Here is a 72,089-nt window from a genome sequence, read left to right as displayed (position 1 = left end):
ATGTTATGCTGGTAGCATTTTTGGCTATTCCAGGGCCCTTTAATATTGATTAGACCTGGGCAACCCCACAGATCATCCCCCCATGTTCCGCTGTCACTTCAGTGCACAATCCCATCCTGCGGTGCGTGATCCCGCGAGACCTGCCGCGGGAGGTCACGGGTCTCGCGGAATCACGTGCCGCAGGACGGGATTGCACACCGAAGTGACTGAACTCATGCCCGCGCAGCTCGCAAGTAGCGGATCAGCGGAACAAGTACAAGGTGTGCACACATGTTCCATGACACCAGCCTGTAAGTGTAAATGTAGTTCTTCACCTCCACTAACAAGCAGCAGACAGTTATCAGGAATGAACTGTTCCTTCCCGATAATTGTATGCAGAGTTAGCGAGGGACACAAAATGAACCTTTACATTTTTATTTTTACAAATTTTATTTCAGCATTAAAGGATTATTCCAATTTACAGATAAAGAAAGTTATCCCTTATCCACTATTGCATTGGTGACGGTCCTATGGGTTCCCCAACCCCCCCCAGCCCCCCCTTCCTCAGATCAGGATAATGGAGGCTCTGTATCCTGTGAAGCCCACCTGAAATGGACAATTGGCTAGTCAGAAATGTGCACAATTACTCTATTCTTTTTTTATAGGAGTGCCAGAGATAGCCGATTGCTGTACATAGCTATCTCCGGAACCTCCATAGAAATAAAATCTGTTATTTAAGTACGTTGGCTTGTATGTTAATTGTTATTATGCAAATTTCAACAAAGTGGGCTTTAGCCCTGGATGTTTTCCGACCCTAGCAGCGCCCCTGATTCATACCCTTTGCTATGACACTTGACATTGTGCTCTGGGAGTCTCCCATTTCTATTGATCATCTTCAAGAGGTTTCTACACCTTTATTGGAGTCCACCTGTGGTAAGTTTAGTTGTCTGGACATGATTTGGAAAGCTACACCTCTGTCCAGTACCATAGCTACAGGGGGTTGCAGCAGTCACAGTTGTGACCAGGCCCCCAAGCCAGGGGAGCCACAGGGCCCCCTTGCCAGTGGCACTGTATTTTTTACTTTATAAGACGCATAAAGTGAATATTAGGGAGCGTTTATAAAGTGAATACTAGTGAGTACTTACATTATTGAACTGCTCACTAGTCTGTAGGAGGCAGAGGGAGTGAAGCGCTGCGAGAGCTGTACTCACCCCTTCTCCCTGGTCTCCTCCAGGCCACACTGCTGTGTCCTGACTGGTACAGCATCAGGACATAGCGTGTGCACTATGATCTGACGCTGTAGGCAGTCAGATGACAGTGCAGCGTGGGATGGAGAGGACCGGGAGCTAAGAGAGCTGGGGAGACCACCGGACCTGACTTGAGGTCTGATACTTGGGGGTGGGGGGGGTCTGATTTGACATCTGATACTTGGGGTGGGGGGGGGGGTACTGAGGTTCTGATTTGAGGTCTGATACTTGGGGGGTCTGATCTGTGGTCTGATACTTTGGGGGCTCTGATTTGAGGTATGATACATAGGGGGGTCTGATCTGAGGTATGATACTTGGAGGGCTTTGATTTGATGTCTGATACTTGGGGGTTCTGATTTGAGGTCTGACACTTGGGGGGTCTGATTTGAGGTCTGATACTTGGGGGATCTGATTTGAGGTCTGATAATTGGAGTGTCTGATTTGAGGACTGAAATGGGGGGGGGTTCTGACATGGAGTCTTGATCTGAGGTCTGATGCAGGGGTCTGACATGGAGGTCTAAAAGTGGTCTGAACTTAGGTTTGATATGGGGGTTTTACATGGAGGTTTGATATTGGAGGGTCTGAAATGGAGTCCTAATTTGGGGTCTGATATGGGGGTTTTACATGGAAGTCTAAAGGGGTCTGATCTGAGGTCTGATGAGGTCTAACATGAAGATCCTATGGTGGTTTTATCTGAGGATCTGATATGGGGGTCTGAGGATCTGATATGGGGGTCTTATTTAGGGTTTCATATGGGGGTCTAATCTGAAAGGGAGGGGGTATTTTTTGTACTGGCACACAATATCAAGGGCTATTTTTTGTACCGGCGTATATTGTAAGGGGGTATTTGCACTGACGCATATTATAAGGGGATAGTTTTTGTACTGGTGCACATTATAGGGGTATTTTTTGTAGTGTCAGACATTATAAGGGGGCATTTTGGTACTGTCACACATTATAATGGAGTATTTTGGTACTGGCAGGCATAACGAGAATTATTATTACTGGGGGCTATAGGGAACATGATTACTAGTATGGGCACAATGGAACTTTGGGGAGCACTATTACTCTGGGGGGCACCCTGGTACAGTATCAGTTTAGCACAATTATTTTGAGGTAACATTACATTTACACTATTAGTGTCAGGGACACTATTTGCTGGGTGCAGTTATATTTTAGGGCACTCTAATCCAATAGATATTGAAGGAGGCACTTTCTGGTACTAATATTTTCAGGGGGACTGTTTCTGCAGTATAACATTGGGGAGCACAGCAGGCACAGTATTGGGAGTGGCAGGATGGGGTGTTCAGGAGGTGGGAGGGTGATGGAAAACTAGGAAACGGAGATGTCTGAGAGAGATGACTGAGGTGACCAAGAACCCAATGATCACTCTGGCTGAGCTCCAGAGATCCTGTGTGCAGATGGAAGAAACTTCCAGAATGTCAACCATCACTGCAGCATTCGACTTATCTAGGCTTTATGGCAGAGTAGACAGAAAGAAGTCTCTCCATAGTAAAAGACACATGAAAGTTTGCAAAAAAAAAAGCACATAGAGGAACCTGAGACTACGAGAAGCAAGATTCTCTGTTCTGGTGAAATCAAGATTCGATATTTTGGCCTCAATTATAACCATTAGGAGAAACTAAGGCACTATCCAATACTATCCACACAGTGAAGCATGGTGATGGCAGCATTATGCTGTGCAAGTGTTTTTTAGCATCTGGGACAGGGAGACTGGTCAGAGTTGAAGGAAAGCTGAATAGAGCAAAGTGCAGAGAAATTCTTAATAAAAACCTGATCCAGTGTGGCCGGACTAAAGGGCGCAGCCTGGGGAAAGGCCAGCATGACAAGGGGAGGCGTCAGCGAAAGAGATTAGGCGATTGGTGGGTTTAAAGGTATGGGAGGAGGAAAGGGGGTGCCTTAAATATTGTGGCAAGAGAGGAAGAATGGACCATTTTAGAAAAGAATTTAGCCAGACAGGGGCACTGTGAAAATACAGGCAGCTCACCTTAAAAATGGCTGAAGTGGAGGAGTTAATCCGCCAGCTGCATGAGAAGGCTGTTGTGCAGGGACCGGAATGGTTAAAGGCCCAGCTTCAGGGTCTGCTCAGGGAGGAGGAAGTAGGGGACAGGTCCGTGCAGCAGGAGATGCTCCGGCCACGGCGGTCACGGCCGCCGGTGCGCCTCAGTCCAGAGCAGGTCACCATAGTCCAGGGACCCTCCACGCCGGGCATGTGAGATGCAGCTTCCTTCTCGGTCGTCCCGCCGTGGGAGGAATCCATGTGCGCGGCGGTACTCCAACAGACGCAGGAGACTTAGCAGCACTAGTGATTATGGCAGCGGGTTTGGCGTCAGTTACAGGGGAGGGCGCCCGGCGCAGTTATGGTAGTGAGGACTGTGCTGTTTCCCCCTGCAGCAGCGGGGGGGGGGGGGGAAGGCCAGTTCGCTGGCCTCCCGTTATTCAGTGCAGTAGACAGCATCAGGTCGGCTGAAAAAAAGCCTGCCCTCCTCTTCATCAATCAGCACCAGCACATCTGCTTCAGGGCCCCTGGGATCCACTTCATCCGTTGCCGCTGGCCTGCCACATCTGGATACCGGATCTTTGGTGGGAACGGCATCTGGACGGGATTCAGGATCTGCGGCTGGTGGGATCACAGCACCAAGGCAGCCTGGTGAGTTACCATGGGGGCCTTTCTTATCTATCCTTAGTACCTTTGGGGGTGGAGGGGCTGGGGGATCCTCCAGGGACTTGGGGCGGTGGCTTGTAAGTGGGTTTGGCGTCGTTAGCAGCAGAAGGGGGGCCATGTGGGGGGGTTGCCGCTCCCTGCATGGGGTATAACGGGTTCTGAGTTCAACCCGTTATATAGCAGGGGGATGAGTGCAGTCCATACACAGGTTGGGGGCGTTACGGGTGGGAACGCTGGGCTGTCGTGTTCGAGTTCTGTGTCAGTATAGACTCAGGCTGGGGGCTCGTTGAAGGCGGAGTCGGTTAGGGTGGATGATGCTGCACGAGGGGAGGTTTATGTGTGCTTTGACGGCCCTTTAGGAGCACATTTAAAACAAGACGTAAGAGATTGGATTTGGAAAGGGGAGTATGTTGAAATCTGTTGAGCGTTTTAATCTGTATAGGGCCAGAAAGGACGACAGTAAAAAAGATGAAGAAGTAGGAAAGCGCCGGTATCGATTGATTCTGCGCACATTTGCTAATTGCCTGCAAGCGTTTGCCATTTTAGCCAGTGTTACTGGGGAAAAGGCGCCTGAATGTTGTTCGGTGCTTTTTTGCTGTCTTGACGCGATTAGCGAGGCATATTGGGTTTATGGTGGCCAAGCTTTGCTATGTTATGACGAACAATTCTGCCAGCGGAAGGCTGTGCGTCCCAACATTCATTGGGACCACAAGGATATCGCATTATGGCTAAAAGTCACGGTGCCAGTTAGAATGTGTAAGTCCTTTCGGGGGAGGAAGAAGGATCTAGCCAATCCACGTTTACTACAGAGTCGGCAAAAGGACTGTGTTTTTTGTTTAATGAAGAAGGGTGTAAGTTTGGGGCGAAGTGCAAATTCAAGCATGAGTGCACTTCCTGTGGGGGAGCACATGGGGCTAGTAGATGTTTCAGAGGAAATAGTCAAAAAGGGAAGGAAGCCAGTGTGACTGGAAAGGATGGCGTCATTCTTAAGTAGGTACCCTGAAGGGGAGGCGGCACGTTTGTTAAGGGATGGGTTCCAGTTCAGCTTTCATATCCCCTTTGTTCCGGGGAGGCGTTTTTGTTAAAAAAGAATTTGAGTTCGGCAAACGAGCATAAGGAGGTGGTCACAGAAAAGTTGTTTCGGGAAGTTCGGATGGGACGGATGGCTGGGCCGTTTTCGGAACCTCCAGTGTCGGATTTGCGTTTGTTCCTGCTGGGTGTTGTGCCCAAGAAGGAGCCGAATAAATTTTGGCTCATTCATCATTTGTCATATCCTAAGGGTTCACCGGTCAATAATGGGATAGATCCCGAACTGTGTTTGGTGGTGTATACTTCATTTGACGCGGCAGTCGGGTGGGTTTAAAAATTTGGTAACGGGTCATTGTTAGCGAAAACAGATATTGAAGTGGCTTTCCGGTTACTGCCAGTGCACCCAGACAGTTTACATTTGTTGGGTTGTTTTTGGGAGGAGAACTTTTTTGTGGACCGATGTCTACCTATAGGGTGCTCACTGTCCTGTGCGTATTTTGAAACTTTTAGTTCTTTTTTTGAGTGGGCAGTTGCAGATGTGGCTGGATGGACCTCTATCATCCATTACTTGGAAGACTTCCTATGCATAGGTCGCCAGGCTTGACGGTTTGCTCTTTATTGTTACATACACGTTGTTTGCAGGTTTTGGAGTCCCGTTGGCACCAGAGAAGGCCCAGCGACCGAACTAAGTTTTTCGGGTATCATTATTGATACCGAGAGAATGGAATGTTGGTTGCTGCCAGACAAGCTGGAGGATTTAAAAAATACGGTGCAGCGGGCGCAACGTCTGAATAAGATACAATTATTCAATTTGAAGTCGCTTTTGGGAAAACTAAATTTTGCTTGTTGGATAATACCGATGGGCAGAGTTTTTTCGCGGCGATTGTTAATGGCGACTTCTTGGGTGTTGGCGCCTCATCACTGTATACGGTTGGGAAGGGAATTGCGAGCCGACTTGACAGTTTGGGGTTATTTTTTGGCCTCTTACAATGGGGAGTCGCTATTTTTGAGCGAGGCGATAAATTGTTTAGATTTTGAATTATTCTCAGATGCAGCAGGGGGGATGGGGTTTGGGGTCTATTGTGGTGGGCAGTGGTGCGCCGATAGATGGCTGGAGAGGTGGTTTTCACGGGGTTGGGTACTTAATTTAGCTTTGCTCGAGCTTTTTCCGATCCTGGTGGCTGTTTCCTTTGGGGGGAAAGATTTAGTAACCAGAAAGTGCGTTTCCATTGCGATAATTTGGGAGTGGTTCAGGCAATCAATTCATTGTCAGCTTTGTCGCCACAAGTGGTGGAGTTATTGCAGCGTTTGGTCCTGGAATGTTTGGCACTTAATACTTGGGTGGTAGCAGTTCATGTTCCGGGGGTTAAAAATTGTATAGCTGATGCGCTTTCTCTTTTCCAGTGGGAGCAATTTCGGCTGCTGGCGCCGGAGGTGGAGGAGGTCCCCCTCTCCTGTCCAACCTTTCTGTGGTATCTGCTGGAGGAACAGTAGCAGGGCTGATCCGTTCATCGTTGGCCCCCGAATACATGGGACCCTTGCGCTCGGGCTTGGATTTGTTGGAGAGATTGGTGTAGCACGATAGGGGATGAGGTCGACAAAGTGGGAAGTGATTTGGATGCCCGTATGCTGCTTTTTCTAGGGGCACTGTAAGGAAGAGGGATGGTCAGTATCAAAATTGAACAGGGTGGTGGCAGGTTTAGCTTTTGGCTTTCGTTTACGTGGTTTGCCTGATGTCACGAAATTCTTTTTGGTAGCTCAGGCTTTGAAGGGTTGGAGACGCCAAAAGGGAGGTGAGGATGATAGGCGACCGGTATCATTCGCCCTGCTAGTAGATTTGGGCAGACAGGTGGAGACTGTGTGCAGGTCGGCGTTTGAGTTTTCTTTGTTTAAGGTTGCATTTCCCTTGGCCTTCTTTGGGGCCTTGCGTTTGGGGGAATTAGTTAGTGGTAGTGTCCAGAGACCGGGTGGCTTGTTGCAGGAGGACGTCGATCTCTATCACAATAGGTTGGAGTTTAGAATTAGACGGTCGAAGTCAGACGTTAGTGCGAGGGGTTGTAGAGTCATCCTTTATGCAGTTCCAGGATGTGCAATATGCCCAATGCGATGTTTGGCTGATTACTGGGCAGTTAGAAAGGGGACGTTTGGTCCTCTTTTGGTTCATGACGACGGCTCTTTCATGTACCGTTTCCAGTTTCTTGCAGTTTTCTGTCAGTTTTTAACTCGCCTGGGTTTGGATGGGGCTGGTTATACAGGTCATTCCTTTTGCATAGGGGGGGCTACCGAGGCAGCAAGGCGCGGGGCTGGGGAGGAGATTATCAAGCGTATTGGTCGGTGGGAATCTCCCTGTTTGCTTTTCCCTTTGCAGAATGGCGGCCGGCTTTAGTTTGGATAATGGGCCATTCGTTTGTTTTTTGGGGAGCCTTGCAAGCGGCAGTATGGCAGGACGGGCGATAGCTAGGTTTTTTAATGGACGTGGCGTGATCCGTTGGCTAGGAAAGTGAGGTATGGTGTGGAGTAGTGTTTTACCGGAGGTGCACAGGTTTGTGCACCTGGATAGACCCCCAAATGTGTTGGTTTTACACGTAGTTGGTAACGACTTGGGTGCATGACCTTTTTGTGAGTTAATTAGGGACATAAAATTTGATTTATTGCGGATCTGGGCATTATTCCCTGGCTTAGTAACTGTTTGGCATGTGTGGTGTGGAGCACGGTAAGCAGACTGTTTGAATAAAGCCCGGATAAAGGTGAATCTGATGGTGGGAAGGTTAATGTTGAGGAATGGGGCGGTAGCCATAAGACACACAGATTTGGAATAAGGCTCAGGGGCTTTTTGGCGTAGTGATGGGGTGCATCTCAATGCGGTTGGGATTGATATCTAGTGTCTCGGCTTCCAAGGGGGCATTGAAACTGCTTTAGGATTTTGGAGGGACACACAGGCTTAAGGGCTCAAGCCGGTGCGTTCTTGGTAGTGGGAGGTCCTTGGAGTTGGTGGAATAATAGGTTCTGGAGGATGGGAGGGCTCCATGGTTAGGGCTAAACTCCCATGGTTGGTATTTTCGGGGCAGTTTTTTTAGGTCCATCAGTTGGAAGCGAGTGCGATAGCCAATACCTGCGTCAAGTGTGGCCGGACTAGAGGGCGCAGCCTGGGGGGAGGCCAGCATGACGAGGGGCAGCGTCAGCGAGAGAGATTAGGCGATTGGTGGGCTTAAAGGTAGGGGAGGAGGAAAGGGGGGCCTTAAATAGGGTGGCAAGAGGAGAAGAAGGGGCCATTTTAGAAAATAATTTAGCCAGACAGGGGCACTGTGAAAATACAGGCAGCTCCCGCCCACCCTCCCCCTTGTTTGCAATTTTGAATGATGTGCGGTGCATTTTGTTTTGTTTTCCAGATTACAGCTAGCGGAGGGACAAAGGCTTGTCATGGCAGTCAAGTGTCACGACGGGGAGTGGGGGAAAACCCCCACCATACAATGTAAGAAGGATAATGGTAGCAACTAGGCCAGGACGCCGGGATCAGGGAGCAGGTCACCTCCTATTGCATCCCTAATCCTCTCCCTAACTCCTAACCGTATGAGCGGACCCTGATGGTGAGATGGCTCATACCCTGGATACCTAATATCCTGAGTCGCCTTGGAAATCCCTCACATAGGAGCAGGGGACAGACGACCTGTTCATCCACAACACGGAGTAACAGGAGTCTCTAAAGGCCTAGAAGCAAGGAAAGGGAAACACATACAGCTAAAGGGGTCGGCAGGTAAATGAAACCAATAACACACTTACCTGCCACAGACACACTGACTGGAACCCGTGCACCAGTGCTGGTGTCCACACCAACATAAAAGGACACCGCACACACCACAAACCACACAGGAACCCAGGACACCTATAACTGCAATAAACGTGAGACACCATAAGAACATCTATGAGCATCTATGACCACAAGGGTGGCCCTCACTGGAAAGATGGTAAAGCCAGGAGCAGTGAACCACCAGCACACACCAAGCATGGAGGAACACTCAGCTACAGGCTTCCAGCAGAGACTAAATAGCCCAAGCAGCCACACACACAAACACACAACCCAGTGTTCACAAAACACTAGGAAGGGAGTTAACCCTTCCAACACCAGACAGAGGAAGGAAGCCACTTAAAGGGGAAGTGCACACACAAGCAAACTAAGCCACACGTTACCACCGGCAACAGCATGCGTGGCAACCATGTCACGGCAATCACCCAGAAGGCCGAGACACTGCCTCTGCATGCTCTAACAGCAACACGTTGCCGCAGGCAACCGCAAGTGTGGCAACAGTGTCACAGCGTTCACCATAGGCCGTGACATCAGGGCAACGGGAGGTCCTTGGAGTTGGTGGAATAACAGGTTCTGGAGGATGGGAGTGCTCCATGGTTGGGGCTGGACTCCCATGGTTGGTATTTTCGGGGCAGGTTTTTGTAGGTCCATCAGTGGAGCCTCTGAGCTGGCGATCATCGGCTGGGGGCAAGATGGAGTACCCCGCGGAGGAGGGTTTAACCAAACCAGTTGGGGCTTCGAGGACCTTCCTCATCATTAATATATGTTATACATATGCCGTTGTATATGGGTTGGTTGTATAATTTACTGGGAAAGTTAAATATGTAATAATAAAACGGCCGTGTCGTTATTTTGGTACATGGGGGGAGTGGGGGTGGGTTTGGAAGAGAGTGCAATAGCCAATACCTGCGTCCAGAATACACTGGACCTCAGACTAGGCCAAAGGTTAACTTTCCAACAAGATAATGACCCTAGGCACACAGCTAAGACAACACAGGATTGACTTAGGGACACCTCCGTGAATGTCCTTAAGTGGCCCAGCCAGAGCCCTGACTTGAACCCAATCGAACAACTCTGAAGAGACCTAAAATGGCTGTCCACTGATGATCCCTATCCAAACTGATAGAGCTTGAGAGAATCTGCAGAGAAGAATAGCAGAAAATACCTAAATCCAGGTGTGCAAATCTTGTGGCATTATACTCAAGGAGACTGGAGACTGTAATTGCTCCCAAAGGTGCTTCAACTAAATACTGAATAAAGGGTCTGAACACTTATGTCATCAATGCAATATTTTAGTTTTTCCTTTTCAATAGCTTTGGACATTCTTGGGGACATTTAACAATAATGGCGTAATTTGTGCCCAAAAAAATACTAACATTACAAATCAAAAGTGTTGATTTGTTTCATCTCATATATCACAAGGCGCATGCCACTTTTAAAATGTGACTTTTAAAAAAATATAAACTTGATTATCTTCCTATTTCTCTCGATTTGCAACATTTTAACACCAATAGCATTAAAATGCGACTTTTTTAAACCAAAATGCGCCATTTCAGCCAACCCCTGCCAGACCGCACTTGCGACTTTTGAAACATATTTGCGACTTTTGAAACATATTTGCGACTTTTGAAGCATATTTACGACATTTCCAGTGGTAAATTGTGGCTTTTGTCTCAGACTCGGGATGTTTTTCTTGTTTTGTTTTTGTTGAATGTCAATTTACTGACAAAACCCTGTTGTTTAGCTCATTTGCATTAGATAAAAATAAATGCATCCTGTTTTAATACTTACCTATCACCTGTTTCCACGACAAGTTGGTTTTACTTTGACAAAAAGTCGCATCTTTATATCATAAATGCGACTTTTTACAGAAAACAATGCCACATTAGCTGGCCTAATTGTCCGCAACAATTTGAGCTATTTCTGCCTATAAGAAGATGATAAATGAGAAGTAATATGCGACAATTTGATAGCCCCCTTTGACATTTAGAACTCATTTCTGATGTGATGCATTCTTTATGGTGAAAACTCTGGAGAAAAGAGTTGATATATTTGGTGTAAATTAAAACGTCATTCTTTTTGGTGCAATTTATGCCATAATTCTGGCGCAACATGCTTAGTAAATATCCCCCTCTGTGTTCACTGTCTTATTATGGGGGTATTGAGTGCAGAATGATGATTTTAGCACAAGGCTGCATAAAATGTGAAAAAAGTGAAAGGGTCTGAAGACTTTCCGAATTCACTTGTATATTTAATATCATCACTTGGAAAAAATAAGTAGCATAATTCACACCCAATATGTGGTGATAATAGCATCTTATTACACATGATTGGTCAATGCAAACACATCTGTCTACTCAACACACCACATGTGGTAACTAAGGACATATTTCGGGGAGAATTGGGGAGACTGAAGATAGTTTTCTGGATTAACACTAGTTAATAACAGGCATTTAATCACATCTGTAGTTCTAAGTAAGAACTGAGCTTACTGATGATGAACTGTGTTCTCCAGAGACAGATATGCAAATGAATGAATGAGTAAATAGCCCACATTTCAAGTAATTAATGCTGGTTGATTTAATTCACTGAATTAATGAAATTCATTTTCTGAGTTAGGAATTTCCTGTTGTCTGCACCTGGATTGATTGTGTTTCACATTAGCATAAGTAGGCCCATAATTTATTGTAACCTGGGTGTAAATTAATTACTTCATGAACAGAAGAGTGATGTTTGATACATATTACATATCCTGAAATAAACTAAGGCTGCGTTCAGACGACGACGGCCAATTTCAGAACAATGGAAGTCCATAGGCATATGACACCTCCTATTTTGGCCATTTTCACAGACCACCGACCCCCATACAATTATAGGGGATAGTTTTTGATGGCCATTTCTTAGAAATCATCCGTTAAAAAAATGTCCATTAACTACGGGCTGTTTTGCCGTTTTTTAATTGTTGTGTGAATGTAGCATACTTTTTTTTAGTATTTTAACATACAAATAGATTATTCTAGTGCTTAAAATGTTAATGTTAATTTTTAGAATAAGCTGCCATATGGTTGTAAAAGAGAAATTACACTATTTCTGACCATTATAAGACTTATATTATCCATTTTAGCATTTTTTTTCTTTGTAATCTAAGGGCTCATGCACACAACATCTAAGAGGTTTACAGAGGAAGGGTGTTCTCTCATACCTCATCGGCTCTCTGCTATGCAAAATCTGCACTCTAAAAGGTGAATGTGACCCCTGCCCTCCTGAGCCCAGAAGTTTGCCCAAACAGCAGGAGAAAATGGGTGAAAAATTGTGTTGTGCTTTTTCTCTTTTTACCGCTTGTAAAAAGGAAATATTTGGGGCTTATACATTTTATTGGAAGAAATACATTTTTTCATTTTCACAGCTAAGTGTTTCTAAATTCTTTGAATAGCCGGTTCAGCATACCCCTTTCATAAATGACTTAAGTGATGTAGTTTACAAAATGGGGTCACTTTTTCAGGGTTTTTAACTATAGTACCTTCAAATGTGACATGGCACCTAAAAGCCATTCCAGTAAAATCGGACCTCCGAAAACCATATGGCACTCCTTCAATTCTGACCCTGGCTGAGTGCCCATACAGTAGTTTATAACAACATGTTGTGTATTTCTGTAAACTACAGCATCAGGGTAATAAATATTGAGGTTTGTTTTGCTGTTAACCCTTGTTGTGTCACAGGAAATAGTGAATTAAAATGGAAAATCTCTAAAAAAGTTGAAATTTTAAAATTTCACCCTCACTTTCCTTGTTGTGGAACATTTAAAGTGTGAACAAAGTTTGTAAAATTAGATTTGAATAATTTGAGGGGAATAGTTTTTTAAAACAAGCAGGTTCCGATACCTATCACTGTTATATTCCAATACATGCCTACAGGTGGTAGCACTGTATTAGAATACAGTGAATTATGTGTTATGTGATAGTTAAATAACCATCACAATATACAATTGGCAATCTAATGACTGCTGGTTATAGTCACCTCGGGTGACCTAACAAAATAAAAAAATTAAAATAAAAAATGAAAGAAATATAAAAAAAGGTCAAATCATCCCACTTTAAAATAAAAACAAACAATAAAAAAAAAAATCATAGGCATCGCCGCATCCAAAAATGCCCATACTATTAAAATATAACAATATTTATCCCATACGGCATAACAGAAAAAAAAATCGAATTTGCAATTTTTTTGTCAATTTGCCTCCGCAAAAAGTAAAGTGAACAAAAAGCCACATGCACTTAGAAACTACAGATCACCCCGCAAAAAAAAATAACCCTCACACAGCTCCATAAACATAAAGGGAAAGAATATGGCAATAAAAATACATTTTTTATTACAAAGATTTTATTTATTTATCAATTTACAGTATCAAAACACACAAAAAACTATACAAGTGTGGTATCGTAATCATACTCACCTGGAAAATAAAGGCAACAGGTCAATTTTACCACATAGAGCACGCTGTAAAAAAAATTAAATAAAAAAAACATAAAACTGTGGCTGAATTGAGTTTTTTTTCCAATTCCACCCCATTTGGAACAATTTTCCAGCACCCCACTACATCATATGCAATATTAATCCAGCACCTGCTCATTAATTTGGGACCTAGTAGCATCCTTGGGCATAGAAGTAGGGAGGAAATGAAGCCTCAGACGACTGAAGGTATGCATGGTGTTGGCAGTGGATGGTGCGACGGCTTGGTCTGTTGAGGTGGTTTCCTGAATCCCTGGCTGCTCAGTTGGACCCCAACTTCCTCCAATTACGCCTTCATATTCCAGTTGTTCTGATGGATTGTCCATCAAATTGTCACTGGACCTGTGTTTAGAAACAAAATGTTAAGTTAATAGTAATCTTAAATCTCAAATCTGTATTCCCTTCTTTGACCCATCATAACTACAGTGTTATTGCACAATGGCAAGTACTAAAGGGGCCTTCAGTGGTGCTATAATGCCTGAACCCATCTTTACTTAATCCCTACAGTGTTCTTGAACTATACTACGTACTAAAAGGGTCTTTAGTGGTGCAGTAATGCCTATTCTAGAGATTTGCAAACTAGTCGAGATTCGTTTCGAATCCAGTTCGCCGTTTTTTTTTTAAAAGCCTCTTGCCTGCTGGAACTTTTTGTTTATTTTTTATAAATTTTTCTCCCCTCTTCTTTCCCAAAGTAGTGATGATTTTTTAAGGGGAAAACCACTTTAAAACTTGAAACCGAACTCAGCTTCAGTTCCGAGGAAGCCAAGTTTGGTTTCAAGTTTTAGAGTGGTTTTCCACTTTAAAATTCAACAAGCAAAGTTATTCAACGAAGTCACATGCAACTTCGCGAATAACTAACTTTGGCTCATTAGAGCCCATACATTTTAATACTGTACGGAGACAGATCTCCTTACAGTATTAATCCGAAGTTATGACCGAAGCCACTTCGGATGTAACATCCGAAGCTCTCTTCACTCATCACTATCCCCAAGCTCTGGAACCCTATCATAGCAATAGTAAATTATGCCACACTGTGACAGTGACATACACAGCTATGGGTAAACACACATTTGATGGCATTAACAACGTGTTTAATATCATACTGTGCAGGTACGAGTGTTATGCTTTTTCATATTCCAGAGCTTCTAAAAATGGTCCTTTATCAGGAGCAGGTGATGTTTAAACACACACAGGGTTATGGGATAAAAATAAAAAAAAAGTAGCTTGGGGGACCAAGCGTCCAAAAATTATGCCTTGACAGGGTCAAAATGCTTTCCAGTACAACATGCAGAAGTGTTAATTGTCAGAAGAAAAAGTGTCTCACTGGGAACGAGCCTAAACAAAATTCTCCCTTTTAATTGGGAGCAGCAGCACTGTAGTGTAGATGTGGAAATGGTAAGAATATAGTGGCATGAGGCTGCAATAGTAGCGGCAGCAAAAGCAGCAAAGCATGGAACATACCAGGCTGTCTGTGGGTAGTACTAGTAATAGAAAGTAGTAATAATGATAGTGGTAGTGGTGGCAGATGCTTTGCATTAATGGTGGTGGCAGTAGAGGAATAACAGCGAGGAGCAGCAGCAACTGAGGCAGCAGCCATATGGTACACGTTGGCAGAAAGGAAGCAGCATGATGGAGGCAGCAGCAGCCTTACAGAAGATGATGGTCGGCAGGTCGCAGCAGTGGCATGATGAAGGTGGCGGCAGCAGCTAAACAGGACATGATGGTTGGAAAGTGGCAAAAGTGGCATGATGCAGACGCAGTCATACAGAAGGTGACGGTTGGCAAGTGGAATTAGTGACATGATGCAGGGCGCAGCAGCAGCCGTACAAAATGTGTTGGTTGGAAAGTGGCATAAGTGGCATTATGTAGGCATCAGCAGCATCCGTACAGAACGTGATGGTAGGCAGACAGCAACAGTGGCAAGATGGGTCACAGCCAGCAAGGCAAGGTTTATTCATTGGAATCAGCTAGAGTGTAAAAATCCTCCTGAATCCAGGCTTGGTTTATTTAGACAAAAGTGATGTTTTGGACACTGGTATCACCATGTTCCCCGTGGCACTGAAAACCCTCTCCGAGATGACACTGGAGGCTGGGCAAGAAAGAAGATAGAGAGCGTGCTGTGCCAGTGTTCCAGTCTGCCTGCCCAGAAATCCATGGGGTCAGGGAACAGGGTATGTGAAAGGGACTGGCCATAGTTTAGGTAGGCCTGAACCTGGGCATTGAGGAGGGAGCTGTCAGCTGTCAGCTTGCTCTATCATGTTAAGGGGACTGAAATGGCTGCTGCTGCTGATGCTGATGCTGCGGCTTCTGCTGTTCGTAGCGGAAGGAAGGGGGGGGGAAGGGGCCTCCCTTTGTCACGGTCCCTCCAGTGACAGAGGTGAGAAGATCTGAAAGACTGGCTGCACGTTAGATTATCTGACAGCCTATCTGTTTTCACTTGTTGCAGTGTTGTTGGTAATGACCACACCTCTTGTCTCATGTGTGGCTTGTTGTCATTACTGCTCCTCTATTTAGTCTGGACTCATACTTCATACCATGCGGTTGATATTCTCTGCCTGGAGTTGGAAGAGCTGGTGTGTGGTCCTCACCTGAGTTCCTACTCATCCATTTTCTATTGAAGATAAGTATACTTCTCTTGGTATGTTGTTGTTCCCATTTGCTCTTTGTTTACTAGGCCTCAGAGAGACGCTGGTTCGTTCCTCTGGTAAGGAACCAGTAGTCTCACACCCTGTCACTTTTAGGGATTTTCAGGGTTTCTAGGTCCTAGGTTTATGTTGTATGAATATTCCCACCTTCAGGGTCTATTCATACAGACAGGAGTCAGGGCTAGGTTTAGGGTTTCAGTAGGTGGTCACTATTTCCCTTTCCCTTTCCCTAGCCTTGAGGCCAAGTTTCTGGTCATTTTCCTTCTGTTGTCATTCTGGTGTTTCTCCCTGTCACGGAACCATGAACCAGACGTACAACAAGAGATAAGTGAAAATAAGAAGGCTTTATTGAAAATAAAGCTGTAAAGCAAAAGTCCAAACGGATGGTGAAACCGAGCAGAGTCTTTGCGAAGCCAGAGGTCAGGAACCAGAAGGGTAGTCAGACGAAGCCAGGATCAGGAACCAGCAGGGTAGTCAGACGAAGCCAGGATCAGGAACCAGAAGCAGCAGCAGTCTTAGAAGCATGTGAACACAAGAGGACCAAGCAAGGAACTGAAGCCACAGACCTCCTATATATATGAGCTAGGCATCCAGCTCCTCCCAGTGGGAAGGAGGAGCCGCAGGGTGGAAGGCTACAAGAAACCCAGAAACCAAGATGGCCGCCAGCACATGTCAAACGAAGGAGAACAGCAAGAAGGTAAGACCATGACACTCCCCTCCCCCTACACTGTGACATTATCAATCGCCCAAAAACTGCTATTTTGTTTGTGTCAGTGCAGCGATGGATACAATCTCTGCACTGGTCGGACAACTACAGGGGCTGTCTTTGAAGGTAGCTGACCTCCACACGACTGTCTCACAGATTCAGACGACAGGTGGCTGGTTTCGGCAGCAGTAACCAGGCCTGCCCTGAACCTAAGGTTGCTCTCCCAGACAGATTTTCCGGGGGAAGTGACAACTTTATTTGGTTCAGGGAGTCGTGCAAATTATATTTTAGACTACGTCCTAACTCTTCTGGGGACAAGAGTCAAAGAGTGTGTATAATCATTTTGTTAATTAAAGGTGATGCTCAATCTTGGGCTTTTTCGTTGCCGACTGGATCACAGTCCCTCCGGTCGGTAGATAAATTTTTCAGAGCTCTAGGTCTTATCTACGATGACCCAGATCGGATCTCCCTGGCCGAGACTAAGTTGTGTGGCTTACGGCAGGGAGAGCGTTCTGCGGAGACCTATTGCTCTGAATTTAGGAGATGGGCTACGGATACAGAGTGGAATGATACAGCTCTCCATAGTCAATTCTGTCAAGAGTTATCTGAGAGCCTAAAGGACACTTTGGCACTTCACGAATATCCTGGGTCATTGGAGGCGGCCATGTCCCTTGCTGTACGTTTTGATAGGCTCCTGAGGGAGAAATCTAAGGTTCCTCACTCTCAGGGCATACTATCATATAAGGTGGTGGCCTCCTCCGACACTTTGAGTAGAGAGACACTTGAGTTCATGTCTGGTGATGAACCAATGCAGCTGAGAGGAGCTACTCCTGGACCTGGTGATAAGAATTTTAGGCTTAAGAGACTTATTTTTTTCTGGGGAAAAAGGGGACATTTTGTTAATGTATGTCCTTATGTTCAGCGTCAAGGTGAAAAAAAATAAAATAAAATGTTTAATCCTCATCTCACTCTTGGTGGTGGGGGTGGGGAATCTGAGAATTTACTTTTGTCATTTGCTGGTAGTTCTCCTGTCCGCCGAGGTGGCGCTAGATTTCAAAACTGTGGGAATTGAAGTGTTTATTGACAGTGGGGCAGGGGTTAATCTAGTTAATGGTCAGTTCATCTGTATGCATGGGTTGACAACAAGTGCATTAGACAAAAATATTTTGGTGTTTGCAATTGATTCCGCTCCACTGTCATAAAAATGTATGTCACAAATGTTGCAGGAAATCCGTTTTAAAGAGGGTGATTTTCATCATGAATCCATTTCGTGTTTTGTGCTGGAGCGTCTGCCTGCTCCCTTGGTGCTAGGTTTACCAAACATAATCCTACTGTAAGACCGTGTACCGGGGTGGGCTCCCCAGGATACAGCAAAGTCACGAATAGGGAAAACAACTCTGACACCAGCTCTTGTAAAACAGACTTTTTACTTTAACGGGTTATCAAACACACTTCCAAATGCAGAAAACATAAAATCAGATAATATACACTGAGCCCGGAGGCTGGGACTCCTGTGTCGCACAGCACGACGCCCTCCGATGGTAGCCAGAAAACACTTGCGCAATTTACCTACAGCGAGCAGAGCTAACTCTGCCTTGCCATACCTGTTATTATCCTGAAGAACAGGAACAATCATGTGTGTGAAATACAGGCTAGCCCGCGGTGCGACACAGCAGCTTATAATCTTACCAGACTATACAGTACTATCTCCCTTCCCTATTCCCCAAACTGTAATGTTGCACATGCCTAATATATCACTCCCGATAAACACACTGGGGTAACTGGAGGTGCACCACTGGTACTATCTGCACATTGTAAAAAAAAAAGTAATCTGCAAAATACTATATATTTGTGTCAGAAGTTGTGCTTTTTTAATTTTTAGAATAATGATACAGCCATTTTATTCAATACTTTTGTGCTGATTCTTTTTTCCCCCTCTATATTAGGGGACACTATAGTCACCAGAACAACAACAGCTAAACGTAGTAGTTCTGGTGTCTATAGCATGTCTCTGCAAGCTTTTTAATGTAAACACTGCCTTTTCAGAGAAAATGCAGTATTTACATTACTGCCAAGGAACACCTCTAGTGGCCACTCATCTTTATTAAAGTTTACTACTCTACGAGGTGTGTGGATTTTAGTATAGTATTGGGGGTGGCAGGAAAGGGTGTTCAGAAGATGTTAAGATGATGAAAATGTGGGAAACTAATGTCTGTTTGTCAATCTCTGCAGAGATGGGAGATGGCTGAAAAAATTATGATTACACTTACCGGTAATTGGATTTTCCGGACCCCACGACAGCACCACAGAGAGAGGGATCCACCCCCAGGGACAGGAAACCTACAGAATAAAAAAGTGGAGCCTCTCTACCCCTTCAGTGGATTTCAGAGCAAGAGAGGGACTCCACAATTAATCATTCTGAACCAGCATATAGACAATATAACCAATATTTTTTTTTTTTTTTTGCTACTCCATGTAAAAACACACAACCCATCACCAAGGGAGGGAATTAGGAAGGGTGCTGTCCTGTGGGACGAGACTGGCGTCATCCTATCAACTGCTTTAAAAAATCTAATGATCCATGGATTTGAGGCAAAGTTTTGTTCAAATAGTACCGACAGGGCAGAGATCTGTACTTTAACCCCTTAAGGACACATGACGTATCGGTACGGCATGTTTCCCGAGTCCTTAAGGACACATGACGTACCGGTACGTCATGTGTTGTTCCGATCACTGCCGCTCGGCCGGCTGTGATCGGAACAAGGTGCCTGCTCAAATCATTGAGCAGGCACCTCGGCTAAATGCGCGGGGGGGGTCCCGTGACCCCCCCATGTCCGCGATCGCAGCAAACCGCAGGTCAATTCAGACCTGCGGTTTGTTGCGACTTCTGCAGTTTCTGATCCCCGCGGTCCCTGACCGCGGCGATCAGAAACTTTAGTGTGGCAAAAATATATATTTATCACCCCCCCTGCACCTCTGAATGATTTTAGCCCGGTGGGAGGTGCAGGGGGGGTGTTGCGGGCGGTGAGGGCGGTGCGGGAGGCGGGCGGTGCGGCAGGCGGGATTGAAATAGTCATAGGCTTTCTGCTTTTAAGCAAAGTTGCATTGAGTTCCTGATCAATAAGTTCCACTCAAATTAAAAAGCAGTCAGATGGTGACCACTTACTGCTGGATGAAAAACCGGACACTGGGACAGCAGATCTGGGATGTCTGGTAGAATCCAGGGGTCTGATACCGATCCGCGATCCCCCGCCCGCCTCCCATTGAATAATCGTTGGTGTAGAGTGGGTATACCAGGGTGCCAGCACATTGCTGGCACCCTGGTATAAACGGCTGACATCGGTGATGCGATGTCAGCCGTTTAACCCTTTCCATACAGCGGTCCGTACGGACCGCTGTATGGAAAAAGTTAACAGTAAGAGGGAGCTCCCTCTCCGATCGGGGGGCTGCTGTGCCTTTGCAGCCCCCCGATGGAGAGGGAGAGAGCCCCCAGACAGCCCCCCGCAGCCCCGTGCTCACCCTTCCCCGTCTGCGAAGTTCTGAGCAGACGGGGAAGGTTCCCATGGCAACAGGACGCCTGCTCAGGCGTCCTGCTGTCCATGGTGCTGAACAGATCTGTGCTAAAAGCATAGATCTGTTCAGTGTAAGTAAAATACAGTGCAGTACCCTATTTTGTACTGTACTGTATTATGCAGACATCAGACCCACTGGATCTTCAAGAACCAAGTGGGTCTGGGTAAAAAAAAAAGTTAAAAAAAGTGAAAAAAAAGTAAAAATCAAAAAACACATTTATCACTGATTAAAAATTAAAAAAATAAAATTCCCTACACATGTTTGGTATCGCCACGTCCGTAACGACCTGATCTATAAAACGGTCATGTTACTTTACCTGAACGGTGAACGCCATAAAAATAAAAAATAAAAAACTATGATGAAATTGAAATTTTGCCCACCTTATTTCCCAAAAAAGGTAATAAAAGTGATCAAAAAAGTGGCATGTACGCCAAAATTGTACCAATCAAACCGTCATCTCATCCCGCAAAAAATGAGACCCTACTTAAGATAATCGCCCAAAAACGAAAAAAACTATGGCTCTTAGACTATGGAAACACTAAAACATCATTTTTTTGGTTTCAAAAATGAAATCATTGTGTAAAACTTACATAAATAAAAAAAAGTATACATATTAGGTATCGCCGCGTCCGTATCGACCGACTCTATAAAAATATCACATGACCTAACCCCTCAGATGACCACTGTAAAAAAATTTAAAAAAAAACGGTGTAAAAAAAGCAATTTTTTGTCATCTTACGTCACAAAAAGTGTAATAGCAAGCGATCAAAAAGTCATATTCACCCCAAAATAGTGTCAATCAAACCGCCATCTCATCCCGCAAAAAATGAGACCCTACTTAAGATAATCGCCCAAAAACTGAAAAAACTATGGCTCTCAGACTATGGAGACACTAAAACTTTTTTTTGTTTTAAAAATGAAATCATTGGGTAAAACTTACATAAATTAAAAAAATTGAATACATATTGGGTATCGCCGCGTCCGTGACAACCTGCTCTATAAAATTACCACATGATCTAACCTGTCAGATGAATGTTGTAAATAACAAAAAAAAAAAACCTGCCAAAAAAGCTATTTCTTGTTATCTTGCCGCACAAAAAGTGTAATATAGAGCAACCAAAAATCATATGTACCCTAAACTAGTACCAACAAAACTGCCACCCTATCCCGTAGTTTCTAAAATGGGGTCACTTTTCTGGAGTTTCTACTCTAGGGGTGCATCAGGGGGGCTTCAAATGGGACATGGTGTCAAAAAACCAGTCCAGCAAAATCTGCCTTCCAAAAACCGTATGGCATTCCTTTCCTTCTGCGACCTGCCGTGTGCCCGTACAGCGGTTTACGACCACATATGGGGTGTTTCTGTAAACTACAGAATCAGGGCCATAAATAATGAGTTTTGTTTGGCTGTTAACCCTTGCTTTGTAACTGGAAAAAAAATATTAAAATGGAAAATCTGCCAAAAAAGTGAAATTTTGAAATTGTATCTCTATTTTCCATTAAATCTTGTGCAACACCTAAAGGGTTAACAACGTTTGTAAAATCAGTTTTGAATACCTTGAGGGGTGTAGTTTCTTAGATGGGGTCACTTTTATGGAGTTTCTACTGTAGGGGTGCATCAGGGGGCTTCAAATGGGACATGGTGTCAAAAAAACAGTCCAGCAAAATCTGCCTTCCAAAAACCAAACGGCGCACCTTTCACTCTACGCCCCGCTGTGTGGCCGTACAGTAGTTTACAGCCACATATTAGGTGTTTCTGTAAACGGCAGAGTCAGAGCAATAAAGATACAGTCTTGTTTGGCTGTTAACCCTTGCTTTGTTAGTGTAAAAAATGGGTTAAAATGGAAAATAAGGCAAAAAAATGAAATTCTTAAATTTTATCCCCATTTGCCAATAACTCTTGTGCAACACCTAAAGGGTTAACGAAGTTTGTCAAATCAGTTTTGAATACCTTGAGGGGTGTAGTTTATAGAATGGGGTCATTTTTGGGTGGTTTCTATTATGTAAGCCTCGCAAAGTGACTTCAGAGCTGTAGTGGTCCCTAAAAATTGGGTTTTTGTAAATTTCTGAAAAATTTCAAGATTTGCTTCTAAACTTCTAAGCCTTGTCACATCCCCAAAAAATAAAATATCATTCCCAAAATAATTCAAACATGAAGTAGACATATGGGGAATGTAAAGTCATCACAATTTTTGGGGGTATTACTATGTATTACAGAAGTAGAGAAACTGAAACTTTGATATTTGCTAATTTTTCCAAATTTTTGGTAAATTAGGTATTTTTTTATGCAAAAAAAAAAATTTTTTTTTACTTCATTTTACCAGTGTCATGAAGTACAATATGTGACGAAAAAACAATCTCAGAATGGCCTGGATAAGTCAAAGCGTTTTAAAGTTATCACCACTTAAAGTGACACTGGTCAGATTTGCAAAAAATGGCCTGGTCCTTAAGGTGAAATAAGGCTGTGTCCTTAAGGGGTTAAGAGTACTTTTTGCCAGTCCTAATGAAAGTCCATTCTGTAAAACTTCCAGGAACTGGGAAATAGGGACAGATAAAGGTAAATTTTTTGGGTTAAGATTACCAAAATCTATAAACTTCTTCCAGGTTCTAGCATAGATTGAAATAGTCATAGGCTTTCTGCTTTTAAGCAAAGTTGCATTGAGTTCCTGATCAATAAGTTCCACTCAAATTAAAAAGCAGTCAGATGGTGACCACTTACTGCTGGATGAAAAACCGGACACTGGGACAGCAGATCTGGGATGTCTGGTAGAATCCAGGGGTCTGATACCGATCCGCGATCCCCCGCCCGCCTCCCATTGAATAATCGTTGGTGTAGAGTGGGTATACCAGGGTGCCAGCACATTGCTGGCACCCTGGTATAAACGGCTGACATCGGTGATGCGATGTCAGCCGTTTAACCCTTTCCATACAGCGGTCCGTACGGACCGCTGTATGGAAAAAGTTAACAGTAAGAGGGAGCTCCCTCCCTCTCCGATCGGGGGGCTGCTGTGCCTTTGCAGCCCCCCGATGGAGAGGGAGAGAGCCCCCAGACAGCCCCCCGCAGCCCCGTGCTCACCCTTCCCCGTCTGCGAAGTTCTGAGCAGACGGGGAAGGTTCCCATGGCAACAGGACGCCTGCTCAGGCGTCCTGCTGTCCATGGTGCTGAACAGATCTGTGCTAAAAGCATAGATCTGTTCAGTGTAAGTAAAATACAGTGCAGTACCCTATTTTGTACTGTACTGTATTATGCAGACATCAGACCCACTGGATCTTCAAGAACCAAGTGGGTCTGGGTAAAAAAAAAAAGTTAAAAAAAGTGAAAAAAAAGTAAAAATCAAAAAACACATTTATCACTGATTAAAAATTAAAAAAATAAAATTCCCTACACATGTTTGGTATCGCCACGTCCGTAACGACCTGATCTATAAAACGGTCATGTTACTTTACCTGAACGGTGAACGCCATAAAAATAAAAAATAAAAAACTATGATGAAATTGAAATTTTGCCCACCTTATTTCCCAAAAAAGGTAATAAAAGTGATCAAAAAAGTGGCATGTACGCCAAAATTGTACCAATCAAACCGTCATCTCATCCCGCAAAAAATGAGACCCTACTTAAGATAATCGCCCAAAAACGAAAAAAACTATGGCTCTTAGACTATGGAAACACTAAAACATCATTTTTTTGGTTTCAAAAATGAAATCATTGTGTAAAACTTACATAAATAAAAAAAAGTATACATATTAGGTATCGCCGCGTCCGTATCGACCGACTCTATAAAAATATCACATGACCTAACCCCTCAGATGACCACTGTAAAATTTTTTTTAAAAAAACGGTGTAAAAAAAGCAATTTTTTGTCATCTTACGTCACAAAAAGTGTAATAGCAAGCGATCAAAAAGTCATATTCACCCCAAAATAGTGTCAATCAAACCGCCATCTCATCCCGCAAAAAATGAGACCCTACTTAAGATAATCGCCCAAAAACTGAAAAAACTATGGCTCTCAGACTATGGAGACACTAAAACTTTTTTTTGTTTTAAAAATGAAATCATTGGGTAAAACTTACATAAATTAAAAAAATTTAATACATATTGGGTATCGCCGCGTCCGTGACAACCTGCTATTTCTTGTTATCTTGCCGCACAAAAAGTGTAATATAGAGCAACCAAAAATCATATGTACCCTAAACTAGTACCAACAAAACTGCCACCCTATCCCGTAGTTTCTAAAATGGGGTCACTTTTCTGGAGTTTCTACTCTAGGGGTGCATCAGGGGGGCTTCAAATGGGACATGGTGTCAAAAAACCAGTCCAGCAAAATCTGCCTTCCAAAAACCGTATGGCATTCCTTTCCTTCTGCGCCCTGCCGTGTGCCCGTACAGCGGTTTACGACCACATATGGGGTGTTTCTGTAAACTACAGAATCAGGGCCATAAATAATGAGTTTTGTTTGGCTGTTAACCCTTGCTTTGTAACTGGAAAAAAAATATTAAAATGGAAAATCTGCCAAAAAAGTGAAATTTTGAAATTGTATCTCTATTTTCCATTAAATCTTGTGCAACACCTAAAGGGTTAACAACGTTTGTAAAATCAGTTTTGAATACCTTGAGGGGTGTAGTTTCTTAGATGGGGTCACTTTTATGGAGTTTCTACTCTAGGGGTGCATCAGGGGGCTTCAAATGGGACATGGTGTCAAAAAAACAGTCCAGCAAAATCTGCCTTCCAAAAACCAAACGGCGCACCTTTCACTCTACGCCCCGCTGTGTGGCCGTACAGTAGTTTACAGCCACATATTAGGTGTTTCTGTAAACGGCAGAGTCAGAGCAATAAAGATACAGTCTTGTTTGGCTGTTAACCCTTGCTTTGTTAGTGTAAAAAATGGGTTAAAATGGAAAATAAGGCAAAAAAATGAAATTCTCAAATTTTATCCCCATTTGCCAATAACTCTTGTGCAACACCTAAAGGGTTAACGAAGTTTGTCAAATCAGTTTTGAATACCTTGAGGGGTGTAGTTTATAGAATGGGGTCATTTTTGGGTGGTTTCTATTATGTAAGCCTCGCAAAGTGACTTCAGAGCTGTAGTGGTCCCTAAAAATTGGGTTTTTGTAAATTTCTGAAAAATTTCAAGATTTGCTTCTAAACTTCTAAGCCTTGTAACATCCCCAAAAAATAAAATATCATTCCCAAAATAATTCAAACATGAAGTAGACATATGGGGAATGTAAAGTCATCACAATTTTTGGGGGTATTACTATGTATTACAGAAGTAGAGAAACTGAAACTTTGATATTTGCTAATTTTTCCAAATTTTTGGTAAATTAGGTATTTTTTTATGCAAAAAAAAAAATTTTTTTTTACTTCATTTTACCAGTGTCATGAAGTACAATATGTGACGAAAAAACAATCCCAGAATGGCCTGGATAAGTCAAAGCGTTTTAAAGTTATCACCACTTAAAGTGACACTGGTCAGATTTGCAAAAAATGGCCTGGTCCTTAAGGTGAAATAAGGCTGTGTCCTTAAGGGGTTAAGAGTACTTTTTGCCAGTCCTAATGAAAGTCCATTCTGTAAAAATTCCAGGAACTGGGAAATAGGGACAGATAAAGGTAAATTTTTTGGGTTAAGATTACCAAAATCTATAAACTTCTTCCAGGTTCTAGCATAGATTGAAATAGTCATAGGCTTTCTGCTTTTAAGCAAAGTTGCATTGAGTTCCTGATCAATAAGTTCCACTCAAATTAAAAAGCAGTCAGATGGTGACCACTTACTGCTGGATGAAAAACCGGACACTGGGACAGCAGATCTGGGATGTCTGGTAGAATCCAGGGGTCTGATACCGACATGGTCCAGAGGAGAGTAAACAATGCCCTCTTGGGTCAGAAGGGGGCAATGAGGATAACCTTTGCTTTGTCCTTCCTGATCTTTTTCAGGACAGCTGGGAGCAACTGGAAGGGGGGAAAGGCATAGGCTAGGGGGAAGTTCCACTTCAGAAGAAAGGTGGCCACCCCATAGGGGAACTCTCTGGGATTTAGCAAGCAAAATAGGTCTACTTTCTTGTTCTGGCTTAAACCAAACAGATCTATCACCGGCATGCCCCAAGACTTTGTAACCATGGTAAATATTGAACTGTTCAGGGACCACTCCCCTTGCTTCAAGGGGTACCTGCTTAGGAAGTCTGCGTGAACATTCTCCTTCTCTTTTATATGGAGAGCTGATACATGACTGACTTGTTTTTCTAATATTCCTAGCAATCTTCTCGCTTCCCACCCCAGGGTTATCGATCTTGTTCCCCCCTGATGATTCAAATATGCCACGGTTAACTGATTGTCTGAGAGAATCCTCATGTGACCTGAGCCTAGAAGGGACTGAGAAGCTTTCACGGCCAGTCTTACCACCACTAATTCTTTTAGATTGGGAGAGAACAATCTCTGACTTGTGGACCATAGACCCTGAAAACTGTACCCTTGAATATGGGCTCCCCACCCCTAAGGGCTTGCATCTGTGGTCAGGACAATAGGATCTGGATAGGACCAAGGGATTCTCTAAATTAGATTGTCCTTGTCCAGCCACCAGGATAGACTCTTTACTGTCGTATTTGAAATTTTTATTCTGACATCCAATGCCCCCTTGTATTTTCATCTTAACGTCCCTCTTGCAGTTGAGCCGGGAATCCGCTATGATCAAAAAATCGTCCAGTTATGGAACTATCAACATGTTCTTGATCCATATGAATGAAACCATCTCCGCTACCACCTTTGTGAATATTCTTGGGGCCATGGACAGGCCAAAGGGCAATGCCTGGAACTGATATTGTTGAATGTGACCCTCCATCGGAATCGCCACCCTGAGATATTTCTGAAATTCCTGGTGCATAGGAATATGAAAATAGGCGTCTTTTAAATCTATTACTGCCATGAAACAATGAGGGAAAAGAAGCTGGACTGTATTCCTCATTGTCTCCATTTTGAACTTTTTGTACACCAGAAATTTGTTCAAATCCCTCAGATTGATGATTGTCCTGTGAGAACCATCTGGCTTTGGAACTAGAAAAAGATGGGAGAAATAGCCTTCGGATTGCTCTTCTAGGGGAACAGGAATCAAAACATTTTTCTCTATAAGGTCTAATACTTCCTTTATTATGGGAAAACAGCCTTTTACACAAATGTTTTTTGTAGTAACGAATCTTTGCGGCGGCAAGGAAAGAAATTCTGGTTTTAGACCTGAATGAATGACATCTAAGACCCAAGGCCCCGCAATTTTTTCCCAGGCTGACAGGAAGAATTTTAGCCTTCCTCCGGTTTTTGGCCTGGCGTCATTGTTGAGGTGGTTTCTTATTTGTAGAGGAGGAGTTTCCAAATAGGGATCCTCTCCCTCCCAAATTCTTGGATCTGAATCTCTGGTCTTTATCTCTGACTGGTTTTATACCAGCATTATTCTTATAGGGACGAAAGGACTGCCTATTCCTAGAACAAAATACCCCGGAAGGGTTAGGGACCGGAAACCTTCTTTACCTATCAGCTGCTTTTTCTAATAGGTCATCTAGTTCAGGACCGAACAAAAATTCTCCCTGGCAGGGGATGCCACATAACTTTTGTTTAGAGGCTATATCCCCCCACTCCAACTCTTAAGCCAAAGAGCCCTCCAAGCGGAGTTGGTAAGGGATGCCGACTGAGCACTGAGCTTGATAGAATCGACAGAAGCATCTGTCAAGAAGTCAGCCGCTTTTTGTAGTGTGGGTAAGGAAGATAAAATCTGTTCCCTAGGGGATCTTTCTTTTAATTGAACTTCCAGTTGCTGCAACCAAAGAGCTAATGTTCTAGCTGTAACAGTAGCGGCTATAGCAGGGCAAAAGGATAACGTGGAGGCCTCACAAGCTCCCCTAAGGAAAGACTCATCTTTTTTATCTAAGGGTTCTTTAAGCACACGAGTATCCTCAAAGGGAAAAGATTTGTTCGATACCTTAGAAATGGCAACGTAAATTTTTGGGGCTTTCCCCCAAGAGGAGGAATTTACTTCCTCAAAAGGATACTTGCGCTTAAAGGACCTAGTGAAAAAGACTTTCCTAACTGGCTTTTTCCACTCCCTTTGAATTAAGGACATGATACTATTATGTACAGGAAAACAACGTCCTTTCCTTTCCTGTAACCCTTCTGTTAAAGGAAATATTAATTATTGATATTTTATGCAAATCTCAATAATTAATATTCATAAATAGGCGTGAGTCGTCTAGTGATGACTCCGCCTATTTATGCCTAAATAATAAATATACCTAGCTATACTCTCTAGCTAACTAACTACCTCTGATTGCATATACACTCCACTGAACTAAACTACGTGTGACTTACTGCTACTACTACGGTGGCGACCACTAATGACCATACACTGTACTATGAATAATAAAGTATTTATTATACAATACAATAATACAAGTCTAATTATACGCTTTATTTATATATATTTATAGATCAATGGTTATAAATATATATATACATATAGACGCACACACCACAGTACAGCAATAACACTACAGTATACACAATAAAAAACCTAACTACACTAGATAATACACAATTCCCAATACCACCCCACACACCATCTATACAAGACACTTACATACATTCATTAGTAGCCCACCCAACCTGGCTCTAAGCTATCCCTATGGGAGAAACAAAGGGTTAACACACACTCAGCTGCTGCTGTGGTAGGCAGGGCAGCAGTGAAGGGGTAAAGAATTACAGGGAATGCAGGGGTTATGCAGCAAGGGTTATCGGTGGTATAGGGAAAAAGGGGTTAAATGCAGCGGTTAGGGTTAACCCAATGCAGGCCAGGGGTGAATAGGGGTAAATCAGGGCAGGGGTATAAGACGTACTGCAATGCTGGAGGGAATGGGTTACTAAGCCATCACCAGGGGCATGTGGGGCTCTGCCTCTCTTCCTTCAGGGAGCTGTTCGGTCCATCTTCCTTCATGGAGCTGCTCCCATGTGTGACTCTGTTAGTAGTCCAGTTCCAAGAGCGAGAGCCTTTGTCCTGGCTAGGACTAATATAAGCCCAAAAGCAGCCCACCTCCCCCTCTTCAACAGGAGGGTGATGACATCATCATGGGCGTGTGACGGAATGCTTGAACTGCCAGTTGGCCCCCTGAGGCTAGCTCAGGATCTGTACAGACAAAGGAATCAAAGGATTTCCTGCCCAAGGTGTAAATAAGAGCATCCCCCCCCCCCCCGATACACCATAGCAATACACACGCCTATGTCATAACAATCCCTAAACAGAACTAGGCTGATATACAGTACAGACCAAAAGTTTGGACACACCTTCTCATTCAAAGAGTTTTCTTTATTATCATGACTATGAAGGCATCAAAACTATGAATTAACACATGTGGAATTATATACATAACAAACAAGTGTGAAACAACTGAAAATATGTCATATTCTAGGTTCTTCAAAGTAGCCACCTTTTGCTTTGATTACTGCTTTGCACACTCTTGGCATTCTCTTGATGAGCTTCAAGAGGTAGTCCCCTGAAATGGTCTTCCAACAGTCTTGAAGGAGTTCCCAGAGATGCTTAGCACTTGTTGGCCCTTTTGCCTTCACTCTGCGGTCCAGCTCACCCCAAACCATCTCGATTGGGTTCAGGTCCGGTGACTGTGGAGGCCAGGTCATCTGGAGCAGCACCCCATCACTCTCCTTCATGGTCAAATAGCCCTTACTTTCAAAGTTTTCCCAATTTTTCGGCTGACTAACTGACCTTCATTTTTTAAAGTAATGATGGCCACTCGTTTTTCTTTACTTAGCTGCTTTTTTCTTGCCATAATACAAATTCTAACAGTCTATTCAGTAGGACTATCAGCTGTGTATCCACCTGACTTCTCCTCAACACCATTGATGGTCCCAACCGCATTTATAAGGCAAGAAATCCCACTTATTAAACCTGACAGGGCACACCTGTGAAGTGAAAACCATTTCAGGGGACTACCTCTTGAAGCTCATCAAGAGAATGCCAAGAGTGTGAAAAGTAGTAATCAAAGCAAAAGGTGGCTACTTTGAAGAACCTAAAATATGACATATTTTCAGTTGTTTCACACTTGTTTGTTATGTATATAATTCCACAATTACTCAACCTGGGGATCATATCAGTATATATATATATATATATATATATATATATATATATATACACTGCTCAAAAAAATAAAGGGAAAAAAAAAAACACATCCTAGATCTGAGTTAATTAAATATTCTTCTGAAATACTTTGTTCTTTACATAGTTGAATGTGCTGACAACAAAATCACACAAAAATAAAAAAATGGAAATCAAATTTTTCAACCCATGGAGGTCTGGATTTGGAGTCACCCTCAAAATTAAAGTGGAAAAACACACTACAGGCTGATCCAACTTTGATGTAATGTCCTTAAAACAAGTCAAAATGAGGCTCAGTAGTGTGTGTGGCCTCCACGTGCCTGTATGACCTCCCTACAATGCCTGTGCATGCTCCTGATGAGGTGGCGGACGGTCCCCTGAGGGATCTCCTCCCAGACCTGGACTAAAGCATCTGCCAACTCCTGGACAGTCTGTGGTGCAGCGTGACGTTGGTGGATAGAGCGAGACATGATGTCCCAGATGTGCTCAATTGGATTCAGGTCTGGGGAACGGCGGGCCAGTCCATAGCATCAATGCCTTCGTCTTGCAGGAACTGCTGACACACTCCAGCCACATGAGGTCTAGCATTGTCTTGCATTAGGAGGAACCCAGGGCCAACCGCACCAGCATATGGTCTCACAAGGGGTCTGAGGATCTCATCTCGGTACCTAATGGCAGTCAGGCTACCTCTGGCGAGCACATGGAGGGCTGTGCGGCCCTCCAAAGTAATGCCACCCCACACCATTACTGACCCAATGCCAAACCGTTCATGCTGGAGGATGTTGCAGGCAGCAGAACGTTCTCCACGGCGTCTCCAGACTCTGTCACGTCTGTCACATGTGCTCAGTGTGAACCTGCTTTCATCTGTGAAGAGCACAGGGCGCCAGTGGCGAATTTGCCAATCTTGGTGTTCTCTGACAAATGGCAAACGTCCTGCACGGTGTTGGGCTGTAAGCACAACCCCCACCTGTGGACGTCGGGCCCTCATATCACCCTCATGGAGTCTGGTACTGACCATTTGAGCAGAGACATGCACATTTGTGGCCTGCTGGAGGTGATTTTGCAGGGCTCTGGCAGTGCTCCTCCTGTTCCTCCTTGCACAAAGGCGGAGGTAGCGGTCCTGTTGCTGGGTTGTTGCCCTCCTACGGCCTCCTCCACGTCTCCTGATGTACTGGCCTGTCTCCTGGTAGCGCCTCCATGCTCTGGACACTACGCTGACAGACACAGCAAACCTTCTTGCCACAGCTCGCATTGATGTGCCATCCTGGATAAGCTGCACTACCTGAGCCACTTGTGTGGGTTGTAGACTCCGTCTCATGCTACCACTAGAGTGAAAGCACCGCCAGCATTCAAAAGTGACCAAAACATCAGCCAGGAAGCATAGGAACTGAGAAGTGGTCTGTGTTTACCACTTGTAGAACCACTCCTTTATTGGGGGTGTCTTGCTAATTGCCTATAATTTCCACCTGTTGTCTATCCCATTTGCACAACAGCATGTGAAATTGATTGTCACTCAGTGTTGCTTCCTAAGTGGACAGTTTGATTTCACAGAAGTGTGATTGACTTGGAGTTACATTGTGTTGTTTAAGTGTTCCCTTTATTTTTTGGAGCAGTGTACAGTATATACATATATACCCACACAACCTAGGGGCACTTAGGTATCCTGTACATGCATAGACATACACACAACCTGGACAGATCCATATACTGGGCCCACATACAGGGGACCCATATGTGTCCACTGGCCATACAGGGCCAATATATATATATATATATATATATATATATATATATATTCAAATATCACCCTTCCCTCTACTCCTTCAAACAAAGAGTCCGCTACTGATTTATCTTCTTTAACGTCCTCAATGTTCATGGTAGATCTTATGACCTTTAATCATTTATCCGTGTCTTCCGGAATAAAAAAGGAATTTGCCATAATTTCATCGTCTGAAGAAGAGTCAGAAGAAGATGACTCCTGTAGAGAGTCACTGTCGTCAGACGAGTAATTCTGACATAGGCTAAATCTAGAACTTTTCTCCTTCACTGATGTTCTAGCCTTTTTGCTTGGCTTCAAGGAATTTTTAACTTCCGTCTTAATAAGGGATCTTATATTCTCTAACAATGAAGACGACTCGTCTGATATGGTCTTGTCGATGCATCCTTGGCATAATTTCTTCTCATAAGAAGAAGATAATGCTGTCTAACACAGCGCACACGCTTTGTTTTTTCTTTTTGCCAGGATCTTCTTAGGTTTAGACTGGAAAAAAGACAATACAAAGGGCCAAAAATGAGATGGAGTATCATAAATGAGCCATTTACCCAAAGGAAGATTGATCAACTACCAGGATGGGATTCACCATTTCTCCCTCTGCAGATTCTTGGCTTCATTCTTCCTCCATGGTAAAAAAGAGGAAGTAGGGAGCCTATTCACTGAGGAAAAAAATAATAGTTAACCTTGAATCTGCATATCACTGATGGCTGAGGGAAAAAGAGAGGGGAAAGGGATCTCTATACATTAGTCAAGCGCAGACCGTCCTGTAATAGCTCAGTGAACTGGTCTGGCTTGCTGTCTTACATACCGCCATATGCGGTGTCCCTCTCAGGAAGCGCGTCATCACGCACACCGCCCCCTGGCGTACCCAGAAGCGCGTCATCGCGCACAACACTTCCCGGAAGACGCTGCCCACATGACCTGAATCTACATCACGTTCCGGAAACACATCATCACGCGCCCCGCGCAGGGCGCTATTTCCAGAAAAACTGTGCGGCAGAGCTTTGCCTCAAGGATGCCCGCATGCCTGTGTCTGCTCCCGGATGGAGCTTTCATGGGGCAGAGCTCTCCCTGAGAGGTAACCCACATGCCTGCCACAAGATACAGAGGGCCCCCGGAGCACCTCTATATCCTAGCGTCCTGTCAGCCTGCCCAGCAGCACGATGGACCCCGGCAGTCTACCGTCAGCCCTCTAGGGCCCCTAGGAATCATAGACCGATGGTAAGAGAAACCTAAAAGGGAAAAACTGTAGGTCTCCCACTCCAGGGGCAGGAAACCACTGAAGGGGTAGAGATGCTCCACCTTTTTTTTCTGTAGGTTTCCTGTTCCTGGGGGTGAATCCCTCTCTCTGTTGTGCTGTCGTAGGGGAGGGGAAAATCATCATGGCGGTTTGGTCTGAATGGAGAAGATGAGGAAAGAGAACGTCTACAACAAAGGTGACATCACTGGATGTAAGAGGTATGTGCCGCTATGTAGGAGAGGAGATGCTCCGGCTCCTCCCCCTGCCATTTGCAGAAGGAGGATTCAGAGCTGGGTGAGGACGGCCAAGGGGGGCAGCAGGCCACGGGCGGGTGGCAGATGGTGGAGGGAACCACAGGCCTTGAGCAGGATCTAGGGAAGGAGGAGAGCGGAGGAGCTTCCTTGCTGTAGCCTGCTGTTGTCTATTGCATAATGTGAAGCAGGCAGTGCAGCCAGGACAGGCCCTCCCCTCTCCATATGATGTGTAGAGACCGGCCTCAACAACAGAATTTCATCTGTACAGTGTTTGTTGGGAGTGGCCTATCATATGTAGGAGGGGCTTTTAATAATGGTCGGAGCTAAGCCCTGCATTTTTCCACTCCTAAAGAGCTTTGAGAAATGGCCAGGCAAAGGAATCAGCGCAACACACTACGCGCGCCACATTTTTTAATATGAAGGGAGCTTTGAAAAATGGGTGGGCAAAAGAATTGGCACAGCACGCTGCACGTGCCACATTTTTTTGCTTTTAGGACCCCCCCTAGACAAAATTTCTGGGTGCTCCCCTGGATAGTACTGTACTACTAACCACTCCATCCACCCCTACATACAGGGTAACACAGCGCCACATACCTCTTATATCCAGTGACATATCTTCGATGTAGATGTTCTCTTTCCTCATCTTTTCCTTTCAGACCTTCAGACCAGACCACCATTTTTCAGCCATTTCTCGTCTCTGCAAACAAAATCTTAGTTTACCACTTTTCCATCATGCTCCCATCTTCAGGACAAATCATCTTACCACCCCCAATACTGTGCCTCTCTGCTCCCCAATACTATACTGCAGAAAAAGATAAACCCCCTGATAATAGTAGTACCATGCAGATTGTGCCAATAATTATTGAAGGGCACTCTGTGCCCAGCAAATAGTGTCCCTGACACTAATAGTGTAAACATAACGTCCCCAAAAAATAATTGTGGTAAGCTGATACTGTGCCAAGATGCCCCCACAGTAATAGTGCTCCCAAAAGTCCCACCAATAGGAATAATTCTCTGCTAGAGCACACATTGTAGTAATAGTGCTCCCACAGTGCCCCCAACATGGCCCCACTGTGCCCCAGAAGTAATAATGCTCACATAGTGTCTATACTAGTAATAATGTTCCCCTCAGACCCCCAGTAGTAATAAAGCCCATTATAATGCCCCCAGTAGTAATAATTCTCCTTATAATGTGCCAGTGCAAAAAATACCCCCTTTTAATGCCCCCAGTTGAACTAATGTCCCCATAGTGCCCCCATAATGTGCCAGTATAAAATAACTCTATATAGTGCCCCCTGTAAATGCCCAATAGTAATCCTCTCCTCCCTTCTTCCTTGTGCCCCCCATAATGTACCAGTATAAAATGCCCCATATACACTCACCTAAAGAATTATTAGGAACACCTGTTCTATTTCTCATTAATGCGATTATCTAGTCAACCAATCACATGGCAGTTGCTTCAATGCATGTAGGGTTGTGGTCCTGGTCAAGACAATCTCCTGAACTCCAAACTGAAAGTCGGAATGGGAAAGAAAGGTGATTTAAGCAATTTTGAGCGTGGCATGGTTGTTGGTGCCAGACGGGCCTGTCTGAGTAATTCACAATCTGCTCAGTTACTGGGATTTTCACGCACAACCATTTCTCGGGTTTACAAAGAATGGTGTGAAAAGGGAAAAACATCCAGTATGCGGCAGTCCTGTGGGCGAAAATGCCTTGTTGATGCTAGAGGTCAGAGGAGAATGGGCCGACTGATTCAAGCTGATAGAAGAGCGACGTTGACTAAAATAACCACTCGTTACAACCGAGGTATGCAGCAAAGCATTTGTGAAGCCACAACACGCACAACCTTGAGGCGGATGGGCTACAACAGCAGAAGACCCCACCGAGTACCACTCATCTCCACTACAAATAGGAAAAAGAGGCTACAATTTGCACGAGCTCACCAAAATTGGACGGTTGAAGACTGGAAAAATGGTTTCTTGAACATGACAATGAGTTCACTGTAGTAAAATGGCCCCCACAGTCACCAGATCTCAACCCAATAGAGCATCTTTGGGATGTGGTGGAACGGGAGCTTCCTGCCCTGGATGTGCATCCCTCAAATCTCCATCAACTGCAAGATGCTATCCTATCAATATGGGCCAACATTTCTAAAGAATGCTATCAGCACCTTGTTGAATCACTGCCACGTAGAATTAAGGCAGTTCTGAAGGCAAAAGGGGGTCCAACACCGTATTAGTATGGTGTTCCTAATAATTCTTTAGGTGAGTGTATAGTGCCCCAGTAGATGCCCTCAGTGTCCCCCATAATTTGCAAGTATAAAATACCCCTTCTTAGTGCCCCACATAGATGACCCTATAGTACTCCTCTCTTCCCTTCCCCATAGTACCCACCATAATGTGCCCCAGTATAAAATACCCCTATACAGAGCCCCCCATATAAAATACTCCTTCTTTGTGGCCTCAGTACAAGCCCCCATAGTGTTCCTCTCCCCCTTCCCCTATATAAAATACTGTGGTTAAACCTTTAACGGACATGACTAGGAAAGGTTTGGATGTCTCCGTCTGGTCTAATGAGGCATTACAAGCCTTTTCAGCAGTGAAGGAATGTTTTGCTTCTGCTCCTATACTGGTGCAACCGGATTTGTCACAGCCATTAATTGTGGAAGTTGACGCATCCAAGGTAGGGGTAGGAGCAGTCTTGTCGCAGGGCCCTTCACCTAGTAAATGGCGCCCATGTGCTTTCTTCTCTAAGAAGCTCTCAATTGATGAAAAAAATGATGACGTAGGTAATAGAGAGTTTCTGGCCATTAAGTTGGCTTTTGAGGAATGGCGTCATTGGTTGGAAGGAGCGATTCATCCTATTACAGTAATTACCGATCACAAAAATTTGGCTTACCTGGAGTCGGCTAAACGTCTGAACCCAAGGCAGGCAAGATGGTCGTTGTTTTTTACCAGATTTAATTTCGTGGTCACCTATCGCCCTGTCGGTAACAATGTCAAGGCGGACGCTTTGTCGCGTAGCTTTTCTGGGGGGGTGGTGATTCGGAAGATCCTAGTCTGATATTGGCTGAAGGGGTGGTAATATCCGCCCTTTATCCCAACCTTGAGGCAGAGGTGTGGGAGGCCCAGGGAGTTGCACCGGAGTCCTGTCCTCCGGGGAAGTTGTCTGTTCCTTCTGAATTACGACACAAGGTGTTCGATGAACATCACTGTGCAGTTCTTACAGGACACACTGGGAGCAGATCCACGGTCGATCTAATTTCTCGTAGATTCTGGTGGCCGGGGTTGCGTAAATGTGTTAAGGGCTATGTGTCAGCTTGTGGTACTTGTGCACATGCTAAGGTGACACGTACTCGGCCTTCAGGATCTCTACTTCCGTTGTCCATCCAGTCCCGACTTTGGACTCATTTGTCCATGAACTTTATCACAGATTTGCCGAATTCCTCAAGAAGAATTGTGATTCTGGTGGTTGTTGATCGCTTCAGCAAGATGTTGCACTTTATAGCATTATCAGGTCTACCTAATGCTAAAACTCTTGCACAAGTGTTTGTCGATAACATCATGAAGCTACATGGTATTCCCTCTGATGTGGTGTCTGATAGGGGGACTCAGTTTGTTTCCAGATTCTGGAAGGCGTTCTGTACTCGCCTGGGGGTACAATTGTCCTTCTCTTCGGCCTTACATCCTCAGTCGAATGGACAGATTGAACGCACTAACCAGAATCTGGAGACTTGTTTGAGATGTTTTGTCTCAGGAGGAGTGGTCTGCATTTTTGTCTTTGGCCGAGTTTGCCATAAATAACCGTAAGCAGGAGTCCACTGATAAGTCGCCATTTTTTGGGGCATATGGGTTCCATCCGTAGTTTGGCACATTTTCTGGTACTGAGACTTCTGGTATACCTGAAGAGGAAAGATTTCTTCTGTGTCATCTATTTGGCGGAATATTCCAAAAAAAAAGAAAAATGGGCAACAAGTATAAACGGGTGGCTGACAAGAGATGTATGAGTGGACCGGACCTGAGAGTGGGTGATTGTGTGGCTGTCCACAAGAAACATTAAGTTTAAGGTACCTTTTTGGAAGTTGGGTCCAAGGTTTATTGTTCCATATAAAATCTCTGCCATTATTAACTCGGTAGCCTTTCGTCTTGAACGTCCGCAGGCTTTAAAAATTCATAATGTTTTCCACAAATCATTGCTGAAGAGGTATGTCGAACCTGCTGAACTGCCCACCTTGCCTCCCGCTCCTGTCATGGTGGACGGTAATCTTGAATTTCAGATCACCAGGATAGTGGACTCACAAATTCTCCGTAGATCCCTTCAGTACCTCTTTCACTGGCAGGGTTACGGTCCAGAGGAGAGAATGTGGGTCCAGCGGGCGACGTTAATGCTAGTCGCCTTGTGAAAGCCTTTCCCAGGGCCCATCGGGATAAGGTTGGTCCTGGGTGTCCGGAGGTCACCTGTAGAAGGGGGGTACTGTCACGGTCCCTCCAGTGACAGAGGTGAGAAGATCTGAAAGACTGGCTGCACGTTAGGTCATCTGACAGCCGTTGTTGCTCGTTGTTTACTAGGCCTCAGGGAGATGCTGGTTCGTTCATCTGGGAAGGAACCAGTAGTCTCAGACCCTGTCACTAATCTTAGGGATTTTCAGGGTTTCTAGTGCTTAGGTTTACAGTGTATGAATATTCGCACCTTCAGGGTCTATTCATCCTGACATGAGTCAGGGCTAGTTTAGGGTTTCCGTAGGTGGTCAACATTTCCTTTTCCCTAGCCTTGAGGCCTAGTTCCTGGTGATTTTCCTTCTATTGTAATTCTAGTGTTTTTCCCCTCCTCTACACTGTGACACCCTTACAGGCATCTGCTCACCATAAACTGTACCAAGCTGCGTACACAGTAATAACATAATTTGTCCTCTTTTTCTGCGAAATGGAAAACACTCCCCCATTTTGCCCTGGTAGAAAGGGTCTAAAAGCATGGCTATCCAGTAATCATCACACTGCTTGATGTCAACGATATGCCTGTCACTGCGTAAGCTAGCGAGCTTACATGTTGCCATTCTGGACAACGTGCCTGAGGAACCAGTTCTTTCCTGAGACAATTGGGTGTTTTGGCTGATGATCCTCATCATCATCTTCTTGCTCCTCCACCTCCAACTCCGACTCCTCCTCTTGCAGAGGCAGCTCCTCATCCTCATCTTCCTCATCTTCATCATCCTCCTCCTTCATGGCAGATTTGTGTGTCCCCAACAGCTTTAGGGCAGACAGCAAGATGCATTAGCTGCTCTTCTTCCATCGTGGTCCCCTGTAGCATGAGTGTCAGTGTCTGTTCCAAGATCAATATGAGAGGGATGATGTAATTCATGGCGTAGTTGTCCCTGCTAACAAACTCTGTGGCCTCTTCGAAGGGTATCAGCATCCGACAGGTGTCTCTCGGATGAACTCCCACTGCCTGACCTCATTCCCCCATGCTGAGGCTGTCTGGTGCTTGACAAAATTGTTCACGGCTTTCTGCTGCTTATACAGACACTCGAGCATGTGCAATGTCGAATTCCATCAAGTTGGCACATCACGAATTAAGTGGTGTAGCAGCAGGCCATTCTGTCACAACAGGTCTAGGAGAGCATTCCTTGCCAAGTAACAGTGCTTGTACAGTATCCTGGACTTTGCCAGCACCTTGCTAAACCCAGTGTACTCATTTAGAAAGCACTGCACCACTAGGTTGATGACGTGCGCCATGCAGGGAGCATGTGTTATTTCGCCCAGATTCCGGGCGGCCACTATATCACACCCAAAGTATATACTTAATCACCAGTCCACAAAAAATTGCTGCAGGTCCGAAGAGTGTTGTGGGGTCGATCACACTTTCAAAGAATGTACATAAAAGATTCGGACCGCGCATATCATAAATATAAGGTATAAAACAGGTTATTTTCTCTTCCTCCCTTCAAAAAAGTACCAAGGTCTGCAGATCTCCTACTGATGGATATCCTGCAACTTACAAAGAAAAACAATAGGGTAGATCCGTATGGTTGTACTGCCCTGTGATGCACAGATTGTACTTACACGGCACTCCACCAGTCACAAGTGTATCACAGATTTCCTCTGCAAACTAGTTGGTTCTCCGCAGTGAAGATGCACGCTCACACGCTGGTACACAGGGCTCAACCACGGACTTGATTACAGCATACACCAGGTGAGTCGGCTGGGATTCCCAACTTCTTTTGGTTCAAAATTTTCTGTGGATACAAGTTGCTCCCACCATAGTGAAGCTCCGATAACTATTTTAAAAGGTTTATTAGTAGGGGTGAGCGAACCCGAACTGTACAGTTCGGGTTCGTACCGAATTTTGGGGTGTCCGTGACACGGACCTGAACATTTTAGTAAAAGTCCGGGTTCGGGTTCGGTGTTCGTCGTTTTCTTGGCGCTTTTTGAAAGGCTGAAAAGCAGCCAATCAACAAGCGTCATACTACTTGCCCCACGAGGCCATCACAGCCATGCCTACTATTGGCATGGCGGTGATTGGCCAGTGCAGCATGTGACCCAGCCTCTATTTAAGCTGGAGTCACGTAGCGCCGCACGTCACTCTGCTGTGCTTAGTGTAGGGAGAGGTTGCAGCTGCGACGTTAGGGCGAGATTAGGCAGTGATTGACTCCTCCAAAACATTTAAGTCAGTGATCGATCTACAGCTGTGGATCATTGAACTGCTGCTATTCAATTGCTCACTGTTTTTAGGCTGCCCAGAGCATTTTTCAGTCACTTTTTTCTGGGGTGATCGGTGGCCATTTTGTGGCTTGTGGTGCGCCAGCACAAGCTGCCACCAAGTCCATTTAACCATCAATAGTGTGGTTATTTTTTTGCTATATCCTACATCAGGGGCAAGCTGTCACCAAGTCCATTTAACCATCAATAGTGTCGTTATTTTTTGGCTATATCCTACATCAGGGGCAAGCTGTCATCAAGTCCATTTAACCATCACTAGTGTGGTTATTTTTTGGCTATATCCTACATCAGGGGCAAGCTGCCACCAAGTCCATTTAACCATCAATAGTGTGGTTATTTTTTTGCTATATCCTACATCAGGGGCAAGCTGTCACCAAGTCCATTTAACCATCAATAGTGTGGTTATTTTTTGGCTATATCCTACATCAGGGGCAAGCTGCCACCAAGTCCATTTAACCATCAATAGTGTGGTTATTTTTTTTGCTATATCCTACATCAGGGGCAAGCTGTCACCAAGTCCATTTAACCATCAATAGTGTGGTTATTTTTTGGCTATATCCTACATCAGGGGCAAGCTGCCACCAAGTCCATTTAACCATCAATAGTGTGGTTATTTTTTTGCTATATCCTACATCAGGGGCAAGCTGTCACCAAGTCCATTTAACCGTCAATAGTGTGGTTATTTTTTGTCTATATCCTACATCAGGGGCAAGCTGCCACCAAGTCCATTTAACCATCAATAGTGTGGTTATTTTTTTGCTATATCCTACATCAGGGGCAAGCTGTCACCAAGTCCATTTAACCATCAATAGTGTGGTTATTTTTTTGCTATATCCTACATCAGGGGCAAGCTGCCACAAAGTCCATTTAACCATCAATAGTGTGGTTATATTTTTGCTATATCCTACATCAGGGGCTTGGCTGTGCTTGCTATTTTATTGAGGGGTGAAATACAATTGCCAAAATAGCAGTACCCTAAATCTGGTGTTTCAACTGTGGCCAGCCAATTGTAATACTGTCTGCTGTCTGGCAAAGGATATATTTTTGTTCTGGGTTGAAATACAATTCCCAACTTAGCAATTTCCTAAATTAGTGGTTTCTGCCTTATCAGGGCTACTTTAAATCTATTCATTAAAAGGGTATATTAGATTCAAGGTGCTGATAGGGTCATTCTCAATAACTTCACACACACGCTACTGTGCATTTCCAAGTCTAATTCTGTCTGTAAACGTATACCTGTCACCCAGCGCCTAAATAATAGGCCTCAAATTTATATTCAGCTAAATCTGTGGTTATTGCTGTAGCTAGTCAAGTTATTTTGTGTCCGTCAAAGCACAGTTTTTGTTCTGGGTTGAAATACAATTCCCAACCTAGCAATTTCCTAAATTAGTGGTTTCTGCTGTATTAGGCCTACTTTAAATCTATCCATAAAAGGGTATATTAGATTCAAGGTGCTGATAGGGTCATTCTCAATAACTTCACACACACGCTACTGTGCATATCCAAGTCTAAATCTGTCCGTAAACGTATACCTGTCACCCAGCGCCTAAATAATAGGCCTCAAATTTATATTCAGCTAAATCTGTCATTACTGCTGTGCCTGTATTAGTGTAATACGGTACCTAAATAGATAGCCAGATAGTGTTAGGTGTCTGTAAAAAAAGGCCTGAATTTGAATTCAATACATTGGGTCAAATAATATTTTTCTTATTGTGGTGAACGGTAACAATGAGGAAAACATCTAGTAAGAGATGCGGAAGGCGGACATGGTCGTGGTGGTGTTAGTGGACCCTCTGGTGCTGGGAGAGGATGTGGCCGTTCTGCCACAGCCACACGTCCTAGTGTACCAACTACCTCAGGTCCCAGTAGCCGCCAGAATTTACAGGGATATTTGGTGGGGCCCAATGCCGTTCTAAGGATGGTAAGGCCTGAGCAGGTACAGGCATTAGTCAATTGGGTGGCCGACAGTGGATCCAGCACGTTCACATTATCTCCCACCCAGTCTTCTGCAGAAAGTGCACAGATGGCGCCTGAAAACCAAGCCCATCAGTCTGTCACATCACCCCCATGCATACCAGGGAAACTGTCTGAGCCTCAAGTTATGCAGCAGTCTCTTATGCTGTTTGAAGACTCTGCTGGCAGGGTTTCCCAAGGGCATCCACCTAGCCCTTCCCCAGCGGTGGAAGACATAGAATGCACTAACGCACAACCACTTATGTTTCCTGATGATGAGGACATGGGAATACCACCTCAGCACGTCTCTGATGATGACAAAACACAGGTGCCAACTGCTGCGTCTTTCTGCAGTGTGCAGACTGAACAGGAGGTCAGGGATCAAGACTGGGTGGAAGACGATGCAGGGGACGATGAGGTCCTAGACCCCACATGGAATGAAGGTCGTGCCACTGACTTTCACAGTTCGGAGGAAGAGGCAGTGGTGAGACCGAGCCAACAGCGTAGCAAAAGAGGGAGCAGTGGGCAAAAGCAGAACACCCGCCGCCAAGAGACTCCGCCTGCTACTGACCGCCGCCATCTGGGACCGAGCACCCCAAAGGCAGCTTCAAGGAGTTTCCTGGCATGGCACTTCTTCAAACAATGTGCTGACGACAAGACCCGAGTGGTTTGCACGCTGTGCCATCAGAGCCTGAAGTGAGGCATTAACGTTCTGAACCTTAGCACAACCTGCATGACCAGGCACCTGCATGCAAAGCATGAACTGCAGTGGAGAAAACACCTTAAAAACAAGGAAGTCACTCAGGCTCCCCCTGCTACCTCTTCTGCTGCCGCCGCCTCGGCCTCTTCTGCTGCTGCCGCCTCGGCCTCTTCCTCCGCCTCTGGAGGAACGTTGGCACCTGTCGCCCAGCAAACATGGGATGTACCACCAACACCACCACCTGCGTCACCAAGCATCTCAACCATGTCACATGGCAGCGTTCAGCTCTCCATCTCACAAACATTTGAGAGAAAGCGTAAATTCCCACCTAGCCACCCTCGATCACTGGCCCTGAATGCCAGCATTTCTAAACTACTGGCCTATGAAATGCTGTCATTTAGGCTTGTGGACACAGACAGCTTCAAACAGCTCATGTCGCTTGCTGTCCCACAGTATGTTGTTCCCAGCTGGCACTACTTCTCCAAGAGAGCCGTGCCTTCCCTGCACAACCAAGTATCCGATAAAATCAAGTGTGCACTGCGCAACGCCATCTGTGGCAAGGTCCACCTAACCACAGATACGTGGACCAGTAAGCACGGCCAGGGACGCTATATCTCCCTAACTGCACACTGGGTAAATGTAGTGGCGGCTGGGCCCCAGGCGGAGAGCTGTTTGGCGCACGTCCTTCCTCCGCCAAGGATCGCAGGGCAACATTCTTTGCCTCCTGTCTCCTCCTCCTCCTACTCAGCTTCCTCCTCCTCTTCTTCCACCTGCTCATCCAGTCAGCCACACACCTTCACCACCAACTTCAGCACAGCCCGGGGTAAACGTCAGCAGGCCATTCTGAAACTCATATGTTTGGGGGACAGGCCCCACACCGCACAGGAGTTGTGGCGGGGTATAGAACAACAGACCGACGAGTGGTTGCTGCCGGTGAGCCTCAAGCCCGGCCTGGTGGTGTGCGATAATGGGCGAAATCTCGTTGCAGCTCTGGGACTAGCCGGTTTGACGCACATCCCTTGCCTGGTGCATGTGCTGAATTTGGTGGTGCAGAAGTTCATTCACAACTACCCTGACATGTCAGAGCTGCTGCATAAAGTGCAGGCCGTCTGTTCGCGCTTCTGGCATTCACATCCTGCCGCTGCTCGCCTGTCTGCGCTACAGTGTAACTTCGGCCTTCCCGCTCACCGCCTCATATGTGACGTGCCCACCAGGTGGAACTCCACCTTCCACATGCTGGACAGACTGTGCGAGCAGCAGCAGGCCATAGTGGAGTTTCAGCTGCAGCACGCACGGGTCAGTCGCACTGCGGAACAGCACCACTTTACCACCAATGACTGGGCCTCCATGCGAGACCTGTGTGCCCTGTTGCGCTGTTTCGAGTACTCCACCAACATGGCCAGTGGCGATGACGCCGTTATCAGCGTTACAATACCACTTCTATGTCTCCTTGAGAAAACACTTAGGGCGATGATGGAAGAGGAGGTGGCCCAGGAGGAGGAGGAGGAGGAGGAAGAGGGGTCATTTTAGCACTTTCAGGCCAGTCTCTTCGAAGTGACTCAGAGGGAGGTTTTTTGCAACAGCAGAGGCCAGGTACAAATGTGGCCAGACAGGGCCCACTACTGGAGGACGAGGATGAGGAGGAGGTGGAGGAGGATGAGGATGAAGCATGTTCACAGCGGGGTCGCACCCAATGCAGCTCGGGCCCATCACTGGTGCGTGGCTGGGGGGAAACGCAGGACGATGACGATACGCCTCCCACAGAGGACAGCTTGTCCTTACCTCTGGGCAGCCTGGCACACATGAGCGACTACATGCTGCAGTGCCTGCGCAACGACAGCAGAGTTGCCCACATTTTTACATGTGTGGACTACTGGGTTGCCACTCTGCTGGATCCACGGTACAAAGACAATGTGCCCACCTTACTTCCTGCACTGGAGCGTGATAGTAAGATGCGCGAGTACAAGCGCACGTTGGTAGACGCGCTACTGAGAGCATTCCCAAATGTCACAGGGGAACAAGTGGAAGCCCAAGGCGAAGGCAGAGGAGGAGCAAGAGGTCGCCAACGCAGCTGTGTCACGGTCAGCTCCTCTGAGGGCAGGGTTAGCATGGCAGAGATGTGGAAAAGTTTTGTCACCATGCCACAGCTAACTGCACCACCACCTGATACAGAACGTGTTAGCAGGAGGCAACATTTCACTAACATGATGGAACAGTAGGTGTGCACACCCCTCCACGTACTGACTGATGGTTTGGCCCCATTCAACTTCTGGGTCTCCAAATTGTCCACGTGGCCAGAGCTAGCCTTTTATGCCTTGGAGGTCCTGGCCTGCCCGGCGGCCAGCGTTTTGTCTGAACGTGTATTCAGCACGGCAGGCGGAGTCATTACAGACAAACGCAGCCGCCTGTCTACAGCCGATGTGGACAAGCTGACGTTCATAAAAATGAACCAGGCATGGATCCCACAGGACCTGTCCATCCCTTGTGCAGATTAGACATTAACTACCTCCCCTTAACCATATATTATTGTACTCCAGGGCACTTCCTCATTCAATTCTATTTTTATTTTCATTTTACCATTATATTGCGGGGCAACCCAAAGTTGAATGAACCTCTCCTCTGTCTGGGTGCCGGGGCCTAAAAATATCTGACAGTGGCCTGTTCCAGTGGTGGGTGACATGAAGCCTGATTCTCTGCTATGACATGAAGACTGATTCTCTGCTGAGTCGCTGACATGAAGCCTGAATCTCTGTTATGGGACCTCTCTCCTCTGTCTGGGTGCCGGGGCCTAAATTATATGACAATGGACTGTTACAGTGGTGGGTGACGTGAAGCCTGATTCTCTGCTATGACATGAAGACTGATTCTCTGCTGACATGAAGCCAGATTCTATGTTATGGGACCTCTCTCCTCTGCCTGGGTGCCGGGGCCTAAATATCTGACAATGGACTGTTACAGTGTTGGGTGACGTGAAGCCTGATTCTCTGCTATGACATGAAGACTGATTCTCTGCTGACATGAAGCCAGATTCTATGTTATGGGACCTCTCTCCTCTGCCTGGGTGCCGGGGCCTAAATATCTGACAATGGACTGTTACAGTGGTGGGTGACGTGAAGCCTGATTCTCTGCTATGACATGAAGACTGATTCTCTGCTGACATGAAGCCAGATTTTCTGCTATGGGACCTCTCTCCAATTGATATTGGTTAATTTTTATTTATTTTATTTTTATTTTAATTCATTTCCCTATCCACATTTGTTTGCAGGGAATTTAACTACATGTTGCTGCGTTTTGCAGCCCTCTAGCCCGTTCCTGGGCTGTTTTTCAGCCTTTTTAGTGCCGAAAAGTTCGGGTCCCCATTGACTTCAATGGGGTTCGGGTTCGGGACGAAGTTCGGGTCGGGTTCGGATCCCGAACCCGAACATTTCCGGGAAGTTCGGCCGAACTTCTCGAACCCGAACATCCAGGTGTTCGCTCAACTCTAGTTTTAAACAAAACCTATCAGACTGGTGAACTCCCTTCATCTCTATCTGAAGCTGTGATTACACTTATTCTAAAAAAGGGTAAGGATGAAAGAGAGACAGGGGCATACCGCCCAATCTCTCTGTTAAATACAGACTATAAAATCTGCGCAAAAATATTCGCTAATAGACTAAAGGGAGTTCTTGACAGGCTAATTCATCCAGATCAGACTGGGTTTATACCCAAGAGATTGGTACAATCCAGCATACGTAGAGCTTTTTTGAATATGCAGTTTGATGAGGGTAGGGGCTCCCGCTCCATCCTGTCATTAGACGCGGCATTTGACAGGGTAGAGTGGGAATATCTCTGGAAAGTAATGCATAGGATGAATCTGGGCCAATACTTTATCAAGTGGGTCCAGATTCAATATAACCACCCCAAAGCTAGAATAAACATTAATGGAGTATGGTCTGAGCAAGTAGAGTTGCATAGAGGAACAAGACAGGGAAGCCCCCTCTCTCCTTTATTGTTTGCTCTATTTATAGAACCGTTGGCAGCTAAAATTAGATCGGATGAAACGATTAAAGGCTTTGGTATGAATGGGACCTCCGATAAGATAAGTATGTATGCAGATGATATTTTAATCTTCTTGGAGAATCCAACATCTCAGCTGTCTCATCTTATGGAACTAATAAATAAGTTTAGTGATATTTCGGGATATAAAATCAATTGGGCCAAATCAGTACTGTTGCCGCTTGACCAGGCACCTCTACTGAACTGCGCAGAAATTAGGGTATTAAAACCTATGGAATGCTTTGACTATTTGGGTGTAAAGCTGAGTGCAAGTATTCTAGATTTTACGAAATTAAATCTCTCTCCTTTGTTGATTAGATGTAAAAGTAAAGTAAAAGTTTTTGGCAGAAATTATTGATAGGACAAGCGGACAAAATTGCATTAATAAAAATTGTGTTACTTCCCCAGAATTTGTATATCTTGGCAGCCTGTCCAGTTTGGATAGAAGATTGTTTCTTTAATCATCAATCACTTAATCTGGGGAAGAAAAACTAAAACAAAAATATCTTTGGTTAGCGGAAGAGGATGGAGGGCTATCGGTTCCCTTTTTCTGCGGATATTATTTGGCCTCTCAAGTCCAGTGGCTAAAATCCAGGGGAAATAATATAAAAGAATATCTAGAAAGGGGCTTTAATGGTCCAAAGTATAATATATTTAGCATATTAGAGACAGGATATATTAAAAATAAAGGGAAAAAGTGCCCAATATGTCGAATGGTTGACTTGGCCTGGGGAAAAATCTAAAGAATACTAGGAATCTTGAACACTTCACATTTTTCACTTTTGTGGTGTAATAGCAATTTGAGAGAATTTCAGTCAATTGCAGAATACAAGTATTGGGAAAAGTATGATATCATTTATATATCACAGTTAGTTAAGAATGGGGAAATAAGAGCACTAAAAGAGTTATGCCCGGGAACAAATTTAGACTCAATGAGTCGGTTTCGGTATCACCAATTAAAACGTGCTTTTGAAGCTACACAAAATAAGGAATACTTTATCACAACTAAACATGAATTTATAGATTTTTGCTATCAATGCACGACAATTAGGGTCACTATCTCTCAAGTGTATAGGATAATAAGGAAGGGGTTGGGTAAAATAATAAAGTTTAACAGTGAGGAAAAATGGGCAAAGGATATAGGATTAAACACATTAGAATGGGGGAATATATATAAAAATATAAAAAGGGCAACGATTTCTAGTAACTTTAGGATAATTTACTTTAATATTATACATAGAATATATATGACTCCATTACTGCTAAGTAAGATCTACAAAGAACGAAAATCAAATTGTTGGAAATGTAGAAAAGAGGCTGCCGATTATATGCATCTGATATGGAGCTGTTTAAAAATGCAATCCTTTTGGAGAGAGGTTTTTGGTCTCCTAAGTGCAGAGTCCCTAGTATCCCTCCCACTGAAACCGGAAGTGGCTGTCTTGGGCAGTATCCCACTATCAATTAGGGGAAAAAGGAAAAAAAGGTCTGGATAAGAGGTCGCAAGAGAGTGGGGCTCCGAAAGAGCACCCAATATTATCGAGTGGAAAAATGTATTGGTCAGGATCGAGAGGTTTGAGGAATATGCAATAAGTAGTACAATCAGTCGCTGATGGGCGGTGCCGTCGCCCGACCGGCGGTGGGGTGGGGAGAGAGAGATGAAAAATAATGTATACCCCTTAGGGGGGATCGATTATGGTGCCCACCGAGACAGCCATCACAGGGCGGGGGGGTTGATTTAAGGTGGGGGATAAATTTATTTGAACAGACAATGAGAGGTCTGAGTGTAAGTAATGTGGAGCTTAGAGGGGAGTTTGGTAATCCCCCAAAATAGAACAGATTGCTTACTATTTTTGTACTGTTTCTGTTTACAGTGATTTATAATTTATTATGACGACTGTCTTTTTTTAGAGTGTATATTGATAAACTCAGATTTTGTATTGTCAAATTGCATTTTAATTTTGTATTATGAAAGGCATAAAAAAAAAATATAAAAAACAAAATGCCCACTAGGAAAATGTAGTGGCGGCTGGGCCTAAGGCGGAAAGCGGTTTGGCGCATGTCCTACCAACACCGAGGAATTCTGGACATTTCTCGGTGCCTCCTGCTGCCACTTCCTCCTTCTGACTACCGACCCTGGAATCTGAGTGGTTAAATAACCTGGATCAGAGTCATTGATGAACCCAGTCACTGCCAGCAGATTCCTGCTGTATTACAAAACTAGCACTTTCTGTGTATGGCCTGAGCTCAGTGCATGAACCTGCTTCGTACAACCCCTTAACACTCACATGGTAGGTTAAGGTGTAAAAGGGGTTGTCCCATAACAACTTATTCTTTATCCACAAGTTAGCGGATGTATGTGATTGGTGGGAGTCTAACCACTGGAGCCCCTGCCAATCACTATAACTGGAGCCTGTGTTTCCCTGTTTCAGTGGAGTGGCGGACATGCATATGCGTTGCTGCCCCATGCAGCTCTGTGGGGCTGCTGGACATAGCAGGACGCTTGTACTCAGCTGTTTCTGTTAGTCCCATACAGCTGAATGTAGTGGTGACGCGCTTGTATGTCCGCTGCTCTATTCAACAGGGGAACATGGGCCCCCCCCGTTCTAGTAGTGGAAATTGAATATATATTCGTATTGTTGTACTGGGACAACCCCTTAACTAATTTTTTACTTTTTACTACAAATTTGTGAATGACTGGCTAAGGGAAAGGGTTTTGCTTAATAAAAAACATAAATGAAAAAAAATAAAAAGAAAGTCTACTTGCAGGCTGTAAGGCGGCCTGCTCACCTGATACACAGCCTTCCGACCTCAGCACAGAGAGCTCCCAAAACCACAGCATCTCCACAGCTTCACTGTGAAGTTGAGGATAATCCACACAGCTGGGTTTTTATATCCCAGCCAAAACCCGACCTGGAGCGTGGGGAGAAGCCACCCACCCTGCACTTTAGCTGCTCCCAATAAGAGCCGGCCCGGATCGGCTCTACAGCCATACTAACTAACAAATAGTGTCAGTCAGCACTAACTGCCGCTGACATTTATAATTACCGGCTCTTACCTCACCGAGTCCAGGAATCTCGGTGACACATATCTTCCGTCAATGACGGACGCTTGTGCCTTCCTACAGTATATATATATATATAGCGAGAGAGAGAGAGATGCAGATATCTCTCTCTCTCTCTCTCGCTATATATATATATATATATATATATACAGTACAGACCAAAAGTTTGGACACACCTTCTCATTCAAAGAGTTTTCTTTATTTTCATGACTAGGAAAATTGTAGATTCACACTGAAGGCATCAAAACTATGAATTAACACATGTGGAATTATATACATAACAAACAAATGTGAAACAATGGAAAATATGTCATATTCTAGGTTCTTCAAAGTAGCCACCTTTTGCTTTGATTACTGCTTTGCACACTCTTGGCATTCTCTTGATGAGCTTCAAGAGGTAGTCCCCTGAAATGGTTTTCACTTCACAGGTGTGCCCTGTCAGGTTTAATAAGTGGGATTTCTTGCCTTATAAATGGGGTTGGGACCATCAGTTGCGTTGAGGAGAAGTCAGGTGGATACACAGCTGATTGTCCTACTGAATAGACTGTTAGAATTTGTATTATGGCAAGAAAAAAGCAGCTAAGTAAAGAAAAACGAGTGGCTATCATTACTTTAAGAAATGAAGGTCAGTCAGTCAGCCGAAAAATTGGGAAAACTTTGAAAGTAAGGGCTATTTGATCATGAAGGAGAGTGATGGGGTGCTGCGCCAGATGACCTGGCCTCCACAGTCACCGGACCTGAACCCAATTGAGATGGTTTGGGGTGAGATGGACCGCAGAGTGAAGGCAAAAGTGCCAACAAGTGCTAAGCATCTCTGGGAACTCCTTCAAGACTGTTGGAAGACCATTTCAGGGGACTACCTCTTGAAGCTCATCAAGAGAATGCCAAGAGTGTGCAAAGCAGTAATCAAAGCAAAAGGTGGCTACTTTGAAGAACCTAGAATATGACATATTTTCAGTTGTTTCACACTTGTTTGTTATGTATATAATTCCACATGTGTTAATTCATAGTTGTGATGCCTTCAGTGTGAATCTACAATTTTCCTAGTCATGAAAATAAAGAAAACTCTTTGAATGAGAAGGTGTGTCCAAACTTTTGGTCTGTACTGTATATATATATATATATATATATATATATAATCATACTTCTGCTATATATGAATGCATAATATGTGGGAAACTACTACTGATGTTTTTAGCCATAATATATTTACATATCAATATGTATCAAAATATAAATTTTTTCAGATGACACTAAACTGTGTAAAGTAATTGACACGGAAGAGGACAGTATACTGCTACAGATGGATCTGGATAGATTGTAGGCTTGGGCAGAGAAGTGGCACATGAGGTTTAACACTGACAAATGTAAGGGTATGCACATGGAAAGAAATAATGCAAGTCACCAGTACATACTAATTTGTAAAACACTGGGTAACACTTACATGGAAAAGGACCTAGGGATTTTAGTGAACAGCAAACTAAGCTGTAAAAACCAGTGTCATGCAGCTGCTGCCAAGGCCAATAAGATAATGGGTTGCATCAAAAGGGGCATAGATGCCTGTGATGAGAACATAGTCCTACCACTTTACAAATCATTGGCAGCCATAGCAGAGCTGGAGAGGGTTCAGAGGAGGGCAACTAAAGTAATTACTGGAATGAGGGAATTACAGTACCCTGAACAATTATCAAAATTAGGGTTATTCACTTTAGAAAAAAGACGACTGAGGGGAGATTTAATTACTATGTATAAATATATCAGGGATCAGTACAGAGATCTCTCCCATCATCTATTTATCCCCAGGACTGTGACTGTGACAAGGGGACATCCTCTGCTCCTCGAGGAAAGAAGGTTTGTACACAAACATAGAAGAGGATTCTTTACAGTAAGAGCAGTGAGACTATGGAACTATCTGCCTGAGGAGGTGGTCATGGTGAGTTCACTAAAAGAGTTCAAGAGGGGCCTGGATGTATTTCTGGAGTGTAATAATATTACAGGCTATAGCTAGTAGAGAGGGGTCGTTGATCCAGGGAGTATTCTGATTGTCTGAATGGAGTCGGGAAGGAATTTTTTTCCCCTTAAGTGGGGAAAATTGGCTTATACCTCACAGGTTTTTTTTGCCTTGCTCTGGATCAAATTGCAGGATAACAGGCCGAACTGGATGGACAAATGACTTTTTTCGGCCTTATATACTATGTTACTATGGTGCTATATATTATAATATATTATATATTCTAAATATATAATAATATATGTAAATATGGCTAAAAATGTATATATATATGAAATTTTGCCTCTATTTCGAAAAAATTTCTGCTGGTATTTGAAATCACAACCATCTACAGTAGAGCCAAGAACCTTAAACACTACGCTATAGAGCCGCATGTTAACCTGCAGTTAAATATAAAATGATACTTCTGCTGTATAAGAATACTTACTACATGAGAAACGACTATGAGGTTTTTCTGACACATTCAGCTTTATAGCTGAGTGGTTAAGTTTCTTGCCTCTAATGTAGAAGGTTGTGAGTTCAAATCCCAGCAGAAACTTTTCAGAAATAGAGGCTAAATTAGATTTAAATACACTGGGTGTCCCAGCTATATATGGAGTCAGAGCAGGGACTCCTAAACGCAGACTCACACTGGAGGATTCCCCCACTGTACAGCAATCTTCTGCATAGACCTCAGTGGGACCCGGCACCCTCCCCTCTTCTGAGCAGGGGGTGCTTGGTTTAATGCTGGGGTTCTCCCATTGACTTCTATTGTGCTCGGGTGCTCTGTAGAGCACCCGAGCATCCCAAAGTATTCTACTCGAGCACCCGAGCACTTTGGTGCCTGATCCACACTAGACAAAACCAATCAGAACTTAAAAATAACCTTACAATGCATCCAGTGAGGGTGATCGTGACATCTGGTTCTGTTGACTCTCTCCTTCTGGCATTTTAAGTTTTCTCCTGTTTTACATTATAAAAAGGCCAATGGATTGACAGAAGTGCTATCATCAGCCATTCTAAGCTGATTGTGCCTTCACTATCTGCAGCAGCCCCTCTTCTCTCCATAGACCTCTGTAATCTGATGTTTCAATGAGCAGGCAGCCTGTCTTCACTGAAGACAGATCTGAGCAGTGAATGGATAGTCAATGAAGAGGTTAAGAAGCGGGAGGAGGACAGCCTGATTATAGGAGAAGGGTAGCAACATTCTCTGTTAAGATACATTACAAAGTTTCATGTATTTGTTCCTACTATTCATCTTTAGGGGAAAAATAAATGACCATTACTATTTAAAGTTTAACTGTCATTCTTTTCTTTCTTTGTAATGTGTAGGGGCAGTGATACTGACCATGTTTCTAATATACTTTAATTACTGAAATCGTACATTTCTATAAAAATATAGCTCTAATGTGGCCCATTTTGAGTCTCAGCAATGCTCCCTATCTTCTGCTTACTTAACACAGTCAGTCCTGAGCAAGTCTTCACAGTTACGTAAACAGAAAACAGGGATCGTTGCTTTAGAGCTATTTTTCTAATAGAAATGTAAGATTTCTGTAATTAAAGTATATTAGAAAAATTAGCAAAAAATGGCAACTCCAAAAATCACTTGGCTACAAAAAATTTTAAAAAGCCAAAGTAACAATGACATTCAAAAGCTTCACATCTTATAAAATAAAATATTCTACATTAAATAATTAAATAATAATTATATAGATAAAATAGACAAAGCATATTCAGAAAAAAGACAACGTTTTTATTAAAAGACTTCTCTTTCATGACGTTTTGTAGTATGACTTACTGTCTACAGCTTGTTTCTATATCTTTCTTGATTTTCGGACTCCTGTGGCTTTATCACGTGTAGCAATTGTACAGTTGTATTGAGTCTATTTATAGTAGTTTAAAATATGAAGTGAATACATGACTAAGGAAAGGTGTGTTGAAAATAATTGAGTCAGGTATACAAGTTCTCAGGATGTGGTTTGTACATGTGCTAGACTGTGTGTGGGCTGAACATAGGTACACAGCATTCAGCAATGGCCAAAACCTTATTTTGTTCAATTCAGAAATAAAATTTTAAGCTCAAGTTTTTCTGGTAAAATAAAATACTGTAGAATTAGTTTTAATTTGCAAAGTTTTTGCATCATGTCTTACAGAAAAGTTATTTCGAATAGATTTTTTTATTCACACTATTTATAGAAAGGATAACAATCGCATGATTTAATGTTATTTTTGTATGTCCAGTTGCGCAAAGGTCTCTTGGACCCATGGATCAGTTTTGCACCGAGGCCCCATGGATTGTGGGTACGCAACTGTCTCTGCTACATCTGTTTCTCTCTGGCTCTGCTGTACTGATAGGCTTGCTGTATAACTTACAGGTACTTACTGAAGGTGCTCTGGCTGGCTTGGCTTGGCCTGGGCATGTCCAGCAGAGACGTGCCCAGCACACCGTTCTTCCCCTAGAATGGAATGGAAAGCTCTGTAGCTCTGCTGTATTTGCTGCCCCCTGCTGGTGAACCAGTACACATTACATTTGAACATAACAGTTACATTAGAAATAGGAATGCACAGTGTAGTGGACCTGAAATAACTACACAAGATGACATGATATTAGCACATTAGAGACAGTAGCGGGGTGAAGAAGTCATAATGCCACGCTGGGGCATTACACAATGACCACAAGAAACCATCAGCTAACACAGTGGAAAGTAGGGTTGTTTAGGGCATATTGGGGCATATTTTTAGTAATTCTGTAAATGGCATAAACTTAGGCAGGCTGTCTAGATATACACCAAATTTATCACAGTGCTCATGCTGGATGATACATTCACAGCATGGACACTTTTAGCTGGCTTAGGCTACTTTCACACGAGCGTTCGGGTGTCCGCTCGTGCGCTCCGTTTGAAGGGGCTCACGAGCGGCCCCGAACGCATCCGTCTGGCCCTAATGCATTCTCAGTGGAGGCGGATCCACTGAGAATGCATCCGCCTGCCAGCGCTCAGCCTCCGCTCCGCTCAGTGAGCGGACACCTGAACGCTGCTTGCAGCGTTCGGGTGTCCGCCTGGCCGTGCGGAGGCGAGCGGATCCGTCCAGACTTATAATGGAAGTCAATGGGGACGGATCCGCTTGAAGATGACACCATATGGCTTAATCTTCAAGCGGATCCGTTCCCCATTGACTTTCAATGTAAAGTCTGAACGGATCCGCTCAGGCTACTTTCTGACTTAGAAAATTTTCTAAGTAATAATGCAGACGGATCCGTTCTGAACGGATGCAAACGTCTGCATTATCGGAGCGGATCCGTCTGATGAAACATCAGACGGATCCGCTCCGAACGCTCGTGTGAAAGTAGCCTTAGTTAGAGACAGAATAGCTCTGCTGTTAAGTTACACCCCCTTTTCAGGATAGGGTCCAAATATTGCTGTGCCAAATTATGCCATATTTTGATGCAATTTATGCCAAGATTTAGGTGCATCCACATTAGTAAATTTGGGCCATTGTTTACTACATGCAGTCTCCTCTTCCTGCTCATTTAGCTATGGGGATGATGCCTTTTCCACATTTTGCTATTGCTTCTGCAGCTCTATAATAAACTACAGTGGTATGCAAAAAACTGAAAAATGCTGTCCTTTTTCGAAATGATCCCAAAGAGAATAGGTCTATATTCAATTTTACCAGATCCGCAAGGCACGAACAATCAGAAACTCCTTAAAGAGGTAAGTATTTTGATCTTTAGTATGAAGCAGTTGCTATCCCCAGGTTTATGCTCCAGTTCCCCAGTCTCCACCTTCAATCTCCGCTGCATCTCTAAATCACAATCAATCGGTGATGATATTTTTTCTCTGTGATGAGTATATATTATACTGAGCATAATTTTTTTTACTTTTAGCTGCCATTTTAGGAAAAATTCATTTGTTACCACCAAGCACAAGGAAATTCATCTTTGTGGTGAACTGAATCTTTCCTGAAATTCAGATCGAAGTGTACTTCGGATACTTCAATTTGCTCAAACTAATTACAATCTGTATAGTTCTGCATGTGCTTCCTAACGGAATACGTTCGTTCTCAATTTCTTCTATCTCTCTACTTCATTACAGAGAATATTTCATTCTTTTATTCCCTCCATATGGATATATGTTTCCTGATCTTCAATCCACACAAGATGACTTGATATGCCACTCTATTTAGTCCCAAAGGTTGTAGTGTCTGTAGATTGCATATCCACTTTAACTCTCTTTTATTTATATTTTAACTAGGGTCACTGCCTCTCCATTAGTTTTGAACTAACTCAGCACCTATAAAATTGAGGCCTCTTGGAATTTTCCCATGACATTTTTTACAATGTGCCGGCAAAATATGTGTCTCTAGTGCCTTTTTAATATTTCAGATGTGTTCTTTTCTCATCGTTCTTCCCACGTATCTGAGGTTGCACGGTGTAATGACCGACGTCACGCACAGGGAGGAAAACAGGGAAAGCCCTGCCCAAGGGAGAGGGAAAGGTGGTGACCCCTAACTCACCTTGCGGCTGGCACCTGACTGCCCTGGCGTCCCTAGACGGGTTCCTCACCCGTGCGGCGATCACGTGCCTAAACCCTGGCTTTCCCTAATATGAGCCCTAGATAGTGAACAGGCCGGTGGGATCGCTAGTCCACACCACTATCACTAAGAGGGAAACACCAGGGAGAGGACAGACAAAACAGACAAACACACACACCCAGGTGGGCGACCACAATAAACCAAAAAGGTCCAACAGGGATCCGGAGGGTAGCGTTCTGGACCAACTACCAGCGAACGCAGCAACACAGCTCCAGAAGGTCAGAATAGATGTCCAGGCAGGAAGCTCTATCTCTGGCAACCAGAGAAGTGTGAGAGAGGAATATAAGGAGGTCTGGGAGTGCTGGACAAGGAACAGCTGAGGAGAAGGAGCTACGGATCCCTGAGTGAGCCAAAAGGGTTTGCAAAGCAAACCCAGAAAGCTACCATAAGGAAAACAGCCCTATCTTAAATAGAGCGTGCAGCCAACCGCTGCGACTTCCTGACCCCGGGTATAACGGAGTCAGGCGTGGTTCTCGATACCCTCGTGACAGTACCCCCCTCTCTACGAGGGGCCTCCGGACACTCAGGACCAGGTCTCTCAGGATGAGAGGCATGAAAAACCCGAACTAACCTGTCGGCGTTTACCTCAGACGCAGGAACCCACATTCTTTCCTCGGGACCGTAACCTCTCCAATGCACCAGATATTGAAGAGAGCGGCGGACCCGACGAGAATTAACAATTTTGGATATCTGAAATTCTAGATTACCATCCACGACAACAGGAGGGGGTGGCAGCGGTGATGGTTCTAGAGGTGGAACATATTTTTTGAGTAACGACTTATGAAAAACATTATGAATTTTAAAAGTCTGAGGTAACTCCAGGCGAAAAGCCACGGGGTTGATGATGGCTAGAATTTTGTAAGGGCCAATAAACCTAGGACCCAGTTTCCAAGAGGGAACCTTCAATTTAATATTCCTAGTAGACAACCACACATAGTCATTCACTCCTAGGTCCGGACCTGGCGACCGTCTCTTATCAGCCATGCATTTGTATTTACCTCCCATATTTTTCAAGTTAGCTTGCACCTTCTGCCATACCGATGAAAGAGATGACGAAAACCGTTCCTCTTCGGGAACCCCAGAAGACCCCCCCTCTTTGAAAGTACAGAATTGGGGATGAAAACCATATGCACCAAGAAATGGTGACTTGCCAGTGGATTCCTGACGACGATTATTTATGGCAAACTCAGCTAACGGTAAATATGATGACCACAACTCTTGGTTTTCAGACACAAAACATCTTAGATATGTCTCAAGGTTTTGGTTGGTACGCTCAGTCTGTCCATTCGACTGAGGATGGAAAGCTGAGGAAAAGGACAAGTGTACCCCCAAACGGGAACAAAAAGCTTTCCAAAATTTAGAAATAAACTGGGTACCTCGATCCGAAACAACATCGGACCCCGTGAAGCTTCACGATTTCACTGACGAATACCTGAGCAAGAGTCTTAGCATTAGGTAGTGCGGGTAACGCAATGAAGTGTACCATTTTGCTAAACCTGTCCACTACTACCAAAATAACTGTTTTACCCACAGACAAAGGTAAGTCAGTGATAAAATCCATTGACAGATGTGTGTACGGTCTATTGGGAATGACGAGTGGTAATAGAGACCCTGCAGGACGTGTATGTGAAACTTTTGCGCGCGCACAGGTAGAACAAGAAGACACAAAATCCAATACATCCTGACGCAACCTTGGCCACCAAAAACGACGAGACAATAGTTCCAAGGTTGCTTTACTACCCGGGTGCCCAGCAAGTGCCGAATTATGATGTTCCTTTAATAATTCGAAACGTAAGTTCAACGGTACAAACAATTTCTCTGAGGGGCAAGAGACCGGGGCGTCCCCCTGGGCCTCTAACACCTTCCCCTCCAAAACAGAGTGTACCGCAGAAACAACCACTCCTCTTTGAAGAATGGGTACCGGATCACTCACATTACCCCCTCCAGGGAAACAACGAGATAGTGCATCAGCCTTGGTGTTCTTTGCCCCAGGACGATAGGTAATCACAAAGTTAAACCTGGTAAAAAATAGCGACCACCTAGCCTGTCTAGGGGTGAGACGCTTAGCTGATTCGAGGTACAGAAGATTTTTGTGGTCCGTAATCACAGTGACGGGGTGGACTGCCCCCTCTAAGAAATGACGCCACTCCTCAAACGCAAGTTTAATAGCTAATAGTTCCCTATTGCCAATATCGTAGTTCTTTTCTGCTGCAGATAGTTTTTTAGAAAAGAAAGCACAAGGACGCCATTTGCCAGGAGACGGACCCTGAGACAGCACCGCCCCCACTCCCACCTCTGACGCATCGACTTCAACAATAAAAGGCTGAGAGACATCAGGTTGGACTAGTACAGGTGCTGAGGTAAACCTCTCTTTTAGAGAGGAAAAAGCAACTTTAGCGGCGTCAGACCATTTAGAAAAATCAGTCCCCTTCCTAGTCATGTCAGTAAGCGGTTTTACAATAAGTGAATAATTTTTAATGAATTTCCTATAGAAATTCGCGAAGCCCAAGAACCGTTGTAGTGCTTTGAGGTTCTCAGGAAGATCCCAATCTAAAATTGCCTGGACCTTCCTAGGATCCATACGGAAACCTGACGCAGATAAAAAATAACCCAGGAATTGTATCTCCTGAACGGCGAAGACACATTTTTCAATTTTAGCATATAATTCATTCGTCCGTAGGACCTGCAGTACTTGTCTGACATGCACCTCATGTGTTTTCAGATCAGACGAATAAATTAAAATATCATCTAGCTATATTACCACTAACCTGCCGATTAGATGACTAAAAATGTCATTAACGAAATGTTGAAAGAAGGCAGGAGCATTGGTCAGACCGAAAGGCATAATTAGATTTTCATAATGCCCCTCAGGGGTGTTAAATGCTGTCTTCCACTCATCCCCCTCCTTAATACGAATCAGATTGTAGGCACCCCTAAGATCAAGTTTGGAGAACCACCTAGCACCCGCAATCTGATTAAACAGGTCAGGAATGAGAGGAAGAGGGTATGGGTCTCGGATGGTTATCTGATTTAATTCGCGAAAATCTAAGCAAGGACGCAGGCCCCCATCTTTCTTTTTAACGAAGAAAAACCCTGCAGCCACGGGTGAAGAAGAGGGTCTGATGTGTCCCTTAGCCAAGCTCTCGGAGATATAATCTTTCATGGCTTGTCTCTCTGGACCCGAAAGATTATATAACCTGGTCTTGGGTAATTTTGCGCCGGGAATAAGGTTAACCGGGCAATCATAAGGACGATGAGCTGGTAACTTCTGACAACCCTTTTCAGAAAAAACATCCTCAAAGTCCGAAATAAATGTAGGTAGGGTAGTTATGGAGGCGACTAAGCAATTGCTATTTAAGCAATTTTCTCTGCACTGCTCACTCCACTCCAATATCTCCCTGGCCTGCCAATCCACCACTGGATTGTGCGCTACCAACCAGGGAAGACCCAGCACTACCGGAGTGGGAAGCCCCTCCAGAACATAACCTGAAAGCATCTCGTTATGGTGGTCCCCTACCCGAAGGTGTAAATTATGAACAATGTGCGTGAGGTTTCTCTGAGACAGGGGAGCAGAATCAATAGCGAATATGGGAATGGGTCTCTGTAAAGTACAGAGAGACAAACCCAAAGTGCGGGCAAAATGGGCATCTATCAAATTTACCCCTGCTCCACTGTCTAGAAAGAAAGAAATAGTCTCCGTCTTATCACCAAAAATAATAACCGCTGGCAACACAAATTGCGATGTACGTATGGAGGAAACGTATACCCCCCGGCTGACATCCTCCACACAGCCTGGGGTTAGTAGTTTTTCCGACGGTCTTTTGTTTCTGAGGAAAGAAGGACAGACATTAATGAAATGACCCCTCTCCCCACAAAAAAAACAAACCCCACGCCTACGGCGAGCCTCAGGAGGACGGACCTGATGAGTAGTTCCTCCTAGCTGCATAGGCTCGTCTAAGTCCGTACAGACTAACTGCTGCTTGGGAGGGGTTACCAATTGCTCCGGTTTTTTTCAACCTGTCCCTAAGGCGTCTATCTATTCGGATAGAAAGGGACATAACCGCATCAAGGGAAAAGGGGGTCTCATATAATGCAAGCGCATCCTTAACCCTTTCGGATGACCCAGAGCAGAACTGACTCCTGAGAGCCGGGTCGTTCCATTGGTTATACGTAGCCCACCTACGGAATTCAGAGCAATACTACTCTACCAGCCGCTCTCCTTGTAAGAGTCTCCGTAATCTTGTTTCAGCCTGGGCGACTCGGTCAGGGTCATCATATATGAGACCCAAGGCCCCGAAAAACTCATCCACTGACCGAAGAGCCTGGGAATCAGTAGGTAAAGAGAACGCCCAGGACTGCGGATCCCCCTGCAGCAGGGAAATAACAACCCCCACCCGCTGATCTTCATTACCAGAGGAGTAAGGGCGCAGTTTAAAATATAACTTACAGGCCTCACGGAATGTCAAAAACTTGTCCCTTCCCCCAGAAAATCTGTCAGGGAGAGGGACCTTGGGTTCCGCAACAACCTGGTTACCAGTAGCAACCGCTGGGCTTGCAGTCAGTTGTAATTGCTGCTGTTGCTGGAGGACCGACGCCTTCAATCCTACCACCTCCAAAGACAGGCCATGAAATTGTTTGGACAGAGCAGCAATTTGATCCATACTGGATTCTAAGTAGGTAAAAAAAAATTATTTTATTTTTTATTTTTTTTTACCTACACAAAATAAGGGCCAGAGATAATGTAATGACCGACGTCACGCACAGGGAGGAAAACAGGGAAAGCCCTGCCCAAGGGAGAGGGAAAGGTGGTGACCCCTAACTCACCTTGCGGCTGGCACCTGACTGCCCTGGCGTCCCTAGACGGGTTCCTCACCCGTGCGGCGATCACGTGCCTAAACCCTGGCTTTCCCTAATATGAGCCCTAGATAGTGAACAGGCCGGTGGGATCGCTAGTCCACACCACTATCACTAAGAGGGAAACACCAGGGAGAGGACAGACAAAACAGACAAACACACACACCCAGGTGGGCGACCACAATAAACCAAAAAGGTCCAACAGGGATCCGGAGGGTAGCGTTCTGGACCAACTACCAGCGAACGCAGCAACACAGCTCCAGAAGGTCAGAATAGATGTCCAGGCAGGAAGCTCTATCTCTGGCAACCAGAGAAGTGTGAGAGAGGAATATAAGGAGGTCTGGGAGTGCTGGACAAGGAACAGCTGAGGAGAAGGAGCTACGGATCCCTGAGTGAGCCAAAAGGGTTTGCAAAGCAAACCCAGAAAGCTACCATAAGGAAAACAGCCCTATCTTAAATAGAGCGTGCAGCCAACCGCTGCGACTTCCTGACCCCGGGTATAACGGAGTCAGGCGTGGTTCTCGATACCCTCGTGACACACGGGCACTCCAGCACATATATCACTCACTAAAATCATACATAAAGTTCCCTGTACTTTAAACTCTTTATTTCTAGTGTCTGAGATAATACTTTCTAATTTACTTTTATTCTTCTTTTCTTTATACCAATTCTTGCAGGCTACGCAGAAACCGTACCATGTGAATACTTCTTTAGAGGAGTCTTTTTTGTACTGAAAAAAACTACTGTGCACCAATTTATTTTTGACCATAGGTGACTTTTTAAAAATAAATGGAGGAGCTTTAGGTAGAATCCAACCTGGAACTGGGTAATTTTTTAAAACTCTCCAGCTCGTTTTAAATATACATTTTAGTTGTGTATGATTCACATTAAATTGGTTCATAAATGCATATTTTAACTTTTCCACTTCTGATTTTTCAGTTTTTTGTGTTTTAGTATTTCTCTCTACCTCTTCCATATTTTTCGTTAGTTCCTCCTCCCTATATCCCTTTTTTATAAACCTTTAATTTAGTATTTGACTTTGATCTCTAAACTCCCTTTGCAAAAATCTCAAGGTCCAGAAAACTGACTGACTGTTGGCTGATATTCTCCATAAATTCCTTTAGCTCCACTTTTGTCCCCTTCCATAAGCATAAACATTGATATAGATATATCTCTTCCACAATATTAAATAGATTTTCTCTCTACATTGCTGCAAATGATCAATAAAAAAAACTCCCAGTATGTCATAAAAATATTAGAGACAGTCGGAACAAATTCTCCCCATCCCAAAAATAGTTGTGCGTAAGGCAGAAGTCTATACATTCTATAATAAAACATTTTTGTTTTTGTGCGAGGCCTTCATCTTCAATCTTCAATCTACCGCTCGTAATCCTATACCTTTCAGAATAATGGTATACAATGACGTCACATATTAGGTACATATCCTCCAAGAAAATCCTGTCCTGTCCTATTACCCTCAGGACATCCCCCATGTCTTTCAGATACGAGGGGGCCATTTTCACATACAATGCATCTGGAGGAAAAGATCTATATACTCTGAAACCCTCCTCGTAACCAAGTCTATTTATACAATTATTTAGGCAGATTCTTAGGGTCTTTGTGTACTTTAGGCAGGTAATATAAATAACAGGGGAAGGGGGGTAATGGGGTGGGCAATGTTCAAAAAGTCATATTTTTTCTTTTTCCAAATCTTCCTTTCTTGTTCTTATTTAGATACATTTAGGAATTCCTTTTTATATTCTGTCACAGGGATTTTCCTTAATTTCTTACATGTATTTATATCTGACAAATTATTTTCTATTACCTTCTCATACTGGCTCCAATCTAAAATAACAATGCCCCCCTCCTATCTGCTGGCTTGATGACTATATTTCTGTTCTTTTTATTTTCTGTTGCATATGCATTTCTTCTAAATCCTTCAATACCACTCTTTCGAAGGCCTCCATTCATTCTCTTTATTTTTTGGATTAAAGGATGATTATTTTTTAATGTACATCATTTTCATCCTCCTTTCTTTGCTGATCAAAGATCACCTTGTTGGATATGGTAATACATCTATAGGTAGGGGCAAACTTTATTTAGAACCCTAGTTTCTTACTCTGTTAACACAAGTGTGCTGAGGCTGAAAAGGTCTAACTCTTCTCCCTTACTTTTTTTGCTTTGGACTTATGTCTAGGGATGAGCGAACCCGAACTGTATAGTTCGGGTTCGTACCGAATTTTGGGGTGTCCGTGACACGGACCCGAACCCGAACATTTTCGTAAAAGTCCGGGTTCGGGTTCGGTGTTCGGCGCTTTCTTGGCGCTTTTTGAAAGGCTGCAAAGCAGCCAATCAACAAGCGTCATACTACTTGCCCCAAGAGGCCATCACAGCCATGCCTACTATTGGCATGGCTGTGATTGGACAGTGCAGCATGTGACCCAGCCTCTATTTAAGCTGGAGTCACGTAGCGCCGCACGTCACTCTGCTCTGATCAGTGTAGGGATAGGATGCAGCTGCTGCTGTTAGGGCGAGATTAGGCAGTGATTTATTTACTGAAGTGATCGATATACAGCTGTGTATCATACAACCTCTGCTATTCAATTGCTCACTGTTTTAAGGCTGCCCAGAGCGTTTTTCAGTCACTTTTTTCTGGGGTGATCGGCAGCCATTTTGTGTCTTGTGGTGCGCCAGCACAAGCTGGCACCAAGTCCATTTTTAACCATCAATAGTGTGTTGTTTTTTTTGCTATATCCTACATCAGGGGCTTGGCTGTGCTTACTATTTTATTGAGGGGTAAAATACAATAGCTAAAATAGCAGTACCCTAAATCTGGTGTTTCAGCTGTGGCTAGCCAATTGTAATAATGTCTGCTGTCTGCCAAAGCACAGTTTTTGTTCTGGGTTGAAATACAATTCCCAACTTAGCAATTCCCTAAATCAGTGGTTTCTGCTGTATCAGGCCAAGGTTAAATCTATCCATAAAAGGGTATATTAGATTGAAGGTGCGGATAGGGTCATCCTCAATAACTTCACACACTACCGTGCATTTCCAAGTCTAATTCTGTCCGTAAAAGGGATACCTGTCATCCAGGGCCTAAATACTAGGCCTACAATTTATATTCAGCTAAATCTGTTGTTACTGCTGTGGCTGGTCAATCTATTTAGTGTCCGCCAAAGCACAGTTTTTGTTCTGGGTTGAAATACAATTCCCAACTTAGCAATTCCCTAAATCAGTGGTTTCTGCTGTATCAGGCCAAGGTTAAATCTATCCATAAAAGGGTATATTAGATTGAAGGTGCGGATAGGGTCATCCTCAATAACTTCACACGCTACCGTGCATTTCCAAGTCTAATTCTGTCCATAAAAGGGATACCTGTCATCCAGGGCCTAAATACTAGGCCTACAATTTATATTCAGCTAAATCTGTTGTTACTGCTATGGCTGGTCAATCTATTTAGTGTCCGCCAAAGCACAGTTTTTGTTCTGGGTTGAAATACAATTCCCTACTTAGCAATTCCCTAAATCAGTGGTTTCTGCTGTATCAGGCCAAGTTTAAATCTATCCATAAAAGGGTATATTACATTGAAGGTGCGGATAGGGTCCTCCTCAATAACTTCACACACTACCGTGCATTTCCAAGTCTAATTCTGTCTGTAAAAGGGATACCTGTCATCAAGGGCCTAAATACTAGGCCTACAATTTATATTCAGCTAAATCTGTCGTTACTGATGTGCCTGTATTAGTGTAATACGGTACCTAAATAGATAGCCAGATAGTGTTAGGTGCATGTAAAAAAAGGCCTGAATTTGAATTCAATACATTGGGCCAAATAATTTTTTTCTTATTGTGGTGAACGGTAACAATGAGGAAAACATCTATAAGGGACGGGGACGCGGACATGGTCGTGGTGGTGTTAGTGGACCCTCTGGTGCTGGGAGAGGACGTGGCCGTTCTGCCACAGCCACACGTCCTAGTGAACCAACTACCTCAGATCCCAGTAGCCACCAGAATTTACAGCGATATTTGGTGGGGCCCAATGCCGTTCTAAGGAAGCTAAGGCCTGAGCAGGTACAGGCATTAGTCAATTGGGTGGCCGACAGTGGATCCAGCACGTTCACATTATCTCCCACCCAGTCTTCTGCAGAAAGAGCACAGATGGCGCATGAAAACCAAGCCCATCAGTCTGTCACATCACCCCCATGCATATCAGGGAAACTGTCTGAGCCTCAAGTTATGCAGCAGTCTCTTATGCTGTTTGAAGACTCTGCTGGCAGGGTTTCCCAAGGGCATCCACCTAGCCCTTCCCCAGCGGTAGAAGACATAGAATGCACTGACGCACAACCACTTATGTTTCCTGATGATGAGGACATGGGCATACCACCTCAGCACGTCTCTGATGATGACGTAACACAGGTGCCAACTGCTGCGTCTTTCTGCAGTGTGCAGACTGAACAGGAGGTCAGGGAGGAAGACTGGGTGGAAGACGATGCAGGGGACGATGAGGTCCTAGACCCCACATGGAATGAAGGTCGTGCCACTGACTTTCAGAATTCGGAGGAAGAGGCAGTGGTGAGACCGAGCCAACAGCGTAGCAAAAGAGGGAGCAGCGGGCAAAAGCAGAACACTCGCCGCCAAGAGAGTCCGTCTGCTACTGGCCACCGCCATCTGGGACTGAGCACCCCAAAGGCAGCTTCAAGGAGTTTCCTGACGTGGCAGTTCTTCAAACAATGTGCTGACGACAAGACCCGAGTGGTTTGCACGCTGTGCCATCAGAGCCTGAAGCGAGGCATTAACGTTTTGAACCTTAGCACAACCTGCATGACCAGGCACCTGCATGCAAAGCATGAACTGCAGTGGAGAAAACACCTTAAAAACAAGGAACTCACTCAGGCTCCCCCTGCTACCTCTTCTGCTGCTGCCGCCGCCTCGGCCTCTTCCTCCGCCTCTGGAGGAACGTTGGCACCTGCCGCCCAGCAAACAGAGGATGTACCACCAACACCACCACCTCCGTCACCAAGCATCTCAACCATGTCACACGGCAGCGTTCAGCTCTCCATCTCACAAACATTTGAGAGAAAGCGTAAATTCCCACCTAGCCACCCTTGATCCCTGGCCCTGAATGCCAGCATTTCTAAACTACTGGCCTATGAAATGCTGTCATTCAGGCTGGTGGACACAGACAGCTTCAAACAGCTCATGTCGCTTGCTGTCCCACAGTATGTTGTTCCCAGCCGCCACTACTTCTCCAAGAGAGCTGTGCCTTCCCTGCACAACCAAGTATCCGATAAAATCAAGTGTGCACTGCGCAACGCCATCTGTGGCAAGGTCCACCTAACCACAGATACGTGGACCAGTAAGCACGGCCAGGGACGCTATATCTCCCTAACTGCACACTGGGTAAATGTAGTGGCGGCTGGGCCCCAGGCGGAGAGCTGTTTGGCGCACGTCCTTCCGCCGCCAAGGATCGCAGGGCAACATTCTTTGCCTCCTGTTGCCTCCTCCTCCTACTCGGCTTCCTCCTCCTCTTCTTCCACCTGCTCATCCAGTCAGCCACACACCTTCACCACCAACTTCAGCACAGTCCGGGGTAAACGTCAGCAGGCCATTCTGAAACTGATATGTTTGGGGGACAGGCCCCACACCGCACAGGAGTTGTGGCGGGGTATAGAACAACAGACCGACGAGTGGTTGCTGCCGGTGAGCCTCAAGCCCGGCCTGGTGGTGTGCGATAATGGGCAAAATCTCTTGCAGCTCTGGGACTAGCCGGTTTGACGCACATCCCTTGCCTGGCGCATGTGCTGAATTTGGTGGTGCAGAAGTTCATTCACAACTACCCCGACATGTCAGAGCTGCTGCATAAAGTGCGGGCCGTCTGTGCGCGCTTCCGGCGTTCACATCCTGCCGCTGCTCGCCTGTCTGCGATACAGCGTAACTTCGGCCTTCCCGCTCACCGCCTCATATGCGACGTGCCCACCAGGTGGAACTCCACCTTGCACATGCTGGACAGACTGTGCGAGCAGCAGCAGGCCATAGTGGAGTTTCAGCTGCAGCACGCACGGGTCAGTCACACTGCGGAACAGCACCACTTCACCACCAATGACATGCGAGACCTGTGTGCCCTGTTGCGCTGTTTCGAGTACTCCACCAACATGGCCAGTGGCGATGACGCCGTTATCAGCGTTACAATACCACTTCTATGTCTCCTTGAGAAAACACTTAGGGCGATGATGGAAGAGGAGGTGGCCCAGGAGGAGGAGGAGGAGGAAGAGGGGTCATTTTTAGCACTTTCAGGCCAGTCTCTTAGAAGTGACTCAGAGGGAGTTTTTTTGCAACAGCAGAGGCCAGGTACAAATGTGGCCAGACAGGGCCCACTACTGGAGGACGAGGAGGACGAGGATGAGGAGGAGGTGGAGGAGGATGAGGATGAAGCATGTTCACAGCGGGGTGGCAACCAACGCAGCTCGGGCCCATCACTGGTGCGTGGCTGGGGGGAAACGCAGGACGATGACGATACGCCTCCCACAGAGGACAGCTTGTCCTTACCTCTGGGCAGCCTGGCACACATGAGCGACTACATGCTGCAGTGCCTGCGCAACGACAGCAGAGTTGCCCACATTTTAACGTGTGCGGACTACTGGGTTGCCACCCTGCTGGATCCCCGGTACAAAGACAATGTGCCCACCTTACTTCCTGCACTGGAGCGTGATAGGAAGATGCGCGAGTACAAACGCACGTTGGTAGACGCGCTACTGAGAGCATTCCCAAATGTCACAGGGGAACAAGTGGAAGCCCAAGGCGAAGGCAGAGGAGAAGCAAGAGGTCGCCAACGCAGCTGTGTCATTACCAGCTCCTCTGAGGGCAGGGTTAGCATGGCAGAGATGTGGAAATGTTTTGTCACCACGCCACAGCTAACTGCACCACCACCTGATACGGAACGTGTTAGCAGGAGGCAACATTTCACTAACATGGTGGAACAGTACGTGTGCACACCCCTCCACGTACTGACTGATGGTTCGGCCCCATTCAACTTCTGGGTCTCCAAATTGTCCACGTGGCCAGAGCTAGCCTTTTATGCCTTGGAGGTGCTGGCCTGCCCGGCGGCCAGCGTTTTGTCTGAACGTGTATTCAGCACGGCAGGGGGCGTCATTACAGACAAACGCAGCCACCTGTCTACAGCCAATGTGGACAAGCTGACGTTCATAAAAATGAACCAAGCATGGATCCCACAGGACCTGCCCATCCCTTGTGCAGATTAGACATTTATAACTACCTCACCTTAACCATATATTTTTGTACTCCAGTGCACTTCCTCATTCAATCCTTTTTTTATTTTCATTTTACCATTATATTGCGGGGCAACCCAAAGTTGAATGAACCTCTCCTCTGTCTGGGTGCCAGGGCCTAAAAATATCTGACAGTGGCCTGTTCCAGTGTTGGGTGACATGAAGCCTGATTCTCTGCTATGACATGAAGCCTGAATCTCTGCTATGGGACCTCTCTCCTCTGTCTGGGTGCCGGGGCCTAAAAATATCTGACAGTGGCCTGTTCCAGTGTTGGGTGACATGAAGCCTGATTCTCTGCTATGACATGAAGCCTGAATCTCTGTTATGGGACCTCTCTCCTCTGTCTGGGTGCCAGGGCCTAAAAATATCTGACAGTGGCCTGTTCCAGTGTTGGGTGACATGAAGCCTGATTCTCTGCTGTGACATGAAGCCTGATTCTCTGCTATAGGACATCTCTCCTCTGTCTGGGTGCCGGGGCCTAAATATCTGACAATGGCCTGTTCCAGTGTTGGGTGACGTGAAGCCTGATTCTCTGCTATGACATGAAGCCTGATTCTCTGCTATGACATGAAGCCTGATTCTCTGCTATGGGACCTCTCTCATCTGTCTGGGTGCCGGGGCCTAAATATCTGACAATGGCCTGTTCCAGTGGTGGGTGACGTGAAGCCTGATTCTCTGCTATGACATGAAGCCTGATTCTCTGCTATGACTTGAAGCCTGATTCTCTGCTATGACATGAAGCCTGATTCTCTGCTATGGGACCTCTCTCCTCTGTCTGGGTGCTGGGGCCTAAAAATATCTGACAATGGCCTGTTCCAGTGGTGGGTGACATGAAGCCTGATTCTCTGCTATGACATGAAGCCTGATTCTCTGCTATGGGACATCTCTCCTCTGTCTGGGTGCCGGGGCCTAAAAATATCTGACAATGGCCTGTTCCAGTGTTGGGTGACATGAAGCCTGATTCGCTGCTATGACATGAAGCCTGATTCTCTGCTATGGGACCTCTCTCCTCTGTCTGGGTGCCGGGGCCTAAAAATATCTGACAATGGCCTGTTCCAGTGGTGGGTGACATGAAGCCTGATTCTCTGCTATGACATGAAGCCTGATTCTCTGCTATGGGACATCTCTCCTCTGTCTGGGTGCCGGGGACTAAATATCTGACAATGGCCTGTTCCAGTGTTGGGTGACGTGAAGCCTGATTCTCTGCTATGACATGAAGCCTGATTCTCTTCTATGACTTGAAGCCTGATTCTCTGCTATGACATGAAGCCTGATTCTCTGCTATGACATGAAGCCTGATTCTCTGCTATAGGACATCTCTCCTCTGTCTGGGTGCCGGGGCCTAAATATCTGACAATGGCCTGTTCCAGTGTTGGGTGACGTGAAGCCTGATTCTCTGCTATGACATGAAGCCTGATTCTCTGCTATGACATGAAGCCTGATTCTCTGCTATGGGACCTCTCTCCTCTGTCTGGGTGCCGGGGCCTAAATATCTGACAATGGCCTGTTCCAGTGGTGGGTGACGTGAAGCCTGATTCTCTGCTATGACATGAAGCCTGATTCTCTGCTATGACTTGAAGCCTGATTCTCTGCTATGACATGAAGCCTGATTCTCTGCTATGGGACCTCTCTCCTCTGTCTGGGTGCTGGGGCCTAAAAATATCTGACAATGGCCTGTTCCAGTGGTGGGTGACATGAAGCCTGATTCTCTGCTATGACATGAAGCCTGATTCTCTGCTATGGGACATCTCTCCTCTGTCTGGGTGCCGGGGCCTAAAAATATCTGACAATGGCCTGTTCCAGTGTTGGGTGACATGAAGCCTGATTCGCTGCTATGACATGAAGCCTGATTCTCTGCTATGGGACCTCTCTCCTCTGTCTGGCTGTCGGGGCCTAAAAATATCTGACAATGGCCTGTTCCAGTGGTGGGTGACATGAAGCCTGATTCTCTGCTATGACATGAAGCCTGATTCTCTGCTATGGGACATCTCTCCTCTGTCTGGGTGCCGGGGACTAAATATCTGACAATGGCCTGTTCCAGTGTTGGGTGACGTGAAGCCTGATTCTCTGCTATGACATGAAGCCTGATTCTCTGCTATGACTTGAAGCCTGATTCTCTGCTATGACATGAAGCCTGATTCTCTGCTATGGGACCTCTCTCCTCTGTCTGGGTGCCGGGGCCTAAAAATATCTGACAATGGCCTGTTCCAGTGGTGGGTGACATGAAGCCTGATTCTCTGCTATGACATGAAGCCTGATTCTCTGCTATGGGACATCTCTCCTCTGTCTGGGTGCCGGGGCCTAAAAATATCTGACAATGGCCTGTTCCAGTGTTGGGTGACATGAAGCCTGATTCTCTGCTATGACATGAAGCCTGATTCTCTGCTATGGGACCTCTCTCCTCTGTCTGGGTGTCGGGGCCTAAATATCTGACAATGGCCTGTTCCAGTTGTGGGTGACGTGAAGCCTGATTCTCTGCTATGCCATGAAGCCTGATTCTCTGCTATGGGACATCTCTCCTCTGTCTGGGTGCCGGGGCCTAAATATCTGACAATGGCCTGTTCCAGTGGTGGGTGACGTGAAGCCTGATTCTCTGCTATGACATGAAGCCTGATTCTCTGCTATGACTTGAAGCCTGATTCTCTGCTATGACTTGAAGCCTGATTCTCTGCTATGACATGAAGCCTGATTCTCTGCTATGGGACCTCTCTCCTCTGTCTGGGTGCCGGGGCCTAAAAATATCTGACAATGGCCTGTTCCAGTGGTGGGTGACATGAAGCCTGATTCTCTGCTATGACATGAAGCCTGATTCTCTGCTATTGGACATCTCTCCTCTGTCTGGGTGCCGGGGCCTAAAAATATCTGACAATGGCCTTTTCCAGTGTTGGGTGACATTAAGCCTGATTCTCTGCTATGACATGAAGCCTGATTCTCTGCTATGGGACCTCTCTCCTCTGTCTGGGTGTCGGGGCCTAAATATCTGACAATGGCCTGTTCCAGTGGTGGGTGACGTGAAGCCTGATTCTCTGCTATGCCATGAAGCCTGATTCTCTGCTATGGGACATCTCTCCTCTGTCTGGGTGCCGGGGCCTAAATATCTGACAATGGCCTGTTCCAGTGGTGGGTGACGTGAAGCCTGATTCTCTGCTATGACATGAAGCCTGATTCTCTGCTATGACTTGAAGCCTGATTCTCTGCTATGACATGAAGCCTGATTCTCTTCTATGGGACCTCTCTCCTCTGTCTGGGTGGCGGGGCCTAAATATCTGACAATGGCCTGTTCCAGTGGTGGGTGACGTGAAACCTGATTCTC

This window comes from Bufo bufo, chromosome 2 (assembly GCF_905171765.1).
Source record: "Bufo bufo chromosome 2, aBufBuf1.1, whole genome shotgun sequence".
Taxonomy (NCBI): Eukaryota; Metazoa; Chordata; class Amphibia; order Anura; family Bufonidae; genus Bufo; species Bufo bufo.
Note: the sequence above shows the minus strand (reverse complement) of the source record.